We start from the raw sequence: 72,089 nt of genomic DNA on the forward strand, positions 1-72,089 counted from the left end.
ATAAATGAAACCCAAAATGAACAGAAATTACAATAAACTACCGATTCAAATTCAAAACGAGCATAAACTTACATGATTAGAGCTTAAAACCACTATGTTTTTCCAAGGGCAGAACACAATTTGCGCTTTACTTAAAGAAATACAAATGAATATGCATTGTCAGTTTAAAATATATATACTGATATTTATTAATCAAAATGTTAATATTATTTTATTTATTAAAGTTATTTAATTTATTGATACTTATTTGTGGTAGTTGTATGCTTGGTATGCTAGATTATTTGATTCTGTTTTTGTTCATTTTTGGTTTAATGGAGTTCTTTAATTTTTTTGAAAAACTTATTTTGTGGAAAGTTTTTTTTAATTAATATGTAAATATACCCACTTCCCCCAACAAAAAAAGCTTCAGTAGTCTCTAACTATTCCTGGGATTACCAAAGAAGCGAGAATTTTCACCTTCTCGTCATTGCTCCTTAAGCTGATTCCAATCCAAATTCTTTTTAAGAGGGTCGATGCTTAGAGCCCCACTACTTAATAAACTTCTTTTAGAATCTGTAATTATGTAAATGTTGCTCAACTTGGTAAATTTCTTTAGCTTTACATTCTTCTGAAAATAATATTGCAATTTTAACCCACTGCAAAATACATGTAAATAGTGGAGCAATTAAAAAAAGTAAATAACAAAAAAAGAACAACAAATCTAACAGCAAAATTAATCACTAATAAAAAATCAGATAAAGACTCCTGATGTGCCCCCCCCCCCCTGACTAAACTTTGCTAACACAATGTCAAGTGAGGTCAAAATTACTGGTGTACCATAACAACCCACAAAGTGCCTATTTTCCATAGCAAGTGGCAAATATATGAAACACTTACAGTATTTAAAATAACCTCCATAATATCCAAAGTAGATAAAACATACACAAGGGTTCTTTAGCAACTTTCTATTCAAATACATACCCTTGTTTTCCTCATTAGTCGAATGCATCTGAAGAGGGTCAGATGTGGGGGTAGGTAAGGCAGGAAAGAATTGAGGAGTGATCGTGGGCTTATCTTCATGTTCAGGTAATGTAGATGAGTCACACTTCACCAATGCTCCTTACTAATTGATTGTCAATGTCTAAAAGAAAGTGCAGACAATACTCTAAAATTTAAGTTAGCACTCATTTCAAGGATAAAAACTGCACTGTTTTCAGATCTTCACCATAGAATTGTTTAAAAATTGCTGAAAATTTTTCTCCAGCATACAAATAGCAGGCCAAACTGTAGAAAATCTCGATGTTTATTTATTTGATATAGAAACCCAGGTCACCTAGAACAGAAAGGTAAGAATATTACATCCTTCCTCCTTTCCAAACTAGCGAGCTGGTACAAAACATAATTAACAAATTCCACTATTAAATACTAAACATACTGCCATAATCCGTTACTATATTTCTTTATGTGGAGGCACTAGGCTCACTCCCCTTTTTTTTTTTTTTTTTTTTTTTTCTTTTTTTTTTCACTTCACTTTTGAAACAGGGGGGGTGGTGGTATTCCTTTAATTCACGGATTACCATTTCAAAGGTTAAGCCTCTGGACTGGATTCACAGCGTGACCAGTACGGGTTATGTAGGGGGTATCATGGACTTCTGTATGGGTCACGTGACTGGTGCTTGGTACAGGTATGGGCCTGTTAAATGTTGGGCTATGAACGCGAGTGAAGGGTTTCAGATGGTTTTCATCTGGTGTTCTAGGATGGGGGTAGGTATTGTTTCTGATAGACTCAGTGGTGTGGTTGGAGTATCTGTATGGGGAATCTCTTCAGTTGTGGTGGCGTCTGGTGACTGAGGTTGCTGACAGACTATCTTTATGTGGTGCCTGTTCCTTCTGTAGGTTGCTCTATCGTTTGTCTCAACTATGTAGGATCTGGGATTCACATCTGCTCTTTTGACAATGCCCGCCTGCCAGAGTTTGCCGTGGATTTGGGCCTGTACAGGTTGTCCAATTTGTAGGGGTTTCAGTTTCTTTGACTGTCGATCATAGTACTTGCTCTGGCATGACTGTTGCTTCATTCAATTCTGTTGAAATTGTTTGTGGTTAATGGTCTTTGGTGCAAGTACTTCTTTGGCGCATGGGACTATTGATCTGATATTTCTGCTCATTAGCAATTGTGACAAGGAGGCCAGACCATCAATTGGGGTGTTCCTGTACTCTAGCAACGCCAGCTCAAAACCATTTCCAGCAATATTGGTTTTACTCAGGATATCTTTGGCTGTGTCTGCGGACCTTTCTGTCAATCTGTTTGATTGAGGGAAATGTGGGGAGGATGTGGTGTTGGATATTTCCCAATCCGATATGAAGTTTTGGAAGACGGATGATGTAAATTGTGGGCCGTTGTCGGTAATGAGCATACGAATAATTCAATAACGAGTAATTTGATTTTTCTGTTACATATTTATTTGGTGAGAATTTGTACGGCTGCCAAATATATTTATTACGAAAATTTGACTGTAATAGTCGACCGTAATGAGGAAGTATTCTCCGTTTTTGTAAAAGAGGTCGCAAGCAATTTTTTCGCATGGTAAGTCAGGGATGTCATGTGGCCTCAAGGGCTCTTTCTGGTTGGAGTTCTGGAGTCTGGTGCATGCATAGCAGTGTTTGATGTATTCCTCAATATCTTTTGTCATCCTTGGCCAAAAAATGACTGAGCGAGCACGCTGTTTAGTTTTTTCGATACCCAGATGTGATAAGTGTAAGCAGTTGAGGATATCTTTGCGGGAGATTTTGGGTATGACCAGGCGATCTCCTTTTAGTATAATTTGGTCTATGACCGTTAGGTCATGCCGGACATTCCAGAATGGGGTGAGAATTGCTGGGAGGTTTCTTCTGGATGCTGGCCAACCACTTTTGATTGTCTTAGCCAGCTCAACTAATTGAGTGTCAGCTGTTGTCTCTTGTTTGAGCTTTTTAAGTCTGTCATTGCTGATTGGTTGGATTGACATAACAGAATGCACATATGATTCGATATCTTTTTGCATCTCTCCATCCTCTTCATGGAGATGCATGCGTGACAGGGCATCGGCAACTGGAATCTCTTTGCCTGGGCGGAATGTTATGGTGAAGTCGTATGGTTGGATTCTCAGTAACATCCGCTGGAGTCTCGGTGACGACTTTGATATTGGGCGATTCAGGATCACTTGGAGAGGCTTGTGATCCGATATGATTATGAACTTCTGGCCATAGAGGTATTGGTGGTAGTGCATGCAGCCAAAGAGAATAGCGTATAGTTCTTTTTCTATCTGCGAGTAGTTCTGTTTGGTGGTGTTCAAAGAGTGTGATGCAAAGGAGATTGACTTCCCATTTTGAATAAGGGTGGCTCCAAGGCCAAACTTCAAAGCGTCAACTTGTAGTTCGATGTTCCCTGCTTTTGGATCGAAAAATGTCAATGAGCTGCAAATAGATTCTTTGATGTTGTTCAATGCTATCTTGTGTTGTGGCTCCCACTTGAGCTGTCGCTGTTTTGCCAGGTTATCTAGGGGCTGATTTAGTGATGCTAGATTGGGAATGTACCTTGCTAGGTAGTTCATCATTCCCAGTATGGTCTGCAGTTCATCAGTGGTAGATGGGGGTCTTATTTCTTTCAGTGCACGGACCTTCCATGGATTTGGGTGGATATCACCTTTTGATATTATGTGTCGAAAGTATGGTATGCCGTTGCACCCGAGCACACATTTCCTAAGGTTGAATTTCACAGTCCTTTCGCGTGCTCTGATTAGTGCACTGCGGACATTTGCGTCGTGCTCCTCTGTGGTTTCCCCAGATATAATGATTTCATCGACTTTGACGGAAAAACCTTTAATGCCTTCAAATGCCTCTTCCATGCGGTGTTGAAATTCAGCCTGTGCTGAAATCAACACAAACGGCATGCGTTTGAACATGTATCGGTTGTATGGAGTGTTAAATGTTGTTAGATGAGATGATTCGTTGTCAAGGACGAGAGACCAATATCTATGACGGGCATCCAGCTTGGTGAAAAATTTAGCACTGGAGTGTTTTAGTATTGCTTCATCAAATGTGGGCATTGGGTGGTGGGGTCTTTTGATGGCCTTTTTCAGGTCCTGTGGGTCAATGCAGACCTAGAGGCTTTTGTCAGGTTTTTCAACCACAACTGCAGCATTTACCCAATCTGAGGGGGTAAGTAACCTTTTTGATGACCCCTAGTTCCTCCATTCTTTCTAGGTACTTAGTGAGCATTGTTTGGAGAGGTAGTGTAATGCGTCTGGCTGGTACAGCCTTAGGTTTAGTTCTTTCTTTGAGTGTTATGTGACGCTCACCTTCGAGCTGTCCTATACCTTGAAATACGTCTTTGAATTCCTCAATGACTGGGTTTGGTTTTGTCACAGTAAGTATCAGCTTAATTAATTTTAGTTTCTTGCTGGTTTCGAAGCCTAAGATTGGGACGGGAGCGTCTTTTACTATGAAGAAGGGCTGTGTCTCAGTGCATCCGTTGGTATATGCGCAGTTAAGGCTGCAAACGCCAAGCGTTGGGATCTTCTGTCCTCCGATATTAGTAAGAATTTATAGTGTCTTATTGACTTTGGGCCTTGGTTTAAGGGTATTAAAAAATGTTTCAGGTATGATGTTGGCCTGTGCACCCGTGTCAATTTTGAAAGTGATACTGATGTGTTCGTTGATTATGAGCTTCACATATGGTTGATCATCCCCTTTGTTCATGTTTATGGTGTCAATGACGAGCTCATCATTGCTGTCTGGTTGATGCTCGTTTGTTTGATGTCGTTGATTTATTACGTTCACCACCTTTTTGCTACTTTTGCAAACCTTTGCAAAATGGTTTGGTTTTTCACAGTTACTGCATATTTTTCCTTTAGCGGGGCATTTATGGGAAGGTGAATAATCCCCTCCACAGAAATAGCATTGTCTTACAGATGGGGCATGGTTTGATTTCTTTGCCCTCCTGAAAACATCCACTTCATGCTTTATGCATGTTTCTTGATAAGCTTGGCTGTCACAAATATCAGGCTGTGACATTGTCCTGAACTGCACCTGGGTTTCTATATGTGTTCGCACTATAGTAATTGCTTGTGACTGAATTAGATTGGAACCTGCTTGGAGGAGTTTCTCTCTGACTTTTGCTGAAGCGATGCCACATACAAGTTAGTCTCTTACCATTTCATCTCTCATAGCTGTTGTTGAATATGCGCATTCACGAGACAAAAGATTCAGATCAACTATGTATTGATCCATTGGTTCACCATCTCGTTGATCACATTTATGAAAGATATACCTTTGAAACACTGTATTGCACTGAGAGAGGAAATATTCACTGAACGTGTCCATGTACGATAGAATTTTGTCCTGTTCGTTAGCTATAATTGTAAAGGAACTAAAAATGTACCGCCCTTTATCTCTAAGCCAGATCAGCAGGATGGCGCATTGCACTTTTTCTGTCTTTCCGCTCAGGGGTCCTTGGAACATCAGCTTTGCATGCTTGTTAAATCTTGTCCACGCCTCTTTAAGGTTATCACTTGTCCAATCCATTGCAGGGTAGGGGACGTTGGTTTCCATGTTGTTTTTTTAGAGGATCTGACACCATGTAGAAAGTCTCGATGTTTATTTATTTGAAATAGAAACCCAGGTCACCTAGAACAGAAAGGTAAGAATATTACAAAACTATAAAGTCTTTAAAAAAACGAAAAGATTTAAAGAATCATTTTCTTTTTCCCTGAAAAGACTATGTCAATACAAAACGAACATAAATTAATTAAAAACACTTTTTCCACAAAATAAGTTTTTCAAAGAAAAGTAGCCTAAAGAACTCATTAAACCAAAAATGAGTAAAAATAAAATCAAATAATCTACCAAGCGTGAAACTACCAGAAATCAGCATCGATAAATAAATGAAACCCAAAACGAACAGAAATTACAATAAATAAGCGAGTCAAACTCAAAGCGAGCAGAAATTAACATGAGTAGGGCTCAAAACCCCTATGCTTTCCCAAGGCCAGAATATAATTTACACTTTACTGAACAAAATACAAATGAATGTGCATTGTCATTTTAATATACATACACTGATATTTAGTAATCAAAATGTAAATATTATTTGATTTATTTAAGTTATAAAAGTAAAAACATTTATATTTTTACTACATTATATTTTTTAAACATTAAGAACATTATAATTTCTGTTCGTTTTGGGTTTCATTTATTTATCGTTGCTGATTTGTGGTAGTTTCATGCTTGATAGATTATTTGATTTTATTTTTCATTTTTGGTTTAATGGAGTTCTGTACTTTTCTTTGAAAAACTTATTTTATGGAAAAAGTTTTTTTTCATTAATAGTCATAAAATGAGCAACTAGCATTCTTTTATTAATTCCTTCCTAACCTAAACAAGACATGTCAGCTTCCTTATTCATTATGAGCCCTACTCCCTACCTATGTACCTCATCCTTCCTGCTTGAGTAAATAATTCTGTATCACCTAATTTCAAGTTTCTTCCCCTTGATATGGGTTTCTCAAACTCCTAATAAGTCCAGTTTGAAGCATCTGAATTTTTCAGTTGGAATGTTCAATATAACAGTTGTTCTTTAACATTGTAACATTCCAAGTTGCAGTTTTCATATTCTATAAATCTTCAAAATTGTTATGGCCTCAGGAAAAGAAATGGTCCCAGAACCAGTGCAGAATGGTGACTACTGTATCTTCTTAAGTCTACACAAAGCACTTAAGACAGCTTAGAATTGGACAGCAAGAAGTCCCTTGAAATTCCTTTTGAATGGAGTTAATCCTGGACCCATCTTGGTCACAGCATGGTGTTCCACACTTTGCAATGCTCTCCTATCAACAAGTGTCAAAATCTCCCACAGACAATCTGAAGCCTATTACCTCTGACTCATATATTCATGCCTACAAACATTATGTCACTGTAGGGAGGTTACCCATTAAAGATAGCTTAGCTAAGAAGGTGTTTTTCACCCCCCCCCCCCCCCAAAAAAAACACCAAAACAATTGAAACCCAGAAGAATTATCCATTCATCAGAAACTAGTGCCAATGCTGTGTTTTTTCTAGACTATAATTTCCTTGAGGGGTGTTACACATCAAGGTCATTCTGCAGTGCTGTTAGCAGCCACAGTTTTGGTTAGGAGAAACTCATGAAAGGTCCACCTTGAGGCCCTGCAATCAGGATTTCCCTGTTGGGGATAGGGATGGAGAAAGGAACTTATGACAGAGTAGAGACTCCAAGCCATCTCTTAATGCTGGAACAGCTTTAATCTTTTATACCCAGCCTATCCTTGTCAGGGTATGAATCCGGGGGCCAACAAAATTCTTGAGGTGGTTCATTCTGTGGTGGATATAACCATGATTGGACAGAGTTTTGTAGGCTCCCCATTTATCACAGAAAAAGTGAAGCAATGCACCTTTAGGAAAGAAATAAATAAGTATTTTTGGTTGTTTTAAAGTAGTCACCAGAATTTTTAATAACTATTTTGTACTGGCTATTTTCTACTATAAGGAACAATGTGTCACCTTTAATGGCTCAAAATAGATTTGTGGTAGAGTCAATTAGAAGCCTATATTTAGCAAGAGCATAAAATGATACCTTGAATCTTGTGTTGACCTTCTACCTAGAAAAGCTACCATAATAAGTCTAAATTTACTATAGAAAAAGAATTTTTGCTCTAGTGAAAACTGTTAATGAGGTGTTGGATAGTTGTGCCATTTTGCCCATATTTTATTTGTTGCCAATGCACTCAAGGTTAGACCTATATTATATTTATTCATTCAAGGTTAAACTGGCTGTAAAATGAATATTTTTTTTAATCCATCTTTAGATTCCTGACCAAGTGTTGCCCTGCAACACCTTTGTTGGTAAAGCAAACAAAAGGTAGCTGCAACACATCACATTCCTTAGGTAATGTAAATCTAGTTATGTTTAAAAGGGTTCAGTAACATTTCTAGATGAGGAAAATTTTGTTATCATGGCAAGTATTGAGTAAAACCTAAATTTTGCCCTGCTATTGTTGTTTGAAACTCCTGTCTCTACTTCTTGTATTTTTAAGGCCTAGAAGATTTCATAGAAGACAGAAATTTGTATAGATTGCATTACTTTGGATGTGTCTTAGGGTTGCCGAAAATTTCTTTAATTTTGATCTGAGTCTCCTTTCTTTGATAGTAGGTATAGAAAACACAATTCCAATGATTTGAGTAGAATTTTAAGCCATTTTACCATTTTATTTCGAATTTAAGAGACATTCTTTAATTCTTCTAAACTTCTAAAATACAAATTTAGCCAAATTACAAGGCTCCAAAGTTCTAAGTTCACATTTCCAAAAGTTCCACTTTTATATTACAGAGATTTCCATATCAAAGGCCAGTGCCCTTTATAGGGGGAAGAGGTGGCTCTAGATGATTCAAATTTTTTCCAATGTGTTACTTAAGGCTCTGGAAACATTCACGGAAGCTACATTGACTTAGCTCATCTAATTTCTGTGATAGCAAAAAGTTTCTCAACTCCAATTTTACTAGTGAAGAAGAAACAACAACAACAAAATCAGTAAATTTAGGTAGATAACTTAGGGCATGAGTGGCACCAATAAATTTTATTAGAGGGAGAGGGTGGAACTAAAATACCACAAAGATTTTTATTTTTATCAAAAGTTAAATGGGAGGATGTTTCATTTTCCCATTTTTATACATTTTTAAAGGTCTGCTAACTGGCCCCCCCCCCACCCAGAGTGTCATTGTTTATTTATCTCCATGCTCTTAGCTGGTGCCCACAGGCGCTATATCAAGGCAGAGGGGGGAGGGGGAGGTTTATTTAGAAATAGCATTTAAAAGATAACGAAATGCTATATGTAATGTTTTGCTCTCAGGCTTCTGTGTTACAAGGAAAGTCTACCTTTATGTGTTTATTCAGGTGTATTTTTTAGCTTGAGAACAAATTAATCACATTGCTCAAAGCCCATCTCCCTCAACACTCAAGGCCAATCCTTATCCCAAAGTAAAGATCCAATTTGCTGATCTCCCTTACCTATATTCATCTATTGCCTAGAGGCTATTCACCTCGGGGGCCTGATGCAGTTATCAGTTATAATTTGCAGCCCTCACTTCAGGAGATGTGGGGGTGGGGGTCATGTCATACCTGGAGGCACATTTCTTGGACCTTTTGGACATGTTAAACAAAGTAGCTATATCAAAATTTGGATCAGATGGGTTTTGGGGTTGACAGGGTGGAACTCAGAAAGGCACAATATGGATGGGGGATGGTTGCCCTCCATTCGTTTTTGACCTAAAGAAAGCTCTAGAACTTTTACTTTCCAATGGACTGAGCCCCTCCTCCAAGTTTGTATATCAACCCCTTTCATTCAAACTGACCTGGAAAAATATAGTCAATAATTGAGGAATTGTTGCTGTTATCATAGCTGTTTATTTTCTAACCCCACCCGTCCTTAATGTTTTTGGGCACTCAGTAAGAAAATGAGTCAGTAAATTCGCCACGATTTTTCCGACTCCGCCAAAATTTTTTGTTTGGTTAAATAAAGACCATAAAAATACTGAAATGTCACCTACCGGAATTTTGAACTTGATTAGTAGACGCAGCAGTACCAACTCCTGCCGTAATTTTACAGATAAAAAAAAGAGCATGGTTAAATAAAGAGCATGAAAATAGTGACATGACATACACCAAATTTTAATCTCAGTCGGTAAATGCAGCAGTTTCACCAACTCGTGCAGTGGTTTTACACATCATATTCAAAATGGATATTATGCTAATTATTGATGAAAATCAGTCGGTAAAATGACGTGCTCCCAAGTTGATATTGAATAGTTTCAACCCATCTAGTCTATGGCCTTTCAATGGCTCGTTTGTTGCAGGGTTGTAAATTGTGATGATGTGGGCAAGTGTGAATTCAGGAGGATGCAGCATGTACAATCATTTCATTTTCAGCAGGATTGCTCCTACTACTACTACTACAAGCAACTGACCGCAGCTCCAAGCCGCCTGAGGCCAACACAGCTACGCACGCTCCTGTTCCATCTCAATCTATTCAAAGCTTCTCTCTTCATACCCTCCCAGGAAGTTCCCATTTCCCTTAAATCCCTCTTTACGACATTCTCCCACCCCAACCACAGACGACCCGCTTTCCGTTTAGTCCTATATGGCTGGTCGAACAGGACAATCTTTGGCAATATGTCATCTTTTATCCGCAGAATGTGACATAGTTGAGGCAAAAAATTTGTATTTTTATCTCTTAATTTTTTTTATATTTAAATATATTTAATATATTATTTAAGAATTTTTTATTTAAAAATAAAAAATAATTGAATTCGTCTTTTGTGCTGATGAATATAGTGATTGTACATACATTTGGTGTGAATGTACTGATCATGCACTATGAATGTACTGATTTAATTTTACAATGGACTAAACTGGTAAAAAACATCAAATTGCAGTTGTAGTTTTTTTTCTGGATGTCAGATAAGGCGTTCGCATTTGGTCCCACATCAAGTAGTTATGTTTTGTATATGATGTTTTTGACAGAAAATAAAACAGCTTTGTCCAAACATCAGCACTCTTGTAATTTATTTTTAGGCAAACAGACTCGAAGGTTTTTTCTCATCTGGTGTTGTTGCAACAGGAAAAAATATGGAGCTTGAAAGTCTAAAACAAGAAAACAACACTTTAAAATCCGAAGTTGAAAACTTGAAGATGGAATTGAAGAAAGGCAAGAAAGGTGAAAGTGTAAAGCAACTATCTAGTCCAGATTTATCTAAGCCTGTGACTTCTGCAGTAAGTGGGGTTGTCCAGAAGCAAACAAAGAAAGAAGAGGTACATGTCCCAAATGAAACTATGAGTAAGAAGAAAGAAGAAAAGGCTGCCAAAGTCAAGGCCAAACCTGAAGGTAAAACTTGAATCAAAAGACGATTCACTAACCCCACAAGAAAAGCTTTGAAACTGTAAAAACAGCTCTGTGTGTTTTAATTGCAATATATTTAGTGTGTATAGTGTGTATATAGTGTTTTTAAATATTAATGTTATTTGATTATTTAAGTGAGGCTTATTTATCGTTATGAATACAAAAATATAAAGGTTAATAAAGAGCAAAAAATAAAGAGCATGAAAATAGTGACATGACATACACCAAATTTTAATCTCAGTCGGTAAATGCAGCAGTTTCACCAACTCGTGCAGTGGTTTTACACATCATATTCAAAATGGATATTATGCTAATTGTTGATGAAAATCAGTCGGTAAAATGACGTGCTCCCAAGTTGATATTGAATAGTTTCAACCCATCTAGTCTATGGCCTTTCAATGGCTCGTTTGTTGCAGGGTTGTAAATTGTGATGATGTGGGCAAGTGTGAATTCAGGATGATGCAGCATGTACAATCATTTCATTTTCAGCAGGATTGCTCCTACTACTACTACTACAAACAACTCACTGCAGCACCATGCCGCCTGAGGCCAACACAGCTACGCACGCTCCTGTTCCATCTCAATCTATTCAAAGCTTCTCTCTTCATACCCTCCCAGGAAGTTCCCATTTCCCTTAAATCCCTCTTTACGACATTCTCCCACCCTAACCACAGACCACCCGCTTTCCGTTTTGTCCTATATGGCTGGTCGAGCAGGACAATCTTTGGCAATCTGTCATCTTTTATCCGCAGAATGTGACATAGTTGAGCCAAAAAATTCGTATTTTTTTCTCTTTATTTTTTTTATATTTAAATATATTTAATATATTATTTAAGAATTTTTTTATTTAAAAATAACAAATAATTGAATTCGTCTTTTGTGCTGATGAATATAGTGATTGTACATACATTTGGTGTGAATGTACTGATCATGCACTATGAATGTACTGATTTAATTTTACAATGAACTAAACTGGTAAAAAACTTCAAATTGCAGTTGTACCTGAAGGTAAAACTTGAATCAAAAGACGATTTGCTAACCCCACAAGAAAAACTTTGAAACTGTAAATACAGCTCTGTGTGTTTTAATTGTAATATATTTAGTGTGTATATAGTTTGTTTAAATATTAATGTTATTTAAGGGAAAAACTATCTGAAATTTTTTCAGAGTATTGTTACGTGCTTTAATATCCAAATCTTCCTGATTAGTCTGGACAATTTACTTCTTTTAAAGTTTTTTTTTTATTATTTAAGTGAGGCTTATTATTATTTATTATTTTTTTTTATTATTTAAGTGAGGCTTATTATTATTTATTATTTTTTTTTTATTATTTAAGTGAGGCTTAGGAGGTTTGACTCTAAAAACCTCCAAAAATGTGAAAAATAACGTTAGTCAGATAGGCATCAGGAAAACTAATTTTAATTTTTCCCATATAAAGCTGGGTTTTGCCTAATTTTTTCATCAAAAATAAAAATTTCTATCTACTAATATGCTCCTTTAAAACGATTTTTCGATATTTAAGCTTCTCTCTCTTTTAAAAATAAAAAAAACTTAAAGTTAAACTGAATACCAACCTTTACCCCTAATGTGCAAATATACAGTCAAAGTTAATATTTATCATGTGTTTTCCTCATTTTGATTTCATCAGTATTGATTCAATTTACGGGTAAACGGGTTGAAACAAGATTGAAGCCTGGCAAATGTTTAAAAAAGTATAATTTGGGCCATGTGCTTGCAGATTTGGGGTGGGGGTTGAAGTACTGCTGAAGCACCTTCGAAATGTATCATCTACAATTTCTCTGCATATTCTGAACTGGAATTGTTTTCTTAACAAGCTTCCTTATCAATAGCTCCAACTCTAGGCTTGTACTGAATTTAGTTATTTTAAATGTGAAAGTAAAGAGCAACATAATATTTGAGTGAGATTTTCTTACCTGGGCTATGATGTCATTTTCTCTTACATTTTCTGTCATATATACTTCGAATATTCAAATAAGATACCTTGTAACAGCATAGTGGATACAACCGCGTCTTGAAAGTTTTAGGATTGAGGTTTTATCCTGGCTGTTGCAAGGAAAGAACCTTGTATATTATTTGGTAAAAATAACTTTTTCTAGTCATTTTTGAAAATACTTTTAAAAGTAAAGTTTTTAGGACTTTTGTCAAATATTTCATTAATTAGAATTAAGGAATTAAAAAATGTTTTGTTTTAAGTATTCAGCTTTTTAGCACCCACGTGTTGGGAAATACTGTTAAACTTAAAATATACTAGCTAGATTTATTGGAAAAAATCAAAATTTATTAGAAAAAACTTCAATTTCTTTGCTTGCAGACACAAGGTAATAGGGAAGTGTCTTATTGTTTTCTAATTGTGTTTGTTCTCTTTCAGGTTACGTGTGCTGAAAACATAGGGGAACGCCAGGTTATGATTGGTTGTGCTAAAAAAGAAAAAGAAAATTTCTTTCCTTACAATACTGCTTGAGGGATTTTTTTGATAGTATGAATTTGATTTAATCCATTTAATTATAAATTCTTTGAAGCCTTAAAAGATGGTATGCAGTAACTTTAGTGGTTGTCTCATTAAAGAAAAAGAAGACCATTCCATTAATTACAACCACTTTTCCATCAGAAATAAAACAGCAGAAGTTATATAATACTTTTAAGAAGAACATTTACAATACAAAACTGAATTCACTTCCCTGAAAGTGTTTTCATTTTATTTTCATCAGTTGTCAAGTCTTTGAAAATAATGTCTGACAAAAATGACTTGAGACGATTACAAAATCTAATTCAACAATTTACAAAAGCCAATTTTTATTTTAAAAAGGACAGTATCATACTGATATTTCTACTGGCCAATTTATCAGTATTTTCAATTAACCTTTTCCCTCTCAAAATTATGCCTGCTTTGCTACGATATCTTTTGTTTATGGCTATGCTAAACACTAAAACGGGTTTTGACCCCCCCCCCCCACCCGTAATATTGGTCCGTCTCGTAAAAACATAACAAAAATGCAAATAAAAAATTTTGATGCGTTTTTTAAAGTTTTTTTTGTAAGTGTATTAATGTGTAAGTGTAAGCTTTTAAATTGTTCCTGCGTACTAGGTTGTCAATTGCGTATAGATAACCAATTCTAGATGGCAGGTGTGTTATTTGCCCTTTTTATCTGCTTCATTGTTTTATATGTAATCTTTTAAAACATTACCTCAAAACGTCGGATTTGACTCTATGAAATATCACTTGAAAATGTCAGGTTTGGCTGTTTAAAACATTACTCAATCTTGCATAAAAATGTAAACTATAATGTGCCTAAAAAATTAGGAAAATAATAAGTACTCCCATTCAAATCGTGGTAAAAAGAAAAAGTCTTAGTGTTCCTGCTCAGGAAATTTCCTGGTTGCGTTCATGGTGAATATCTTTGCCAAATAAAATGTAAAATAGCTTTCTAGAAGCATACTTTTCTGGATTTTCCCTAAACGATTCATTGATCTGCCTAAAATGTTGTCCAAAATAATCTTGCTTACTCTAGCGTCATCTATAATCGTTATGGTTCTTGGTTGAATAGGTCTGTAATTTACAAAATTTGCAGATATCATCGCTCTTACGCCTAAAGAGCCGGAAATAATTAGGCAAGGTTTTTACGGCACCGATTCGAAAAATCGGTGCCGAATTGCAAAGAAAACGGCAGCGATTTGAGTATGAAAATTTTTCTAGTTATCGGTGCCGACTTACAAAAAAGGCGCCAAATTTCGTCGTGATCATAAAAACAAGAAATTCTCAATCATTTTCTTCTTTTCAGCAGGAAATCAAAAGAACTAGAAAATAATAACAATAAATAAATATTTAATAATAAAAGAACTTCATAATTTAATATTGAAAGAATCTAGAATTTAGGAGGGCTTATAGAATATCAGGAGCTAACGTATTTTCACTTTTTTTGAGTTTTCATGCAGTTTACTTTTTGAGGATTATCCCCCTCCCCTTCCCCCGCCATAGAAAATAAAATACTGCATACTTTCCCAATTTTTTATCGCGTGGACTATAAACCTTTTTTTTTAAAGTACAGCCACAAGCAACTCCATCAAATAGAACATATTTCTGACTTCATTATTATTTATACAATTTTTGTACTATTTTCTGGTTATAATAATTGACCTTGCATTTACTTTCCCTCCTAAAAGATATGAAGAAGCATCCTTTAGTGTTGATAATGAAAAACTGGAGCTACTGATTTTTTTTTTATTCATTAATCCCTATGTAACCATGGACTCTTTCTCGGAATATAGTCCATAGGGTCTCAGAATTCATTTCAATGTAATGCATATATTCAATTGAAATTATCAATTATGTTAAAACATAGCTGATATAAGAGAATACACACAATACCCGGACTCTGAAAATGTTTTTATGAATCAGCTAGTGGTCCGTGAGCTTCCTGGTTAAGAATCGTTGACACATGAAATCGTTTAGAGTTTCACCGGTTTCAGCCATTTATTGGCACGAAAAGAATTTCATTTAGATGCCATAGTGCTTTATGCTAGAGGTCCAAGCAACTGCGAAGCAAGTCCTTTGGAAAATTCTGGTTATCTTTGTCCGATATTTAACAAGGTGGAAAGCTGTTCAATTAAATTTGTCATGGTCAAATGAAAAGATTAAGTTTTGTAGATGGTTTTAGGCATAACTTAAAATAAAAGTATTTGTGATAATGTTTAGTTTAGTTGAACTTTTTAGGATATGCTGAGGGAAAGAATCTAAGAAACTAAAGACAAAAAATTCTGAACTACTTCCGAGGAACTATTTTCCGAGGAAGACTCCTTAGGAAGATATCCCTCCACCATTATATACAGCCATGTCTAGCATCGTTTTAGTTACCTCTTGTTTTTTTTCTCTTCAGCTAGGGGCTCTATGAGACACCCGTCGATGCTAAAGCGTATAGAGGGAAGGAGGTAGTGTCTAGAAATTTTTTTATTTATGGACCCTTTGTGAGTAATGTGAAGGCCTGAAAAGTGTTTTTGAAGGCTAGCGTAAGAATAAACTATAAATAATCGAATACTTTGAATCTCAAAGAAGCTCTGTGTATGAGAAGTTTGAATTTGTTTATGTGTATGATTTTTCTTCGTTTTTTTACCTTTCTTGTGTTGGTTAAAGGGATTTTTTGTTAAAGAGTGTGTCCAATCAGTTTTGTAATATCTGTTTTTCTTTATTTCATTTTGTTCTGTACTCCACATTGTCGTTTTTGATTTTTGTGGGTAAAAAAAATAATAAACAAAATAAAAAAAAGCAAAATTATAGTAAACGAGCGAGTTTATTTACCATTAAAGTGAACCTATTGAGATTCTTTTGTGTGTTTAGCTAAGATATTTTGCTGTGGCATGAAATTTTAAAAAATAACAGCATTCACAGTTGTTTTTTAATTCCAAAATAAGATATATTTATTGCAAACAATACCTACATGGTCCTTGCACTAAAAAAAAGATAACAATAGAAAACATCATTTCAACTTAACGAAGTTTAAACCAATCCAGAATTAAAGTGTTAAAAAAATGTACATTAAAAATTTTCAGCGTAACTCACACTTAACCTGAGGAATCTCTCCGACTATGTAATACTATCAATTAACTAACTCCCAATCCAGCTTTCTAGCCGTCCTAGCCGAGTGGATTGATGCGCTGGATTTAGAATCCTTTCTCCGAGAGGACGAGGGTTCGAATCCTAGTATACCCAATTATATGGTTTGGGACGGGGATCAGTGGCGTGACTCTGTAAGCTCAGCCAGAGTCGACCCAGCTTTAAATGGGTAATTAGAGAAATCTGGGGAAGGTAAACAGGAAGGGTGTGCGAAAGCACAGGATGGTTGGCCCCAACCCCCCATTGCACTTCCTGGATAAAGGGCCTAGAAACCGAGATGAGCACAGCCGGTAGGGACAGTAAAGTCCAATGCCGTATTTTTTACCTTTACCTTTACCAATCCCGCTTTCGATCAAATCTCAGATACCCATATACCCTTTATCTCAAATGGTTCAAAACTCTCCTTTACTCATCAGATGAAGCACACTTTCACGCATTTATCTGCAATTTTGGCATGATTATGGGTTCTTTTTTAGCGTTAAGTAGTTCTTATTTTCTCAAGAGGTGAACAATAAATGCATACAATAGACCACCTTGAGTATTGATAATTGATGAAGAATGGATTTGTTATTATTTCATATTTTTATTTTGTATTTTTATATTTATTTTATTATTATTATTTTGTTTGATTTGGCGTAATTAATTTAATAGATCAGTATTTACATAGAATTTCACACGACCGCAAACCCTCATAGTTTTTTCTTCATTGCAAAAGTTTTGTTTATTTTGTTTATTATGTTTTATGTTTTGTTTATTATGTTTATTATTTTGTTTTATTTTGTTTATTTATGAAAGCTTTGTTTATTCTATTTAATTGTTTTTGGTTGCTAAAAAGTTGAAGTTGTTTTAACTGTATTAATAAAGAATTACCTTACTTTGAAATCACGCTTTTTGAAACTGAATTTAAAAACAACAGATTCCTTCTTTTGAACCCATATTTTTAGAGATTCAATTGCGTCCTTCTTTCATTGCCAGAGTATTTTAGTTTTTTTTTTTCTTGTTTTGATATCTGGCCTCATTTCGTTTGCATTAATAACTATAAATCTCACAAGAATTGTCTGATGTCGTCTATCCTTAAGGCTCTTTGAATTTTCTCTTATTTGTTTTCCAGCCAAAGGCGAGGAAGAGGCATCCGTTGATATTGGAAGATTAGATTTTCGTGTTGGAAAAATACTTGAAGCAAGGCGACATCCAGATGCGGACTCTTTGTATGTAGAGGATGTTGATCTTGGGGAAGGGAAAATTCGCACTGTTGTTTCGGGCCTTGTGAAGTTTGTACCATTGGAGGAAATGCAGGTTGGTTTTAATATGTAAAAACAAATACGTTATTTCCTTGATTTATTTTTTTTTGTGAAATGAAAATAGGTCTAAAAGTGGATGATGCCCTGGGTACCTCCGGTGGCACAGGGGAACTAAGGTCTAAAGTTTTGAGAAGAAATTCTGTTTAGTACTTGTCCTATAAGTACTGAGTTCACTTGATTTATAGAGCCTATAGTTATGGCCCCCAGAAATTGTTTATTTTTGAATTTTAGAATATTGAATCACAGTAAAACAGAGAGTTTAACTGCATGAATACTGTGACTAAAAAAATATCAGTTGTTTTTATTGGATCAGAATTTCAGGTAAAAGAACCAACCACATTTTGCATTAGTTTTATTGGTTCAAAATTTTACATAGCAACAGCGGTTACAAAGGTGGGAATATTTGGCTTCCCTTTTTGAAATACGCTTCAGGAGAGGATTTGATTGGCTTGACAAAACACATCACAAAAATAAATCAATGAATCTGAAACATGCTTTTCTAAACTGAAGTTTAGGATAGTAATTTTTTCTCTATTTAATTGTTATTCAATATGATTGTCATTAATTGTTAGTAATCCTGCTAAACTTCCGTAATCTTATGTATAACGATTGAAAATAAAATAATTCGAACATGGAACTATCGAACATCGAACTAAGACTAGTACTGGCTATCCACTGGCAACCATGCATTGAGTGAATAAAATGTTATTTTTATTGTTGATGCGCTTAGGAGAGACACCCAAGCGAATCGTTGGGGGGTGCGCGCGCCCCCTTGAGGTGGAACACTAACTCAAAATTCTAAGCATGAACATTCTAAACTCTAAATATAAAACATGAACATACAAACTATAAACATAAACTGGGACATATTATCTAAACATGTTCCATATTATGAATTTAAAGGGAGAAAATTAGGTTTTGTCTGGAAAGTTTTTTGGAAACTTCCTCTTTCTAAAGATTTAAATTTAAATTTCCATACTTAAAGAAAATTAGCGTATATGCTCAATAAAAATAAGCTTCATGCCAAAAAAGTGGACTAATATCCATTCAATAACAAAAGAACATCTTTGTCACAAAGCTGCTCGTCGTCATAAGCTCTGTTTAATTGTTTAATGAGTATGCAATCTTCTCCACTTTTCACGCAACGGCTCTGAAATTTCAAATACAACCTCTCAAATGCCAGAAATTTTAAATCTACAAGGTAAATAATATAATTTATTTCCTATAAATTTTCTAATTGTTATCCAACTGCTTAAATTATGTATTTCAACCCTAAATTGATTATAAATTGTTAATTATTTTAAAGAAAAGTTTATGCAAAAGTTGCTTATTTTTACATTACATTTATGTAAAATTTATACGGAGTATCATTTAAAGGTTTGAATCTGGGGATAAATCAGAAAAAAGAAAACCCAATCATGGCAACATATGTATTCAGAAATCAGGAGCATGGAGCAATGTAGGCACGGGGGAGCAGGTATTAGCTACTAGCTTGTTTGACCGCATATTCTTTGGTCGCGGTCTTTCAATATAATGCGTCTGCTAATGAGTTTAAATGTTAAATATCCTCCACTATACCATTGTTTAGTAGAGCGCTGTAGTATAGGCTAGAATTAGAAGGGAAGTACTATTTTTCAATTTAACTTCCACTACTATGCAAAATGTTTTCTTATTCAGTCCCCAGATAAAACAAATTTTAGGGCCCCTCGGGCAAATGTACTCCGCCTCCCCCTAAATTCTAAGATTTTTACTGTTTATCTTAAAGCTTTTTTTTATATATAATTTTAGTATTTTTTGGCTTTTTCAAATCTACCTCAATAGTTTTCCTTCTTATTGGGAAAAAATTTGGAGTGGAATGTGGAATATTAATCAAAGGATAGAGATAATAAGAAGGACATCCTTTCCTAAAATTAATTCATCCTTCCCAAGTATAGTCAGGGATAAGCAAGGTTAGTTTAAGGGGAATCATGAGGAGAGGGAAAGTAAAGTTTCCCTTGGATGATTTTGGTCAACTAAACGAGTCCGTGAAAATTATATTTAGCAGCTAAACTATGGTCTATATGTAAACTTGTATCAGATAGTCTGTATAATAAATATGTTTAAAAATACTTCCCCTCCTTCTAGCATTACTGTTTTCACATGTTTTTTTATAAAATACATACGCCCCTTCAAATATGGCTATTAGGCCATATTTGGCTATTATGGGGCTATTAGGGGGCTATTATGGCCCCCGAAATGAGTTTTCATAACTTTCTAGTCTTTTCACGGTTGAAACAATATTTTGACATGACTAGTTAGGTTGCGCCAATTGCTCCATCCGCCGGTTAACCCACTTACGATTCGACTGTGGTACCACCGGCCACAGAGCCCACTGTACTATATACAACCAAAATCACCATGCTAAGCGATCTCTATCCGTTATTTCTTTGCGGATAACAAAGACCTTATGCAATTTAGATTGGATTTTGAGCTGAATCGATTCTAGATGATATGAATTACTGATGTAATAATAAATTTATTAAAATATTATCATAAATTTATTTTAAGATAAATTTATAATAAGCCAAACAAGGCTATACCACACAGTATTCGATAATACACATCACTATATGATGACATAAATATTAATCATCTCTCCCCTCCCAACAAAACTACAACAACAAAATAAAGACTTCAATTACTATCATTTATTTACCAATAAATTTATTTATTTATTTAAATTTATTTAACAATAATTTATTTATTTATTTAAATTTATTTACCAATAATTTATTTACCAATAATTTATTTACCAATAATTTATTTACCAATAATTTATTTACCAATAATTTATTTACCAATAATTTATTTACCAATAATTTATTTACCAATAATTTATTTACCAATAATTTATTGTCCAATAATTTATTTACCAATAATTTATTTACCAATAATTTATTTACCAATAATTTATTTACCACTCCAATAACTTATTCATGAACCTGAATGAGCGTCCGAGTCTGGTCAAAGGTCAAGGCCAGTCCGGTCCAAATGATAAATTAGAGTTAGTGATAAATTCTATTTTGTAATAGTAACCTGCTTGTTTTGGGACCCATTGACAATTTATGTTTTCTAATTTGGAAACCCTTAAAATTTTATCTTTTGAACAAGTCGGGTAATCTGTAAAACAAGTAGAGTAATCTGTATCTGAGGGCAGTCTTTCTCTTTCAAAAGCCTTTCTTTATTTTCAGTTGTAGATCCCTTGTATACAACAGCAGATCCCTAAAATCTCGGCCGTTAAATTTACCGAATTTTAGAGGGGAAAACGGTTATAATTTAAAAATAACACTGGAGAACAGAAAAAAACTACAAACTTTAAATAATAAAAATCCAAATATTTCGACTCCACGTCCAGGTGCCTTTATCAACGGAAAAAAGAGTTCAATTAATTGAAACAGAACATATAAAGAAAAGGAAAAAAATAAAAAATAAAACTTACATCTTAATAATCTCCAAAATACTACAATCACTGTAAATATCCTCAATAAGCACAGAGAAATGACAAAAGATTGTCTCATTGTCGTACCTTGTATAATTTCAGTTTAGCAATGAAGTCTAGCAAAAATGAAATACTGCATTTATTTGAAAGAACTAACATAAACCCCAGGTAATCATCATAAATAAATTATAAGGTTAAGATCATTTGAACTTTATAGGCAATCTAAGGCTGTATATGGCAACAGGTCAGAGAAATTTATGTATTATATATTGAACAGATTTTTTATTTGCCATCATAGCTGCGGTCTACTGACTCTTTCTAGCGTTGATCTCATCTTGACGTTTGCTCTCAAGGTTGAGCAAAAGGTTTGGAGACTATTATGTAATACAGTACTGTTTGAAGTTTCGACCTGCCCCCTAATTAATTTATTGTAGTTGGATTTAATCTGTATTGTCCGTCATCTCTTTTAATACTAATACCCCATAGACATTTTTTTTTTTATTTCTATAATTTTTCGGAAACTTTGCAAAAGTCCAACAGACGAGTCTATTATTTTCATTTGATCAAACAATGTACTATATTTTGCGGAAGGTCAAATAAATGTTCTGATAAGGTTGATTCGTAAGTTTCTGGTTTTCTATTATATTTAAAAGAGCAATCAATGACATTTTTATGTTGTAATCAATTTTCTGAATTTTTCTGCATCTTTTCCACATAAAATTTACCACAAGAACAAGAAAGCTCCACTTTGTATATTTTCAGAATCTTATCTTTTCCATTATTAAGTAAAGAGCCTATAGTTAGTTGCGATTTAGAAGCTGTTTTATATTATCTTTTTTAGTTCTTTTCTTAATTTTCTTGACAAAATTGGAATGTACGGTAAGATTATTTAATTTTTTTTTTTACTCATCTTCTTCTATTTGACTACTCTAATCCTCTTCCTAATACCCCGATTTTATTACTTATGGTTTTTTTTCACTCTTTTATTTAAATTATAACCGCTTTTCTCTCTTAAATTCATTAAATGGAAAAGTAGTGTGGTCTAAAGTTATTTGCCGTCAAATTTAATTTAAAACAATTATAAAAACCTCTTTAACCTAGGCATAACTGGCAGAAGACTTCAACATCTCTGTCCTTCTTACTACCTGAATCCAAACCTGGGTATAAAATTCCAAAAAGTCCCCAAACTATCCCCGCTGAACATGAAAGATATTGCAAGAGTCTTGTTCTGAGTTTTGTTGAACTGTATAAAAGCCAGGAAAAAGAGTTATTAATTTTATTGTTATCTATTTATTTTTTTCTTTTTGACTTTTTTAAACAAGTTTTGACTCATCTTATTTATGTATTATATATATATATATATATATATATATATATATATATATATATATATATATATATATATATATATATATATATATATATATATATATATATATATATATATATTATATATATATATATATATATATATATATATATATATATATATATATATATATATATATTATTGCTATGTGTCACGTAAAATTCAAATTCGGCAGCTATGCTGTGAAAGAAACTTTTAAATTAAATTTTATTCTATTTTATTCCTTGATCTCTTGACCTTCCATTCTACTCTTAGTTTAAATATATAAATATTGCTGGTTGAATTCCTAATAGTAATTGAAAAATGCTTGATCACAGAACGACAAAACCCTCTTTGATTATGCACAAGTTCTATTTCCGAATATATTTCTAGTTTTTGTTTGTTTGAACTCAATGTATTTTGGTTTATTAAGAATGCAAAGGTTTAAAGTGTTTGATGACTTATTAAAATGGTTTAGATTTGATGGTCCTTACAGCTGTTTATCTAAGAAAAATTCATGAACTGAAAGTTTTTAATTGGTTTGAACTTCCCCTTCACTGCTTCTAATTTCCCTTTGGTAATTAATAAAGGGTATCAAAGTCTCATTTGAATGGCTTGGAAAATGTGAAATATTATTTAAAGTATGAATACTATGATGATTGAAGATGAACTAAAAAATATATAACTAAAAATTTAAAAAAAGCATTACCTGAATAAAAAAAAATCTAGTCTTAGCTGTTAACTAGAGAAAAAGAAATCAATTATTAAAATATTTAAAAAATACAAAACTTAAATAGAAAACAATTTGTAAGTTAATATTTAACTGATCACCTCACAATGAACTGTTACTTTCCTGAAAAACGGCCAGAGCATTAAGATTTTTATTATTATGATTTGTTTTTATAGGAGACACGTAGGGTCACCTTTCCGGAAGAGTTTAGAGGTATGGTAAGAAATAGCCACCGTATGAAGGGCTTCCTGTTGGGGGAGGACGCACTTTTCCACGGGAAAGGCAAAATTTGTTTCTTTTATTGGAAAGTTTTTGGTAGTATATGGTGACATGAAGTGTGTCCAGTTCGGCAGCTATTTAATAAAAAAAGTAGGTGACGTCTATAGTTAAAATTAGATGTATTTTGAATTTAAAATTTTTCATCACTGAGAGGAGAGGAGGTGGGTTCAAAAAAAAGCATTGGCGGGATAGTAGTTCTTCTAATCGTCTGAAATCCGTCATAGATGAAATCAGTGTTCCTAGCAGATTTTTTTTTAAACCAATTTCTGTACCATCATCAATGCATCCAGAGCTGGTTGACCGCCAAATTCATATGTATTTTTTTTTTAGAAAAAAGGCAGTAACGTTAGAATAAAACATGTAAAATATTTCAAAGAAAACTGCCAAAACCGAGTATATATTTTTTTTAGAATCGTTTAGCTGTATTTTTGTGCAATCTGAAGCCAGCGAAAATGAGAGGCATAATGTCGGAAGCTATGGTCATGTGTGCATCAACACCAGATAAGGTATTTACTTTTATTATGTACTTTAAGTAATTCACAGGAGAAAGTCTGTTGTAAATATAGGTAACACAGCGTTATGATCTCCTTTCTTTGAATAGTAAGGGAGTGGGGGATGATTTTTCCACCCTGAAAATGTCTGTACAAATAATCACAATACTAGAAAGTAGACATAAAAAATTTATTTGAAATAAAAACAATATAATTATGCTATTGCAACAAATATTCATAACTCACTATTAGTACAATATTTCATTTTACTATAAGAAATATATATATATATATATATATATATATATATATATATATATATATATATATATATATATATATATATATATATATATATATATATATATATATATATATATATATATATATATATATATATATATATATATATATATATATATATATATATATATGTGTGTGTGTGTGTGTGTGTGTGTGTAGAAAAACCACGTTTTTCGCGATTTTTCTTAACTTCTTGATTTATTCTTCTTTGATTTAATCTATATCTATGCGTTGCATCGGTATCCAAGAAGTTTACTACGCTAGAAATAATGCTGAGAAATTGTGTCAATACATGAGCATTAAAGAAAAAGTCGAGGGGGGGGGATTGATTACTATTAGTACAATATTTCATTTTACTATAAGAAATATATATATATATATATATATATATATATATATATATATATATATATATATATATATATATATATATATATATATATATATATATATATATATATATATATATATATATATATATATATATATATATATATATATATATATATATATATATATATATATATATATATATATATATATATATATATATATATATATATATATATATATATGTGTGTGTGTGTGTGTGTGTGTGTGTAGAAAAACCACGTTTTTCGCGATTTTTCTTAACTTCTTGATTTATTCTTCTTTGATTTAATCTATATCTATGCGTTACATCGGTATCCAAGAAGTTTACCACGCTACAAATAATGCTGAGAAATTGTGTCAATACATGAGCATTAAAGAAAAAGTCGAGGGGGGGGGGGGATTGAATTACGCTCTCGTTGAAAAAGTTACGTATCTTTATTAAAAATAATTTAGAAAAGAGATGTGTTCTGGAACCTAGCTATTTAATCTCCGAAAGAAAGAATGTAATTGGCGCTGGCAGCCTTGTAACAAAAGCTCTTAAGCAGCTACCGGAATGTTATTATTTCCACCTTTAGTCTCTTTTCCAGATGTGTATAACCACGGGGAATGTGCCTGACACTTTTATGAAAGTGATTGTAACATCCACCACAAAGAAAGGAAAAGAACCAACTGAATTTAAATTATTCAGGCCTGTTGTGTAAGAATACCTTACCTTTGTATTCTTAGTAAATTGTTTGAGTAAGTAATCTTCTCCGAGCTAGATACCGGACACCGGAAATAATAAGCTTGGATTACAGAAAAATCTTGGTTGCCCAGAAACTCTTTGTCTCCTAGGAAATTTTCTTGTGGAGTCAGCAAGAAACAAATCAGCTTTTTAATCTGCACCACGGATATGTCAAATATGTTCGATAGCTTTAACAGTATCAAAGTAACAAACACTCTCCTGCACAATTGCGCTACTGCAATTATAATGAAAACTCTGGAATTTTGTTATCGACGCTTACCAATGTACGCGATGGGGAAGTACTAATTCAAAAGATCGAAGTTAAAAGTAGTTTCAGGCAAGGTAGTAATCTCAGTCCTCCCATTATCAAGATCACATCTTACCATCTCTTCTTTTTCTTGGTAACGACTCGTCCTAGCAAACTTACTCTGACGATGTCCTTCTTCTTAGATCTGAAGAAGATTACAAGGTGACCGTAATCAAATTCAGAGTGATTTACAATGCAAGTAACAAATAATTTGCTGCTCGGTGGTGTAAGTGCAGTTGTAGTGAAAACTCTGGAATTTTGTCACCAACGCTTGACAGCAAACTAAATGCAGAACCGATCAAATTTAAAAGTAGTTGGAAGTAAGGCAATGATCTCTGCCGTCCTACTATCAAGATCACGTCTTGCTATTTCTTCTGTTTCACGGTACTGACTCCTACTCATGATATTCTCGCGATGTCCTTCGTCTGAGATTCGAAGCAGACTTACAAGGTAACTGTAATCAAATCCAGAATGATTCCCAATCTCTAGGATTTTCCAGTAATACCGACAAGTGCACGTTTGTGACATTTATTGCACCGCAGAGTGATACTGACACCCTTTCAAATCCGTTCCCTCTTGCACCTTCGCCGGTGTTGCAATGCCTGATCTAAAGTATCTGTATAATGACTGTGGAAATAATTGGTAAAATAAGGCAACCCATTGTTCGTTTTTTCAACAGCATATTGTGCCTAATGTGCTGACATCTCTGCTGAGTCTGATATTAAGACGTCAAGAAATATCGATAAGATCAGGAAGTGTTTTCAGATATGCAAAGGTTTATATATACTGTATTTTTTTTTTTTTTTTTTTTTTTACTTCTCCTGTATAGCCAACTCCCACGCTTTTGTGTTGTTTCAAATACAATTTAAATTGAAATAATAGATAAAAAAGTCGTTGACCCTTGAAAATCAAACTCTTTCGTTCTATTTCGTGATGTTTCTCCTCTCTCTTGGAAAGTTTGAAAAGAAAAATAGAGATTTCTTGTGATTCCTCAAGAAATCAGAAACCTAGATGATACTTTCTGGTAGTAATTCCTTTCTTCAAGCTTTATGATGACGGTAATAAATACAAGCAAATTTATGACGAGTTGCTTTTGTTGTATGAACTCGGGGGGGGGGAGTTGAGGAGCTACAGGCCTCCTTTTGGTTCGGCAATCGAATAGATAGAAAAATATTGCGATATTATGACTCAAATAACATGCAACTTATCTATTTTTCTATTTAAATTTGGCCTGGGGGGGGGGGGGGCTTGAAGATTTTTTGCTCGCTTCGTGCTTCAAATAATACAGGTTTAAAACGCTTGCGTGATTCTGCTTCAAATAATTGGAAAGGTAAAACATATACTTGAAGAATGTGCCATTAATTTCAAGACACTGAAGCGATTCGAAGGGGTATAGTCCCACTAAAATAATTTGATGTTTTGATGGTTCGATATTTTGCAAACTTTTGAGTTGGGCTATATGAGACTTCGAAGTCATAATTAAATTATAATTTTCTTGTTGCTCTTGATTAGGATTTGGCCTGAAATTTTGGAGAATATTTGATGCAACCTCTGCAAAAATATATAGTATTAAAACATGTGTCTACCGTATACTACTGCTACTTCTACTACTACTTCTGCTATTACTAACAATTCACTGATCCGACAATTCTCCTAAGGTCCACACAGCTGCACATGCTCCTCCTCCACCCTAATCTATTCAGAGGTTTACTCTTTGACCCCTCGCATGAAGTTTCAATTTACTTAAATCATTTCCATTAACCCCTTTCCAATCCATTGGACGACCTGCCTTTGTTTGGCCCCAGATGGATGACCAAAAATGATAGTCTTTATCAATATGTCTTACTTCTATCTTTTAGATAATTTCGGAGACCACACTGCCTTTCCATGACGATAAATAAAAGTTCAAATAGGGATAAAATCCTTTTAATAGACAGTGATGATAGAAATTCACAAAAATACCAGATATTTCGGTCACATATACAGTGACCGTCATCAGTAGTAAAACCGTCATCAGTTTTACTACTGATGACAGTCACTGTATATGTGACCGAAATATCTGGTATTTTTGTGAATTTCTATCATCACTGTCTATTAAAAGGATTTTATCCCTATTTGAACTTTTATTTAACTTCTATCTTTAAAACGTGTCCTTGCCATCTTAAGCTTTATCTCATTATATCCCTAAAAAGTGGGATCGAACCACATTTTTCGTACAACACACTGTTTGAGATATGGTCAGTCCATTGGCTAAAACAATCTGTAGGCAATTTCTCTGGAAATAGCCTATATCTCGCACCAAAAATCTTCTACGATAAAAACGGGGCCATCACCTCTCTAAACATCCTTATTGCAAACTTCGTTCAAATATATTCTTCCTCTTTACGCCCTCCCAGGAAGTTCCCATTTCCCTCAGTTGCGACATCCTCCCACACCAAGTGGAGACGACCTGCTTTTCGTTTAGCCCTAGACGGTTGGCCGAAAAGGACAATCTTCGGCAATCTGTCATCCTTCATCCGCAGAACGTACCCTAGTCATCTCAACCTTTCTCTCATTATTGCCCTAGAAAGCGGGATTGAACCAGTTTATCGCACAGCTTATTTTTTGACATGCGTCAGTCGAACGGGTAACCTAAGACTGCTGTTAGGGAATTACTCTGTAAAATATTTAATGCATCTTCCTCAGTCTCTCGAAGTGCCCACGTTTGATGACTTGCCACAAGTGCCACGTTTGCCATATATACCAAAAATTCCTCAGTCGCTCGAATGTTTGACCACTTGCAACAAGTCCTACGTTGGCCGTATTTGACCATTGTAATTATAGCAGGTTTCAATACTCTAATTGTGGTTCGCAGACTTATCTTCCTTTTTCCCGAATTCTTTTCAACTATGAAAGATTCCTTTGGCCGATGGGTATTCTACGTTTTAAATCTTCCCTGCATCCACCATCTTTGCTAATAATACTGCCCAGGTAAGAGAAGCTATCCACATTATCGATTTTCTCGCTACCTAAAATAGCCTCTTCACCTTCATTTATCCCAGTCCAAGCGACTTGGTCATCTCAACTTTAATTTCCAAACTTATTCTTGTACCATGAACTCTCAAAACCTCAAAAAATCTCTAACATTTTCATCTAGGGGACTGAAGTTATCTCTATAATGTAAGCTTAAAATGGTGTTACCGTCCCATTTGATTCCATGCTCCTGAATAGCCTATGCCATGTTCCTTAGGACGAAGTCCATCAAAGTAATCCATATAAACGAGGATAGAACACAACCTTGATCAACTCCAGATTCAACAACAAACCACTACTAGCCTCACTTCCTACCTCAGTCGCAGCAATATTGTTCTCGTACATAGCAATAATCACTTTAATGTACTTACCTGGTATACTCTGCAAGGGAAAATCCTTTACCTCAGACGCTTCTCCATTATTAATCTAAGAGTTAAAATTTGGTCGGCACGTCCTCTATCCTTCATAGAACCGAACTCGTTTTTTTTTAAGTTTGTGTACATCCTTATTTAGAATAATAAGTATCCTCATGGTAAGTAATTTCCATCCTATAGAAACTAAGACAATACGTATGTAATTATCACATTCAGTATTATCACAATTCTTATTTAGGCAATTAATCAAAGTTCTTCTAAAATCATTAAAAACTTCCCGTTTTTAAAAATTCATTTACCATATTATCAGCACCTGAGACTTTATTATTTTGTAATATTTTTAACCGCCATATGATGATCTTTTTCTTTTATTGTCAATTTCAACACTCCTGTTTACCCCAGCGTCTTGTTTCTGTCCTGCCAGTCTTCTGTTTACATTAAAATAATTAAAACGAATAAATTTGTGCTTACAAACTTTTTAGCAGTGTACTGCTGTTGTTATTTTCTTCTCCTATACCAAATTTATCTATGTTATTTGTAAAGACTTTTTCTTCTTTCCGACAAATTTAATTTGATAAAAAAATAAATAAAGCTTTATATAGCAAACATGTAAGCAGTATAGCAGGAATAACCACTATGAAATCACGACGGACCCTGAGGGACATCTCGTGGAACCCCGAGTTTTATACTTTAACACGAATTAATAAAAGTACCTGGGCTAAACAATGGAATATGGATTTATCAATGAAATTAATTGTTAAGATGCCTCTAACAATACTTTTATTAAGACTATTAAAGGGAAATGTATTAGTTCTGCCAAAAGAGCAACACAAGAACAAAACGCACTAACTGAAAAATAAAAAAAAGGCTTTGAGTTAGAAGGAAGACTTAAGGTTCTCAACCCTTCTGTATCAATTTTTAATGTTTTCAGGAAAGCTAAATATTTCCTTGTTATATTTAGCTGTAATACAAGACCAAAACGCACTAACTGTAAAATTAAGAAAAGGCTTTGAGTTAGAAGCAGGACTTAGGTTCTCAACCCTGCTATATAAATTTTTAATATCTTCAGAAAAGCTGAATATATTGTTGTTTGTTTACTCTTATCAGAGCGCTATTTTTCTCCCTGCAATTCAGCAATTTCAAAGCACAACTGTTCTAAATATATTTTTGCTGAGAATATATTTTGACATGGAACGGCTGAGAAGCCAATAAATTGTTTAATGATTCTGGCGAAATTGCTTTATTCGCTTTGTGTTTTCTAAAATCTGGATGGATATTTTCATTCTGAATTTAAGTATGTGAAGCTCGGTTTTGTTTATGATCTATAAATTCTAATTTCTTTGGGAAGTTGGCTGGCCAACCTATTATGTATGCACATAAACTACTTTTTAGGTAACTCTTAAATTCAAAATAACTCATAAATTCAAAATGTACTCATAAATTCAAAATAACTATTTTAGATTTGAATGCTTTTTTTATGAAAGGCGTATAAATTGTCTTTTGTTTATTTTTTTATATAGTAAGAATTAGCTATTGAAGAACTTCTTCAAACCATTTGGGTCTTGGGGGTTATTGCTTTTTAAAGCAGTACCTTGAAAAAATTCATGAACTAACAGTTTTAATTAGTTATTATAGTACTTCTTTTATCGTATTTAGCTTTCTTTTGTTTATTAATTAAGGCTGTCAAAGCTTCATTCAAATGGCTTGGATATTGTGAGGGAATGTTGAAAATATTATGAATAGTACAATTGTTGAGGATAAATAGGCAAATTAAAAAGTAAATTAGAATAATAAATAGGCAATAGAAGAAAATAATATGAAATAGACGGAATAATACTTTTTATACACATAATAATAAAATTTCAAATCTTTGACCATACTTAAAAAATCTAGAAGCAATCAAAGTCTAGTAACTGTTCTTAACGAACTTTATTATTGTTATTTGTATGAAACATTTCTTTGTTGTTTTTCATTTCTTTCAAATTTTATTGTATTTTTAAGTGAATTTAGAAAAACTTCTAAAGTTCCGCATAAGGAAAGTAAGCGTGAGCGTGGCAATTATAGAGGTATTTTGCTTGGTTTCTGTCCAAATATTCTAATTAAACCAACTATCAACAAAGCAATTTTTTCTCTTCTATTTACTTTAAATTCTTTATGCAAATTCTTTGTGCAAATGAGACAAATTGTTTGTTGCAATTGTTAATTATAAAAAAACATTTACCTTCGAATTTTTTTTTCCCATATTTGACATATGTGATGAAAATTTTTAGGGGAATAACTTTTGGACAATTCTAATTAAACCCATCTATAAGAAAGATAATAAGAGTGAGTGGTGAATAATTCCTGTCTTGGATAAGACTTGTGGATACTTTGACTTAAGGTGACCCATTAATCTATTTAACTTTGTTAAAATAGTGAATATTTAAATTTTTGGCAACTGATTAGTAAACACTAAACCAGATTACTGGTACTTTTCTCATTACTGTTGATTATTTTGAATTTATTGAGAAACAATTTCTAATTAGTGTTCGAATTTGTGAGTTTGAATAGCTCAAATGTTTGGAAAAAAGGAGCCTCCAAAACAACCTCCTCATAGGGATATGAGTAAGACACCATTTCAACCATCTTCAAAAGCCCTTGCTAGAAACCCCCCTACAGCTGCGAATGTACCAGCGACCTCTCTGAAGAGTATTCATACCCTAAACATGGATACCATCCAATGTCCATCCCCCTCAACAACTGATACTGAAAAAGATGAAGAAGGCTTTAAGATAGTAAACTCGGCTAAGCGTAGAAGACAGAGAACAAAAAGTCCACCAGATTCAGCAATAATACATCAAACTAATACCACGAACAACTCTTCAAGAAATCCAACCGATTCCCCGGTAATTATTCAACTAGCAATTATTCCCCAATCTGATAATTGCTTGTTTACCAACCGTGATCTACCAAAGTTGCGAGTTTTCCTCTTCACGACCATTCGTTGCAACTTTAATATGAATATAAACAGATCAGGATCCCTAGATATCTTTTTGAACGATCCCACATCAGTGAAAAGGTAATGGAGCTAAAAAGTGTTGAAAATGTTGTTGTCACAGCCCACCTGTGGTCCCCAAGCCCGATAAAAACAAAGATAGTGCTCTACAATATCCCTAAATCGTTTCTAAATTCGAACCTGATGGAAGCATTGATGAATGAAAAAGCGGAATGCATTCCGGTCTCTAGTGTTCATACCCTTGGTCGCGAAACCACTGAAACCTCAAACTTTAAAACTGTGTTGTTTGAGCTTCAAGGACAATTCAATATGGACAAAGTGTTCCTCATTGGCCAACAAAAATCTTTCAAGCCTTTCAAAGAAAAGCCATTACAATGTACTAAATGTCTAAAGCTTGGGCACTCAGATAAATACTGTAGAGAGGATTCCAACATTTGTAAGATTTGCCTTGGTAAGGACTAATGAGTCAAATTGTCAACTTGACCCAGTATGTTCTAATTGTAAGGGCAAACACAAGTCTCTAGATTAAGGAAACTGTTCCAAATATAAGCAAAGGGTAGAGATACTAAGAATAGCAAAAGAGCAACAACTTTCAATCCTTTTGTAGCAATGCAAGTCCCAAGGACACCAAGAGTCCCCCGTCCCCCAACAGGCCTCAGGCAACCAACAGACCCTGAACCACCAACAGGCCCCAGGCAACCAGCAGCCCCCAGGACACCAAGAGTTCCCAATGCTTCCCCTAGTGTTGAAAGTTTTCAGAATAATCTCATCCGAGACAAAACTAATCTATGGTTCCCCTTGATAGCAAGTGCCCCCCATAAAACCCTGAAGCCCTTTCGGAAAATCCTACGCAAGGAAAGACATCAAGACCGACAAAGCTACCTGGAATTACTCTCCACAGATTTCACAAAGTTTCTCCAAATGCTTTGGAAGATGAATCAAACGTGTACTTTAAATTAGCCAGCTTTACAGTTACCTCTATGCTTATCTCCCAATTAGAGTTACCCAATCAGTTGAAATGCATTATTCTGAAGAATTTGGCAAAAACCCACTTTGGCGAGACCATAGTTTCCGAATCAGAAATTCAAATTGAGAGTGTTTTAAGCCAACATAGGCTGATTGAGTCACAATCAGAACTCCTGACGACTATTTAATGTGTGACTTTTCGTTTTTAACTAATTTATCCCTTTCCAATAACATTGCTTTTTTAGGGGAATAACTTTTTTATTTTTAGGGTAATAACTTTTGGACAATTCTAATTAAACCCATCTATAAGAAAGGTGATAAGAGTGAGTGTTGTAATTTTAGAGCCATTACCTTGGTTTCTGCAGGCAGCGAATTATTTAGTATGACGATACTTTTTAGACTTAGAGATGCTGTAGATAAAGTTTTAAGAGAAGAACAGTGTGGCTTTAGGAAGGGGAGAGGATGCGTTGACCAAAATTTCACTCTTGGAATAATAATTGAAAAGTACCTGAATCATGAGATCCCTTTAGTCTTCGATTTATAGATTATGAGCAAGCGTTTGATTCAGCCCATCGAAGAGCTCCAGTGAAGGTTTTATCTTTGTATAGTATAGCAGATAAATCGACTAAAATGATTTGTGCTATATATGAGAATAATATTGTTGTGTTTAAGGTAGAAAATGAGATTAGTTGCTGGTTTAATGTTGAACCTGGAGTTAAGCAGGGTTGCGTTCTATCCCCTTTTATATGATTATTTTGATGGACTTCGCCTTTAGGAGTACAGCAAAACTTTTTCTAGACTTTTCCGTCAAACTTTCCGTCTTTACTTTCACTTTTTAAGCAGTATTCAGTCTAAAACTATATCCCTACTCTAGTCACTAGTTGTTCCCAAATTCTTGAACTTTCTTTAATGAAATTTGAATCTTAAATTTTGAATAAAATTCCAAATTCTTTAATAGCAATAAGATGTTCGAAAAATGTGGTTCGGCCCCATTAGGGCTCCATTGAAAGAGCCGTATTAAGGTGGTTAAAATGCCGTATTAAGGTCACGTTTCACGGTTGATTGGTTGCCAAAAATATGCTCATGGAAATCAATCTGTTTCCAAACAGAAAGTAGGACGTCCTCGAATGAAGCTAAAATAGGTTATTAGAATATTCTTAAAGAAATAAAATCTTCAAGGGAGGGAATAAAAAGAGAAGGTCTAAATAGATAGAGTCGAGAAGAAGAATAAGCAGTGCTGTTGGCATCTGCTGTGTGCGCATGGGGACATGTGCTCTGATGACTTATTAGACGTGATAGTTGTTGCTTAATATTGCTCACAAATGCAGTGCTTCCGCTATTCCCCAATTATTCAAGGTTTTCCCTAATTTCCCCAAAAGAAAATTTCGCTTTTGGAAATTACCCCGAGTATTCACGTTAGCGAAAATTAACGATTGTCTTTTATGTTAACGTTCGCTTATTCGCTGAAATTGATTTTTGGGAAGTCTGGAAAGTGAGGTTTAAATTTTTATGTGCGAAAGATAATTTAATTTATGAAATAATTTTTTTTTTTGGGGGGGGGGAGAAGATTCAGAAAAACTGAAAAATTTGGGGATAGTGGAAGCACTGCACATTATGACGTCGTATTTTCAAGATGATGTCATAAATATTGCGTTGTTTTTAACCGACTCTTCAACTCTTATGCTCCGTTCAAGGAGAATATTTTTGTGAAGTTTGTTTTTCCTTCCATGATTTATATGACCTCTTAGATATGACTGAAGAGGGAGACAGGGATTTCATTAGTTCATGCTGAGGGGAAGAAAGTGCTGAGATTTGATTTGCCGCATAGAACTTGCTATGGAAAATGGTTTTGTTGAATTCGTTTCTATGATGGTTAATCTTCATTTATGTGAATGAATATAAGCCGCTTTGGGTGAAATTAATCTGTTTGTTTTTCCGCGTCTAGGAATCAACGTTTGGCTTGAAAATTGCATCTCTGTCTAAATTATTCCCCCCCAAAAATAGATTATTAAATTGTTTTTTATAACAACTTCTTTAGTTCAATTTCGGTTGACTGTTTTGATTCCAAAATCAAAGAAGCCGAAGTAGAATCCACCTTTTTTTAAATGATGTAAGATGAGTTTTTGATGAATATTCATTGAATTTTCCAGCCATTCAGAAAATTCTATGACAAATTTGATTGATTACTTGCGAATGGGCTATTAGTCTTTTGTGTACTGGATTTATAGCCAAACAGCGCCCAAACGGATCAAGAGTTTCGTTTTTTCATCATATATAATCCACTTACCATCTTACAGCTAAAATTTATTTCTCATAATAAATTAAAATTAAATACATTATAATATATTTATTTATTAAAATACATACATAATATATTAAATACATAATATAATAATTAAAATACATAATAATAAAATACATAATAATTAAAATACATAATAATAATTAAATACATAATATATATATATATAAATACATAATTATATTAAATACATAATATGTTAAAATTAAAATATATTTTATAATTTTTTAAGGCTCTTCGATATCTTCAAAAATCACCCAATCTCGTCAATTACAAGCTTTTTCAGTTTGTGTGGTCAAACTATTCAGAGCTGATTGGGCGGTCTTGCCATAACTTGTATAGCTTTGATCAGAGCTATACATGTTTGACGACAAAACATAACGACAGAAAACTAAAAGAGGACCCCTACTTTCCCGGAAAACTTATAAAAACCATTTAACTTCTCCCGTTTTGTGCTAGAGATAGATATATTCAATTTAATGAAACTTACATCACTACTTTTTTTTTTTTTTTTTTTTTTTTTTTTTTAATTGAGCGGATCAGAATTTTCTTTAAAGTTCAGGAAAGGGCAGTCCCTAAAAATATTCTATTATACTTGCTTTGAAAAATATTTATTATACTATTTCTATTATCTATTTTTATCTATTATCTATAAACTATTTCTATTATACGTGCTAACTGCCTTAATGCACATTATTTTTGGTGAGGGAGAGCGGTGCCTTTGTATAAGATTAAATAATAATTGAAAAAAAAAACAGTTTAGAAAAACCGAAAGTAAGGAGCAGAGTTAAAAAATAAACTTAACATAAATGATGTTTTAAATGAAAAGTACTGCCACGTCTCTAAATCCCTAGCGCTTTACGCTAATATTTAACTTTGTGTTTTATTGAGGGTATCTATAGTAATTTCAAACTTTAGTTGAAAGAGCGGGGGGCCTAGGGAGTTGAAGCTCTCCTCATTTACAGGTTAATTTATTTTTGCTTTATGTTTTCATTTCGCTCTTTAGTTTCTTTTGAGAAAAAAATTCTATTTTTTTAACATCATTTTCTGTGTTATCCTAAACAGGAGATAACTGTTTTCATTGAATTTAACTTTAGCATTAAAAAACCTGGAAAATGAAAACTACACCTTCTGTTTTTCTTGATATTTTTCGGGGGGGGGGAGGGTGTGTCTTTAATGTAAAAATTATTTTTTATGTAACTATGCTAGTAAGATTATGATCTTTTATTTCTTACGAGAATATTTTGCAATATCAGGGGACCTAATTGCGCCTCAGTGTCAATATTATATATTTTTTCAGATATATTATTTTAGGCATAATAACATTTGGGGCGGGCAATAAAATCTCCCTCTATATGTCTGAAAGACTTCACAAAAAAATTGTGTGAATTGACGCCATTAATTTTTGGTTATTTGGAATGATTATAACAGCTCTGCCCCATTTAATAAATTTTGCAACGCTAAGTACCCCTCATTAAAGAATGAATGTATTTTAACAAGAATCAAATTATTTTATTTTATTATTATTTTTAATTATTGCTATTATTTATTAGTATATTTTATACTATTATATTATATTGTATGTTATTATTATATTATATATTATCATTATTATTATTATTTACTATTTATTATTATTTAATTATTATTTTAATAATTTAATTATTATTAATTATTATAGTTAATTATTTCGGGGGATGTGAATCCTGGATGTGACCCTGAATCTGAATATTTGTTTTCTTTGATAAAGGCTTCCGGGTGGGAAGCCAACACATTCGGAAGTTGATTATTTTTGATGGAAAACAAAATTGTTTTGTTTTTCACTGTTACTAGAAAAATATACCCTCTTTTCGATATTTTCATTTACTTTTAAATGTAAATATTAAGGCAGTGTGGTCTAAGAAATTATTCTTTGAAGATGCGATTTCCGGCTAAGATAAATGGAGTTTTATTGGAAACTAAATCAGACAGATTAATGCTTTTGGAGGTCTGTGAGGAATTAATAGAGGCTAGAAACTAAGCCCTTTTGTATCAGTAACTGAAATAAACGGAGAGAAATAACTAATGGTGAGAAATTAAAGGTTAATTCCGCCATTAATGGAAGCGGCTTAACGATCACGAGAAATAAACTTCCACCCGTATAAGAAAATTACTGAAAGGATAAATGAGCGATTTTGTTTCTAGTGAAATTAATTTTTAAGGGGTAATTTTATTATCAGCTAGGTTAGGTTGACAGTAGTGAGAACCAATAATTGTTTTCTCAAGGTAACTAAACCACTACCACCAATAATTAACTGCAGCACCAAGCCACCTAAGGCTGTAAATCTATCTATCATTTGAGTCACAGGTCTATTATTTACATTAACCACTCCGGTGGCATACATTGGGGAGGGGAAGGGGGACATGTGCCCCCGGGTTTTGCCTCCCCCAAGATTTTGAAAAATACCCTTTTCGAGGGTATTTTCAATGAAAAAGGTTTTTTGGTTATTGAAAAAAGAATAAAAAACAACAGGATTTTGAAAAATACGTGCCCTCTCTCCCACCTTCGGAATCTTTGTGAATCTTCACTATTCAACCACCCCATTTAGCTTCCCTGTCAATTTAATCATCCTATCAATAGTAATAGAATTGACCACTAGATAAACATAGCTCCCCCAATCAAGCTTAGTGTAGTGGAAAATTCCTTTCAGAAGCTGTTCTTTGAAGAAGGATGTACGCTCTCTAAACACTGGGCAATTTGATAAGGTTTTCGTTTTATTAAAACTTCTTTTGAAGAATATATTATGCAGGGTATAGTTTTGAAATTTCAGGCTTGCAAATTTTCCCTGCGTTTAATAAACTTATTTCAAAAAACCTTTCCACAAATTCTCGAATGTCTTTGAAATCTATGCTAATCTTTAAGAAGATTCGTAGTTAGTTTTGCTCTTGCATTTGAAAGTAATAAAAGGCTACCTGTCATTCAATAATGTGACTACTCTTCTTCAAAAACTTACTAATCTCTTTCAGTAATAGTAATTTTTATCAATTAATTAATTTAGTTAAAATCTAAAAATAGGTGAAACTTTCAAAGTATTCCCTAGCTTTTTTTTTGTTACGATTTATGTTTTTTCTTGAGAACGAGAATTTAGGGAAAGGCCTTGAAATAAGAGTAATTATTGTACTCTATTTAACTGTTTTTTGTCTATATCCATTTCAATACCAGTCTGCTTAATTGGTTTAAATATTCAAAACATCCGATAGGGAATATTTTCAATATATATGTATATTTATATATATATATGAATATATATATACATATATGAATATATATATGAATATATATATATATATATATACATATATACATATGTATATATATTCTGTTTTTTCGCATAGAATCTAAACATGTAATATTTATGGTTATTACTACTACTACTACAATTAACAACACGAAATCACTGCAGCACGAAGCCGCCTGAGGTCAACACAGCTACGCATGCTCCTCCTCCAACCCAATCTATTTGAAGCCTCCCTCTTTACACCCTCCTAAGAAGTTCCCATTTATTTGAAATTCCATTTTCTCTTTCCCTTAAGACATTCTCCAAGTTCCCATTTCCCTTAAGACATCCTCCCACTTCATTTGGGGATCACCTGTTTTTCATTTGGCCCTAGATTTTAAGATAATTGCCATTTAAAACTTTGAAGCTCACTTCTAGTGTTCATTGAAAATGGATAATCCCCTCGTAAACGTATTGCATTGTCTTTTAAACTACGACAGATGGACATTGAAAATTCAAATATTTTTATCAATGCTTGTTTTCTAATATCGACTTCTAAGTCTTTATAGTGGATCCCCCTTAGGTACCTTGTATAAGAACTAAACGAAACAATAGGGAAATCCTAAAAATCGTAAGGCATCTGAAGGCGAAGAGTGGGGTCTGCATATACCACTTGTGACCATGACCACTTTTTATACATGCTTTACTTTAGTGAATTATGAACCCTGCCTTTTCATAGTTGAAAGTGATAGGAGATATAGAGGAGTAATAGTTGAAAGTGATAGGAGAGGGACTACCGCCCCTCTCACGCCCACCATTTCCCCAAACACATCCAATCAAAATTTTGAGATAGCCATGTTCTTTAACGTAGTAGAAAGTTCTGGAAATTCGGTCTTAGAGGATGACAACCACCCTAACAGACCGTAGGGTAAGAATTGTAATTTATACCCCGGGGGCATATAAGGTGTTTATAGAAAGCGTTGTCGTTTGCAAAAGGGCTTATTCGATTGGAAATCGAAAGGCCTAGTGCCTTTTTTAATAGTCGAAAGTGATTGGAAGGCTTGACTTTTTTATAGTAAAGATCGAGGTGGGTATAATGTATTATTATTTGTTGTTGTTCTTGTTTAGACCAGGGCACTTCGTATCGAAGGAGTTGTCGTGGGAACTTCGAAAAGGGCTAATTCGATTGAAAATAGAAAGGGCTGATGCCCTTCTTAATAGTCGTAAGTGATTTGAGGGCAACTAATCCCCCTTCCACTCCCTAATTGTCGATAAAGATTAGGACTAATCCTGAATAAAAATGGCATACACATTTGTCTTTGAATTTTGCTAGATAACCGTTTTTGAATTTAATTTGACTTTGCCAAACGTACCTAAGCATGTTTTTATAGTTGAATCAAAGAAAAAAGAGAAATTACTGCCCTATATTCCCGTATTAAAAAGTATACTTTAATTCCATTTACGTATTCTTTTGAAATCCCGCTTTCTAGGGCTAGGTGGAGATGGCTAAGGAACGTTCTGCGGATGAAGGATGACAGATTGCCGAAGATTGTCCTTTTCGGCCAATCCTCTAGGTCCAGACGAAAAATAGGCCGCCTCCGGTTGGGGTGGGAGGATGTCGTAAGGAAAGATTTAAGGGAAGTTCGAACTTCCTAAGAGGGTGTAAAGCAGTGCTTTCATTTCTACTATATTTTAGAGTAGACTGCTTTATTTTGAATGTTTATCCTCTAATATTTCTATACCTACTGTAGCACTTTATTTCTACTTTAAGTTTGGATCTTCCACTTTTTTCCTTGCTGAGCCTATGAATTTTTGTTACGGAAATAGGAATTTTCGACACAACGGCTGGATTTCGGCAAAAGCGATTGACAAACGTTCTTGTTTTGTCAGAATTGGATAGACCCGCGAAATTTGAAACAAAATAACCAACGTAGAAGGACCGACGTGTTAGACAAATACACATAGAAGCACCTATGCACATTACCGATGTTACTTGCTTGAAAAAGAAGTACTAGAAGTTGTGACGAGCCTTACTGACAATTTCATGGTAAAAGACTATGTGAAGCAAATTAAATCTGTTAAGTCTGTGAACCTTAAAAGAGAAGAGTTCTTCTTACCCGCCTCTAAGGTTTACCTGAGACCAGAAGCGATCGCCCGTCTGTTTTCCTTACAAGGAAAAGATACAAACTTCACGAAGAAATGCGAGAGCATCAGGGGGATTGCCCAGAAATTATATATTGAAGCTGTGTCCCAGCTAATTGACCAATTTGCATTTAATCACGACATTTACAACTTTCTAGAGATTGTAGACCCAAAAGTCGCATCGGATGGTGATATTCTAATCGTTGCGGCCTTTTCTGCCAAAAGTTCGGGAACCCCTCGTGGGATTTTTGACTGGTTGAAAAAGAGTGACGGGCATTGATGCTGCTTAGTCCAGACGACAGTTCGATCAGGGGTGGAACCCCGATTGATTTTTGGAACTGGGTGGCGTCCATCAAGACGCAAAGTAGAGTGATAAAATTCACTAGCGTTTTTCATGTCATTCGGTTTATTTTTGAACTTCCCTGCTCAATTGTCGTTGTGGAAAGACTTTTCAGCGTTTTCAGCGTTCAGGGGTATTAATCTTAGTATTTGGTGTTTTCTCTTAAACCTTATTATTTGGTAATTCTCATTAAATTTTTCTAAATACAGTTTAAAGTGCGTCTACATTCGGCATTTTCTTGAAAACTGGGAGGCAAGTAGCAGTTTACACTATTTAAAATCGAATAATATAAAAGATCAAAACGCAGGCGCTGTACTTAAATCAAGCTTTAAGTGATTCATTTTTGCTATTACACTCTGATACAAATTAACAACTCAATATAAAAAAAATAAAAAAAAAAAAATAATGCGTGAAAAAGCGACCGATTGGATATCATTCATGCCAATCCTTCGTACCAATTCAAATAAAAACGAGGGTGTTGCAAAAGTAGTAATAGAGAAGGAAAAAATAATGGCAAAGACAAACATAAATAAAATATATTCATGTGGTACAGGATTTGAGATCTGGACCCGGAATCTATAAATCTAAACCGAACTTGTCGATAAATACAAAGCATTGTTTTAAACGTAAAAAGAAGGTGTTCTGGTAAACATAAAAGGTCTTAAATTATAAAATAAGTTGTTTTGAACAAATTCTATTAAAAGTTAGCCTAATGAGTTTGACATAGTGGCATGAATAATAGCCTAAAAATAGGAACAATCGTAGATATATCGCTATTGAGAATAGGGGTTTCTACGGATTATCCACCATTCTCTTAGAGATTGAAAAAATTCGAAGTGGAAACACTGGTAATATATCGGAAGAATCAATTTTGTTAACATTCCTGTTCAAATAGAAAGCACGAAAACATAGTTACTTCCGGATTGTGTCCTACTATAATTCTACTCTTTTTTTCGCACTTAAATATTTATTCCCACATTAGTGGAATTGAAGCACTATTGTAAAGAGGGAGGCTTTGAATAGATTGGGATGGAGGAGAAGCGTGCGTAGCTTTGTTGGCCTCAGGTGGCTTGGTGGAACAGTGATTTGTTAGTAGTAGTAGTTGTATTCTTTTGACGTATTTTCGATGGCCAATCATTCCTTATTCCTTATTTCTGTAGACAAAAATGAACGTGCTTTTTTACAACTGAGTTAACTAATGTTGAGGGATCAATCGTGACAAATAATGGAAAAATAGCTCGGCCTATTTAAACCTGATTGGTTCTTTAGTGAACAGTATTAAGCCAGTAAAAAGAGCATATAGATCAGTAGTCGCAACGTTTTCTACAATTAAACTCTCTGTTTTTGTGTAAATAAACAAACACTTAAAAAGAAAAAATTTGGAAACGTTTACAATTGTGTGTTAAGTTCATAAAAATTAAAACAGAGATGTCTTCTTTTTTAACTTTCTCCTTCATTTATTTTTATCGACTTGATTGATTTGGCCTCTGAACGGATTCATTCCCTTAGAAATTGGTATTTTAATACCTATGATATACCTATTTAATACAATAAATTTATATTTTGAAACCTAGGAGGGGATTTGTTTTTAAAATCTAACTTTTTTTTCATTGAAAATACCTAAAAGGCATTTTTCAATATAAAAGTAGAAAAAGAGGTTTCAAATCTAGGGGCTTTGCAAATGGCCACCCTCCCTTCCCTAGCCATATCTGGAAGTTGTATTTGTGGACTATTTAAATTTTAATTTAGTAAAATTTATATGTGAAATTAGCATAATTAGTACAATTTACTTAATAAAATTACTTTAAAAAAACCTAATTAATCTTTTATTTTTGAATTGAAGTGCGTGACATTTTGCTAAATTAGTCAATTAAAAGTCAATTATTTAATCCATAAAAAGAAACAAAAGAATTCGTGACTACTTCTTTGTTGCGTGTAGCAGTTAAATTTATTTTATTCAGAGAGGTAGTTTTTTTATATAAGAAACGAGCCAAGAATTTCCTTAAATGGGCTAGCACGGAAGAAAATCCATTGTTTAGGAAAGAGTTTACTCTTCTGGGCAAATACTTTAAAAAATTTATGAGTCCTAGGGGGGGGGGGGCTTGACCTGCCTGTTCCTCCTCTCTGCATTGACCCCACTTGTTGCAATATCTTTACATATCGACGAGCACACTTTACATCCTACGAGCAAGCGGGTGGATTTCTTCTTGTAAAAATTGCGAAATGGTAGAACTTCTGTTTGGCCCCCTCCCTTTTCAAAGAATCCAACCTGTGTTTGTGTAGAAATAAAATTTCTGCTCAAATAAATATTTATTCGTTTTAACTCGCAAATAGGCACTACTTTCTGGACGCACTAAAACATGAGCAGGTCTACTAATAAATTATATGTAATTTTTGTATTTGTAAAGGATTTTTAATTACTTTGCAAGTTTTAAATTTAAAGTCAAATTCATAAATTGTACTTCAAATTTTAAATTTAATAAGAAAAGTGAATTTCGTAAAGTATTTGTAAGTCAACCCAATAAGTTTAAAGCCAAGAGGCTTGTCATGAAAAAAGACTGTTGTTTTTTTTACTAAGGATAAAACTTGGTTTCTTTTAGAAAATAAATGTTTACTCTTTTTAACTATTAAGTATTTTAGATATTTAATTATTATAGATATTGGGTATGAATATTTACGGTACTCTGCTAAAATCCAGGACACACGAAAGAAAGGCCGCATCGAAATCTCAAAGCCGCTATTGATAAACAGGTTTCCGCTGCATAGTGAGATATTGCTCACTCCGTGAGAAAGATTTAAACTTTAGTTTTTTGAGGTTTAGGGGGACTAAAAGGTAGATAGGTTAGGTTAGCTAAGCTAGATTAGTCTATGCATTTAATATATGCTCTGCTTTATCCCCCCTCCCCCTAATGCGCAAATATATAGCCCAAATTTGTTCATAAACTATTATATTTTCATCCTATTTTGTTTTATTTCATTATTATTAACCAAAATTCACTTCTCGCATGAGTACTGGATTTTAGAACAGTGCCATATTTACTTTAGATATAGATATTTACATGTAGAAATCCTTTCACCTCCTGCCGGCAGTCAAATTGGTGATTTGGTGGAAGTAGAAGGATACAAGCGGCAGCCTGATGCTGTTTTGAACCCCAAAAAGAAGATCTGGGAAACAGTTGCTCCAGACCTGAAGACGAATGAACAAGGTGCTGCCACGTATAAAGGGGTCCCGTTATTTATCCCAGGGAAAGGGACTGTCATGTCCCAGACTTTAAAGGGGGTGCAAGTTAAATAATTTTGTCATGAGAAATTCTTGAAATAAATCGAGGCATGCTTTCAAAGATATATTTTAAACGTTTTGGAGGGTACTGAGAAAATGTTGGCTCTTCAGAGGTGGCACGTACGTAGGTTGACTGCCTTCAGGGTTGTGCCCCTAGGGGTAATGGTTTTTTCGTTTTTCTCCGTAATGTTTTATAATTTATCCATTTTATTGTTTCTTCATATTTAATCCTCCCCCCCCCCCCCGAAATGAATTCAGGCATGTGTCATTAAATCTTTAGCCAAACATATGAAATTTACAAAATAATAAAGGGAGAAGATTAAATAAGAAGATAGGTTTTGCTTTGACTGTAATGCCCAATAATGTAGTGACCAAATTTCCCCAAATTGTTCGTGTTTGTTGATACTTTTGGGCATGGAGAATACGGTCATTTACACTGTAGTAGGGATTAGGTCAAGTTAGGTTTTAAAAGACTATATAGTATTGAATAGCTGAAACTGTCTTATGAGAAAATATTTTCGTTTAATACTGATCCAAGAATAACAACTATTATTTTGGTTCGTCTTGAGTTTATTGTAAAATCAAATCCGGGATTATTTCGAAAAAGTGCTTGAAACACCTCGAAAATGGTTCCGTGTTTTATTATCTATGTTATATAATTAGTACTGTCGGAAACTGCCAGCCAGCTAACAGATAATCTGAAAAATATGACATGATGTTGTAGAAGGGGTATTAGTTTTCCAGGAGAGCGGAGACCTTTACGAGCAGATCAGTCAGTTGGTTCTTGGTTGCTTACTAGAGAGCATGCATTTTTTCGATTTTTGCTTATAGGCAATATATTTTATAATTATTATAGATATTGGATGCACTCAGGAGTCATCATTAAAAGTTGACAAGTTCTACATGGGGTTTTGTAAATGTAAACTGTTTCGTCTCGCTGGAACTCTAGGGAAAAGTTTTTTTTTTTTGGGGGGGGGGTAAGGGGACTCGGAATTTCGGGGGAGGTAGGCAAACTTTTTTTTGGGTGCAAGTATGCGCTGCGGCATTTTTCCTTTTTTATGCTTGCCTTCCGACAAGCTCTTTGGCTTGTATGCAATAAATTTCAAAATTTATTATACCAGTAAAAAATTCCAATATTTGGAAGTTTTTGACGCATTTAATTCCTAATTGTATTTTTAAGAAGTTGGTTTTGAAATTCTAAGTGCAAATTTCAAAATTTATTATACCAGTAAAAAATTGCAATATTTGAAAGTTTTAGCATTTGATATATCAAATCCATAATTTTGTTTTTAAGAAATAGATTTTCAATTCCAAGTACAAAAATTGAACCCCAGCCACTTTGGTGCCACCAATTTTATTGCGTTCCGTGGACAATTTTTGGGTGCAGAACTCAGATGGCCAGTAAAACTCGTCCATCAGATATAGTTTTTCAATAAGTTATATTTATCATTTTATTTTTTAACTGAAATAGTTATCACTGTAGTGCTATTTCTGTAGCTTTCGACTGAAAGTTAAAAATAAAAATTAGAGTTATATATTTATTTCAGAAAGTAGTTATATACGCGTTCAACAGTTATCATCTAAGAACAACTTTCTAGTACAGAGTTTACATGGAAAGTCTTGCTGAAGACTCTAGCAAATCGACCAACGTGTGGCTATTCCATCGTCCTTGATATTCATCTTCCATAATTTAGTTTCGCTTTTGAATTTTTGTCCCTTTACGGTCAAATACGTTTTCTAGAAAGCAATCTAAGTCGTTGTTAGGGTGATAAAATTGTATGTTCATGGTGCGACCGAGAACACTAAGGTTTGAAAGCAAAGTTTCTACCGATTTCGTGTATTGCTTTGTCTTATTGTTTCTAAGATAATTCTGCACTATTTAAACAAATAAACACAAATTAACAGGCATTATTAAATTCAATTTCCTTTATTAATGTTGTAGATCGGGGACCTTTGATAAGCTGCAGCAAATTTGAGGACTAATAAATAGGTTAGTTTTAATTTTTCCGTAGAAATCCAATGCGTGTTAAGTAACCAAGGTAAAGTCTACCTCGATTTGAAGCTTTGCAAATTGTTTGGGAGAGGGAGAGAATAACACCTTTTTATAAGTCTTTGCCCAAAATAACAACTTTTATTAGAAAAACTATTTCCTTGTTCATTGTACCAGCTAAGGAATTATACAAATTGACAAAGATTGTCCTTTTCGGCCAACCGTCTAGGGCTAAACGGAAAGCAGGTTGTCCGTGGTTGGGGTTGGAGAATGTCATAAAGAAAGATTTAAGGGAACTGGGACCGTCCTGGGAGGGTGTAAAGAGGGAGGCTTTGAATAGGTTGGGATGGAAGACGAGCTACGTAGCTATGTTTGCCTCAGGAGGCTTGGTGCTGTGGTGAATTGTTAGTAGTAGTAGTAGGTAGACCTGTTACAGCTTGTTGAAATCAAGGATTCGTCAATCTGTATGATTGGGGGCCTAAATATAGGTCTTGGCTCCAAACTCACCCTGACTCCTCCGCCCCCAAATTTTATATACACACTGGGAAGATGACAAAAAGGAAAATAAGGATGATCCATCTCCTTTGATTCATGAGCATTCGGGATTATTTTGAGAATACTTAGAGAATAGACAATGAATTCCAATCATTAAAAATCATTAATTCGGAAGTATGACTGTCCAAAATCAAATATATTATGTATATATTTCAAAAACGGTGTCTATTATCCACCTGCGTATGTATTCAAGGGTTTCCTAGGTTGCTGATTGCAAATCCGAGGGTAATATAAATATACAGAAGTCCAAAACCAAAGTATATTAATGTCATATTACCAGAACGGTGTTGGCTGAGTTGGTGTTTAAGCATCTTTCAGTTCAGTTCAGTTTATTTTATTTAACATTAAAAATATATTTAACTAATATTCCAATACCCGCCCCAAGAAAGATACAAAAAAGCACTTCCGACTGGGCGGGTACATAAAACTCATCTACTAACTAATAAATAACTATAAACAAATGAACAACAAATAATAATAAAAAAAATAAAAAAAAACACTTGCGACTGAGCGGGTAGATACAACTCATCTACTAACTAATAATCAACTATAAAAAACAAAATAAAAAACTATGAACCTTGACTTAACAAATATTTTTTCAATTTATTTTTAAATAAACCCAGGTGTTCAGCCACCCGAATGCTCTCAGGAACAGAGTTCCACACATTAGTCCGGAAAATCTAGTATGGAAACCGGCCCTGGTGCCCCTTCTATTCGGAACAATGAAGTCACTAGCATGACGAGTTTCATAATGATGCAAAGACCTATTGGCACTAAAATAATCCCAAAAAAGCCTCTGGACTAACATTATTCCAGCATTGATAGGCGAAAATGCCTATTTGGTAGTCCCGTAGCTGTCCTACATTCAACACTTGCAACTTATTGAAGCAAGGTGAAGTGCTATGTGCGCCTTAAACATAGCCACTAATAAGACGCACCGCTTTATTTTGAAGAGTGTGAACACGTTTAAAATGCACATAAAAATTTCTTGCCATTAAGTACAGCCATACGAAGTATATGGATTAATCAAAGCATGTTATAAAAGCAATAAAACTCTTTGGGGTAAAAAAAATTATAGAACGAGGAATCACTCCAAGGCCACGTGCAACCTTTGTTGTGACATCACTCTGGCGTTTCCGAAAAATTATAATCAATATGAAAACCTAAGTACCGGACTTCCTGAACTTGAACTACAGGCTTATTATTAAACAGAATTCTACCATAAATATCCCTGGGCTTGCCTACTCTAGAATATACAACAAAATTAGTCTTAGTAACAATTACTGATAACAAACTCAAACTAGTAAAAACATGGAAATTTCTCAAAACACAATTCACTTTCGACACAAGACTATCCAAACAAAGACTAGAAAATGTAACAGCAGTGTCATCAGCCAATGACGTTAAGCAACAATCTGGAAGATAAATACCTCATACTATCCAGATAAACCATACGTGTCGTGTTGCACACCCTACGACACTTGATAAGGGGAAGAAAAAACATCATCAATCATCACTTTAATAGACCTCCCGCACAAATAACTTTCAAACCACTTCAAATTCACTCCTTTAATACTTAAGCATTCCAATTTTTGGAATAAAATTTTAAAGTCTACCGTGTCAAATGCTTTCCTAAAATCAAAAAATACTGTTAGGGGGATTTTAACCATTTTCGAAACAATTGTTTACAAAATCAGCAAGATGAATGGCAGCATGACTAGTGGAATGACCTTTTCGAAGCCCGAGGTGGGTGTCACTGAGTAGGCTATGTTTCATGAGATGGTCATATAGACGGCGATGAATCACTTTTTCCAAAATTTTTGACAATAAAGGCAGTATCGATATTGGTCTCCACTTTCCAGCATCTGACCTGGTACCCGCTTTGTAAAGCGGGATAACTTTAGCTTGCTTCAACGCTTCTGGAAAGGTCCCCGTTTCTATAGATAAGTTGATGACATGGATAATGCATGGTAGTGTATACATTAACACAGCTTTAAAAGTTCTCAGATTCACGCCATCTATCCCAGCAGAATTCGATTTTATATTTTTCACTATTTTAACCAGTTCATCACTTGTGCACTTTTCAAACTGGAACTCAACAGTATCTCGACGATAGTCCACGAATTCTTCGCTAAGAAAATATTCCCTGTCACACCTTACATTCTCTTAAACAGACGAGCCAACCTGAGAATTAAACTGGCCAAAATAATTCGCCACTACATTTTTATCACTTACATAACTTTCATTTATATCAATGGAAGGCGATTGACTACTTTGCCGATTTCTCATAAACTCATTAATAACCTGCCATGTGGCTTTGGTATCTCCCTTGCTATCAGAAAACGTTTCTTCAAAATACTTTTTCTTTGCTTGCCTTCTCATGCTGTTCACCTTATTTCTCACTAGCTTGAATTCTGCAAACCCAGCGTCATCCTGACTATTAAGAGATTGCTCATATAAAGAGTTCCTTTTTTTTTATCTTGTCTATTATTGTCTCCGTAATCCACGGCTTGCGGGGATCATCCCTCTTTTTTTTAGTCAAACGCAAGGGGCATGTTTTCTCATAAACCGGTTGGAAAATATACATGAACTGATTATACGCAAGAGGAGAATCACCAGAATTTTCAAAGACCGAGTTCCACTTGATACAGCTCAACTCATCAGCAAGACTACTCAAATTTTGCTTTTTCAGCTCACGTGTCAGTATTTTCTTAGCCGGGATACGTCGTTTTCTAAGACACGTTATACGAGCATACCGGGAGATGATCCGAGCCTGGATATATATATCACATCTGAGCTAGGTCCCACGAAAACGTTATCAATTAAGGTCGCAGAATGACCTCTGAGGTTGCTGATATTTCCATCAGAGTTGGTGTTTAAGCATCTTTGAGGTTGCTGATTATAAATCTACGGCTGGGTCTGGAATTATAATTTTAGCCCAACCATTGTCTGTGACATCCTTAGCAAGGGACCCAAATTGTGCAAGGGGACCAAGTTAAAGCAAAGGCTTCCTTCGAAATAAACCTATCAAACAGTTCGTGGTAACGAACTGTAAGTAAGGAGCGACCCGGCTCAATGGTAACCGAAACTCTAGAAAACGGGTTTTTGATACCAATAGATACATCAAAAGAATCAGATTTCAATGCTGATTTCAAATATATAACTTTCATCAAGTTTAGTGTGGAATTTTGCATTTTTTGCCAGAGGAAAGATCACGGATGCGTGATTATTTGTTTTTTTTCCCCGGGATGATCGTATCGATCCAGTGGTCCTAGAATATCGTGAGAGGGCTCATTCGGCCGGAAATTAGAATTTCTAGTCTTCTTTTTAAGTAACCAAAAAAATGGAGGGCAACTAGGCCCCCTCCCACACTTATTGTTTTCCCAAAGTCACCCGATCAAAATTTTGAGATAGCCATTTTGTTCAGCATGGTCGAAAATCATATGTCTTTTAGGATGACTTAATCCCCCGAATTCCCCAGAGGGAGGGCTAAAAGTTATGAACTTTACCCAATGTTAACATATAGTATTGGTTATTGGGAAGTATACAGAAGTTTTCAGGAGGGTTTTTTTTCTGGTAGTGGGGGGGGGGGGGGGTCGGGGGTTATGTTGCAGGATCTGTTCATGAAGGACGTTTTCATGGGGGAAGGGAAATTGCCATGAAGGGGGCGCCGAACTTGCCAGCATTATTTATTGGTTATTGAGAAGTATACAGACATTTTCAGGAAGGATTTTTTTCTGGAGGGGGGGGGCTAGAGGAGGGGGTTACTCTGGAGAATCTTTCCGTGGAGGATGTTTCTTTGGGGTAAGGGACATTTCTTTGAAGGGGGCGCCGGATTTCCAAGTATTATTTAAGAAACGATCAGAAATTAAATAAAAAAACAAGTTTTTTCAACTGAAAGTAAGAAGGAACATTATAACTTAAAACGAACAGAAATTATAACGTATGTGAAAGGGTTCTCCCCCAAGTCAATACCTCGCTCTTTACGCTACAGTTTTTTTAGTGCTTTCAAAAGAGCTATCTATTCTAATTAAACGGCCTTTGTGATTCAGGGGTTTGTGGATCAAAATTTTTTTTAAATTTTAACGTAAAGAGCGTGGTATTGAATAAGGGTATAACCCCCTCATATACGTAATAACATATACGTAATAAAAAAACAATAAAAAAAACAAGCGATACGGCTCAATAGTTATCGAAACTTTTAAAAACGGAATTTTCATGTCAATTAATGTATCAAAAGAATGTGTTTATAATGCTGATTCTAAATATATAAATTTTATTAAGTTTATTATTACTCATCAAAGGCTACGAGCCTGAGAAAATTTACCCGGTTTTTTAAAGAGGGGGGAAACATACCCTACAAGTGAAAGAATTTTAATGAAAATCACACCGTCAGATTTAGCGTATCAGAAAACCCTATTACATAGGTTTCAAGCTCATATCTGCAAAAATCTGCAACTTTGTATTTTTTGCCAGAAGAACAATATACGAATATAGAAGTTAGTTACGTAAGTTAATTTGTAAATTACGTCATAACCAAATTTAGAGACATCCATTTAGTAAAAGAAAAGTAAAATTTTTATGCAAATTTTGTTTACTTATTCAATGACGGTGAGCCAAAATAAAAGCTGCATTAACTAAAAAACGATCAGAAATTAAATAAAAAACAGGTTTTTTAAACTGAAAGTAAGGAGCGACATTAAAACTTAAAACGAACAGAAATTATTCCGTAAATGAAAGGGGCGGTCCCCACCGCAACGCCTCGCGCTTTACGCTAAAGTTTTACTCTGTGTCACAACTTTATTTTTTAAAACAATAAAAACTTTAGCGTAAAGAGTGAAGCGTTGAGGAGGGGACAGCCCCTTTCATATACGGAATAATTTCTGTTCGATTTAAGTTTTAATGTCGCTCCTTACTTTCAGTTTAAAAAACTTGTTTTTTTATTTAATTGGTAAAGAACATGCACCACCAAAATAAATCTATATGCTCCTTCTGATATATGTGATGCAATATCTGAACACAATTTACAGGGTTACCTTTACTTCAAGGTCAGAGGAAGATTAAATTTGGTGCGCGCTCCTTACCTTCTCCATCTTATAACACTAAACAAACCCCAACTATGATTCTGTATGCCTCCGGTTCTGGTATCTTTGGGCCTACGACCTTCTTTTAACGTACTTCCTTGCCTCACATCTCCTGGTGTAAACAATGGCCCCTCTGAGTACTGTAGCCAGTGGTGGCAACTGGGGAGGGAGCGGTTAGTTAGTTACCACACTAGATGTTAAAAATCCTTTTTTTATTCTCATTGAAAAAAATAAGAATAAATGAAATTGCACCCCCCCCCCCCCGCAGATATCGAAAAATGCCTGTTTTTGTATCTTCATCAAGAAAAACGAAAAAATATTTCCCCCTCCTTTAATTTTTGTAAATAATTGCCCCTAACCTTAGCCCCAATAGAATATGGATACCTTCAATTGAGAACCAGTGTTAGACCTGCACGTAGGTGGAGATACGCCTTCGAGCCCTTGTCACTCCCAAAATCTTAAAGCTGTTACGATTTTCCACATAATTTCCCATACTTTTTCCATAATATTCATTTGTTTTTTTTTTGTAAGCACCTTGTTTTATATATGATATAATATCTGAACAAAATCTACTGTGTTATCTATTTTCAAAGGGAAATTATCGTTTCTTGCGTAAGAACAAATTCAGAAAGCGGAAAGAAAGCAAAAGAAGGAAATTCACTTGATAAGGAAACAGGAAACCGTTGAAAGGCTGTTACAAAAGTAAACTGACTTGTAGGGAAATTGAAGTAGGCTCGAAAGTACAAAGATTGACAGAGGCTTGAACTTATCTGAACTTCAACATAGTTTTCTTGAGTGGGGAGCGAAACAAAACATGCCAAAGGTATTCCTGGTAAGTATCATCTACAGAGGAGGCTTTTCTATTAAGAGTTGACTGTTATTCCAAAATCTTAGAAAAAAAAGAATAGTGGTGTCATGTTGGTTACATGACATTAATTTAAAATGGAATACAGACACCAAGCGTCTTAGTGAGCTCCTGGTGCTTTTTGAAGCAGGCGAAAATAGTTATTTTGGTCTGTTTTCTCAACTCGGTGGTCTATTGCCACCGTTGATTGCCACTATTCCTGTTACAAATGTGGAAGCTGTTTACTTGCTCCTGCATTTCACCGCTTCTTTTGCATTATCTTGTGTCTATAAAAGTGATTAATTTATGGTTGAAAACCAGTTTTTTATATATCCGATCCAAAAATCAGACATCTGATGAATCTCTGCCAGTGGCTTCAAGGGTGGTTGGGCAGTGGTCGTGTTCACCCCTAGATTTTGAAAAAACCTTTTTCGGCACTTTCATTTAAAAACACATTTTTGGTAATTTCGTTCAAAGAATTGAAAAAACCACTGATCGCCTCCCCCCAGATCTTAAAAAGTTCATTATGCCTCCCCCCCAAATTTAGCGAATTGAAGCCGCTTACCTCTGCTGTGATTTGGCATTTTCACACCAGTAGGAAAAAAATAAGTCGTTTCCAACGTGGCTACCCACTGTCTAAGCCATTGAGATTCCTAATTGATTAGCTTCACTTCTTAACGACAATTGTAGATACGTATTATGATGTCCACGCACTTTGAATTTTTATTTCTAAAAGTCCCTTAAATTTGTTTTCAAAATACAATTTCACTATTAAGACTAATTTCGATAATATTTACCATATCTGAGTGAGCTAGAAATGACAATTCATTCTCACTTGTCAGTTGTTTTTAAAACGCTTATTTTAATTTGTGGTTACTATTGGTCGTTGGTCGCGTATTTTTAATTTTGGTTAAAATGGGTTGCAGCCGGTAAAAACGCGGCAAACCTGATATGGGAAATTTTTGGTATATTTATAACAAAAATGGCAAAATATATTGCTCAGTGGACAAAAAATAATTTTTTGGAAGCTAATTTAGTTAACTTTTTACTGCAATTTACGTAAGATAATACCGACAAAAACTTAAATATCTTGATTGGGGCTTTTTCCCCCACTAAATTTGATATATTTTTATAAATTTTGTTCAATGTCTGAGTTACGTCAAATCGCTTTTACCTAGTCAAAATTTTGCATGTTAAATGCCACTCTTCTAACTTTCTTTAATACACAATTTTGTGTATTAATACTGGCTCAATGATGTTGCGCTTACCGGTTTTTGAATTTTGAAGCAAAAAAAGTCTTTGAGACGAGTGGAAATAGCTTGATTTCTCTTGCTCTGAGAGCTGGTTTTAGATTTCGAAGATTCTGATAACTGAATGTCGTGTAAAGACAAGAATTTGGATATGATTTTGCTCAAGTTTTCCCATTCATTATCGTTTCTTAGCTTTCAGAATGTCTCGTGTATCCCAGATATCAGTACAAGTGCCTTATAAATTAGCAAACTTTCTGTTTGAAGTTGCTCTGACAAACAATTTACAATGGCTAATACTTTTTTCACTATATGCAAAGTTGAGACAAAAGAGGCCGAGTTGATTTGTTCCAGTAGTCCTTTTGCTTCACTCGCTGTCTCTCGAGCAGAACTATCAGAGACAGTGGTTAGCACAACTACAATAGAATCAAATTTGACCTTAACCATGGAAATAGAGCGGAAATATAGGACAGGACCATACTTTCATTTTTATGTCCTTAGTACTTGAAGAGGAAGCCTATCTTATTGTTCATGACGCATTGCAAGAGTGACAAGGAGCTAAGTGGCTCTTTGCAGCAGTACTGTAAAATTACCACCATCACCCTCCCCCTCCTGCGATCTTAGATAAAATCTTGAAATATGCTTGTTGGATTCAAAGATAGGAAATAGCTTTATTCAATACCCTGTATTTATTCGATAATATGAGGGAAAAAAGTTATGAGAAAAAGGCGAAAAAATGCAAGGAAAAAGAAAATGGGAAAGTTCTTTAATACATTTATTCATTAAAACATTGCTTGTAACCTACACAACTTCTGGCTGCTAAATCTGATTGTAGATTTATAGTTGACATCCTATGCCAGATTTGTAGTCTCTGTTTTATAAGCGTTTTTAAACAATGCTTAAAACAACACATCATTTATTCCAATTCACATTAACAAGTGATGACTTACAACATTATTTACAGTAACAAAAAATGTTAATGGAATTGAATATTGAAATATATTTGTGAGTCACAAATCAAAATACTTTAGCATTTGGCATGTTGCTGGGCAGAATGTACCAATCTTATAGCTCCTTCGTTCCTGTTGCCCCCCTTCTTAACAAGACATTTATCAGTTCGTTAATACCAACTCAAGCTTATTATGCTGAAAGATATATATGTATATATATATATATATATATATATATATATATATATATATATATATATATATATATATATATATATATATATATATATATATATATATATATATATATATATATATATATATATATTCACTTTGATGCAATTATTATCACTTTGATGGATATTGATATTTCTCTGAGGGGAAAGTATAATAATAGCATCCAAAGAAGATATTTGTTTACACCGTAAATTAAAAAAAAAATGAATAAGTAAATAAAGTAGGAAAATCTCGACATCAATGGAGACAAAAGACGCCAGAGTTCTCCGTATCTCGTTTTAAATCTTCAGTTGACGGCATTGGTGGCAGATTAAGCAATTATCCTAACTTATGCTACTAAAATTCTTATTTGGCGGCTGCGTTATTGAAAAATCGACTACGCCAAAATGTTATCTATGTCTTTTTACTTTTGTCATGTGGATTAATTTTTATGCGTGTACAGAAAACTTTCACTTCTCACTTCTTAGAAGAATATGGCAAGGGTAATATTTTCATGTCTAAAAGTATTCTTTGTAGTGCCAAAACATTTCAAATTTGTTTTAAAAAGAGAGGGATGGATTAATAGTTTTCACCAGTTTTTTTCCACAATACAATCAACAAAATGATAAATTTGATGACACGTAAGAAAAAAACAACAGGCAAATGATCTGAAAAATATAGAAACGTGTGGAGACTATTGTAACTCTGGACACCAAATCAGAACTTGAAAGTAGTAAAATTTTGATAAGTTGCTCTGTGATCAAGGGTGTATCCAGGATTTTTGTTGGGGGGGGGGGGGGCTTTATAGAAAAAAAACGCAGGTCCGTCGGAAAAAGCTTTGACATTAATATCCACACTCATCAAATTAATTTGGTAAAACTATTTGGAAACGATGTCAGGAAAAGATTATTTTCAACAGTGGAAGAATACACAGTAGTGAAGTTTTTCTTAAGGCAGTAGCGTGGAGGGAGAGGGGTAAATTTTTCATTTTTCCAATGAAAATACCCAAAATAGCATGTTTCAATGAAAATCCCACCCCCCAATGTGTTTTTCAAAATATAGGAAGGGAAAAAAGAAACAGGGGGACACACCTCTTACCCTCTCCTAAATTGACGACCCTGTTTTAAGGGTATTTTGAAGTTGATCTGATCGTCTGGCTCTAAAATATTCTTCTAACGCTCTTTCGGTAATCGGTGCCATTGAAATGCATGAAAGGGTATTTGACTAGACATTATTCAAGTGCCAATAGTATGATACATTAATTTTTTGTCCATTCTCCAAAATCGAGAAAACTAAAACGAGTTTATATTACATTACCTTCTCGTATGAAAATTAGCAATTCTTACTTGGCATGAATAAATCCCTATGTGAGGGAAGGAAGAGTATTAATGGCACTAAATAAAAAGTCCCTCCTCAAGAATCACTTCGTGACTCAGTAGTATTTTATAACCTATAACCACCGCTCTAGGTGTTGTTTCAGCATCATAGAGTGCTGTTTTGCCCATCATCAAACAGTTCGTGGTAACGAACTGTAAGTAAGGAGCGACCTGGCTCAATAGTAACCGAAACTCTAAAAAACGCTATTTTGATACCAATGGATACATCAAAAGAATCAGATTTTTATGCTGATTTCAAATATGTACGTTTTTAAGTTTAGTCCTACCCATCAAAAGTTACGTGCTGAGTAAATTTGCTAGATTTTCGAAAAGAAGGGGAAATACCCCCGAATCTTAATTAAAATTACACCATCAGATTCAGCGTATCAGATAACCCTACTGTAGAGTCTTCAAGATCCTATCTGCAAAAATGTGGAATTTTGTATTTTTTGCAAGAAGAAACATCACTGATGCATGTTTATGTGTTTTTGTTTTTTTTACAGGGGTAATCATATTGACCCAGTGGTCCTAGGATATCGCGGGAGGGCTCATTCGAACGGAAATTAAAAGTTCTAGTGCCCTTTTTAAGTGACCCCAAAAAATGGAGGGCAACTAGGCCCCCTCCCATGCTCATTTTTTCCCAAAGTCACCCGATCAAAATTTTGAGATAGCCATTTTATTCAGCATGGTTGAGAAATATAAAAACTGAGGATGACTGAATCCCCCACAGACCCCGGTCGAAGGGTTATAAGTTATGAGCTTTGCCCACTGTTGAAATATAGTAGTGGTCAGTGGGGAGTATACAGCCGATTTCAGGGGGGATTTTTTCTGGGAGGGGGGGGTCGGGGGATAAGTAGGAGGGTCTTTTCTGAGGGTTAGTGACATTGCTATGTAGGCGGCGCCAGTTTTCCCAGCATTATTTAAAAAACCAATCAGAAATTAAATAAAAAAACAAGTTTTTCAACTGAAAGTAAGGAGCAACATCAAAAATTCAAACGAACAAAAATTATTACGTGTATGATTGGGTTCTCCCCCTAGTCAATACCTCGCTCTTTAACCTGAAGTTTTTAATACTTTAATAATAGCTATTTATTCTATTTTTAATGGCCTTTGTGATTATGGTGTAATTTTTAAAGAATTTGAACAAAATTCGAAATTTAGCGAAAAGAGCGAGGTATTGACTAGGGGGCGAACCCCCTAATATACATATTAAAAATATATGAATATAGAAGATCGTTACGTAAGTTAAATCGTAAGTTACATATATTTATTACTAATAAAACGTTCGTAAATAAAATTAAAGAACTTTCGAGAAAGCCATTTAACCAAAAATAAGTAAAATTAATATGCAAATTCCGTTTTAATTATTCATGTACGCTTAACCAGAATCAAAACCAGCATTAATTCAAAAACTTTCAGAAATTGAATAAAAAAACAAGTTTTTTTTTTAACTGAAAGTAAGGAGCGACGTTAAAACTGAAAACGAACAGAAATTATTCTGTATATGAAAGGGGCTGTCCCCTCCTCAATGCCTCGCTCTTTACGCTAGAATTTGACTCTTTCTCCCAAATCTGTTTTTTAAACAATCAAAAACTTTAGCGTAAAGAGCGAGGCGTTGAGGAGGGGACAGCCCCGTTAATATACAGAATAATTTCTGTTCGTTTTCAGTTTTAACGTCGTTCCTTACTTTCAGTTAAAAAAAACTTGTTATTTTTATTTAATAGCCTATAACAACCACTGTAGGTGTTGTTTCAGCATCATAGAGTGCTGTTTTGCCCATCATCAAACAGTTCGTGGTAACGAACTGTAAGTAAGGAGCGACCTGGCTCAATAGTACCCGAAACTCTATTTAACGGAATTTTGATACCAATGGATACATCAAAAGAATCAGATTTTTACGCTGATTTAAAATAGATTCGTTTGATCAAGTTTAGTCCTCCCCATCAAAAGTTACGCGCCTGGCAAAATTTGCCTGATTTTCTTAAAAAAAGGGGGAAATACCCCCGAATCTCAATTAAAACCACACCATCAGATTCAGCGTATCAGAGAACCCTGCTGTAGAGTCTTCAAGCTCATATCTGCAAAAATGTGGAATTTTGTATGTTTTGCAAGAAGAAACATCACGGATGCGTGTTTATTTGTTTTGTTTTTTCCCAGGGGTGATCGTATCGACTCTGTGGTCCTAGGATATCGCGGGAAGGCTCATTCGAACGGAAATTATAAGATCTAGTGCCCTTTTTAAGTGACCCAAAAAATGGAGGGCAACTAGGCCCCCTGCCACGCTCATTTTTCCCTAAAGTCACCCGATCAAAATTTTGAGATAGCCATTTTGTTCAGCTCGGTCGAAAATATGATAACTTTGTTTTTTAGGATGACTTAATCCCCCACAGTCCCGGGGGAAGGGCTGTAAGTTCTGAACTTTGCCCAGTGTTTACATACAGTATTGGTTATTGGGGAGTATACAGACGTTTTCAGGGGTGATTTTTTCTGGTAGTTGGGGGTCGGGGGTTACGTAGGAGGGTCTTTTCATGGGGGAAGGGACATTGCTATGAAAGGGATGCCGGATTTCCCAGCATTATTTAAAAAAACGATCAGAAATTAAATAAAAAGCAAGTTTTTCAACTGAAAGTAAGGAGCAACATCAAAAATTAAAACGAACAGAAATTATTATGTATATGATTGGGTTCTCTCCCCAGTCATACCTCGCTCTTTAGGCCAAAGTTTTTTAATACTTTCATAAGAGCTATTTATTCTATTTAACGGCCTTTGTGATTAAGGGGTAATTTTTAAAGAATTGGAACAAAATTCGGACTTTAGCGTAAAGAGCGAGGTATTGACTAGGGGGTGAACCCCCTTATATACGTATTAAAAATATATGAATATAGAAGTCTATTACGGAAGTTAATTCGTAAGTTATGCATATTTATTACTAATAAAAACGTTCCTAAATAAAATTAAAGAACTTTCTAGAAAGCCATTTAACCAAAAAAAGTAAAATTAATATGCAAATTTCGTTTTAATCATTCATGTACGGTGAGTCAAAATAAAAAACTGCATTAATTCAAATACGTTCAGAAACTAAATAAAAAAAAACAAGTTTTTTTAACTGAAAATAAGGAGCGACATTAAAACTTAAAACGAACAGAAATTATTCTGTATATGAAAGAGGCTGTCCCCTCCTCAATGCCTCGCTCTTTACGCTAAAATTTGACTCTTTTTCCAAGCTCTATTTTTAGAAAAAAAAATAAAAAATTTTAGTGTAAAGAGCGAGGTGTTGAGGAGGGGACAGCCCCTTTCATATACAGAATAATTTCTGTTCATTTTCAGTTTTAATGTCGCTCCTTACTTTCAGTTAAAAAAAAACTTTTTTTTTTCATTTATCCGTTGAAGGACCTCTCCACCCTGAAAATTTTGGGAAAGGACCGGTGTGCTTATAAGAAAAATGACATCTTATATATTTAATGAGATCTTAGTATAATTTTCTTATAAAATAGATTATGCTTATTATGATATGCGTCTATTTTTATGGATTTCGGAAGATATTTTCTGGATAAATAATATGTTGGCAAGATATTTTACAAATTATGCATTTGAAAAATCTAACGTTTGCTTAAAAAAAAAAATCATTAGAACATATGTCCGGAATACTAAAAGAAAAAAATAAAAATGTTAATTGCTTGATCTTTAATTAAAATAGTCATATAAAATTAAATTTTTTTTACCATAGATTGAAACAATAAAGAAATAAAACCTAAAATAAAAAAATAAAAACAGTTTCTTTTAGTCATTTATAAATTTTCATTGAAAAAAAAAATTATTAATATAGCAAACCGGGATAAAATATTAATATTTAAAAGTTATCAAAAAAGTTAGGACTTTTTTTCAATAAATTTGCCTTAATTAAATTTAAAATATTGGATTTTTGATTAAATAGTAATTGTGGTAACATTTAAGAAATTATTATATTCCTTAATAAAATATATCCGTTTAAAAACATTCACTTTTGTAAAAATTGTATGAAAAAAACAAGTTTTATCAATTTAAATTAAGGAGCAACATTAAAACATAAAACGGACAGAAATCGGTGCTCATATGAGAGGGATCGCACCATCGTCAATGCCTCTCTCTTTGCGCTAAAGTTTGAATTTTGTCCCAATTCTTTGAGAATGCTTCCTGATTCACAAAGGCCTTTTAATTAGAATAAAAAGCTCTTTTAAAAGTACTAACAAAAACTTTAGCGTAAAGAGTGAGGTATTGATGAGCGGGTGACCCCCTTCATATAAGTAACAATTTGTGTTCGTTTTAAGCTTTAATGTTGCTCCTTACTTTCAGTTGAAAAAACATGTTTTTTTTAAAATTTCTGATAATTTTTTAAATAATGCTTGAAAACCCGGCTCCCCTCCATGGAAAATTCCTTTTCCCCATGAAAAGAACCTCCCACGTAAGCCCCCCCCTACCTCCCGCCACCAGAAAAACTTTCCCAGGAAACATATGTATACGTCCCAAAACTCAGTAGTATATGCACACACTGGGCAAAGTTCATAACTTGCAGCCCTTTGCCAGGGACTTTAGAGGGATAAGTCATCCTCGAAGACCTAGTTATTGAACTTTTCGACTATGATGAACAAAATGGCTATCTCAATATTTTGATCGGGTGACTTTGGGGGGAAATTAGCGGGGGAGGGGGACTAGTTGCCCTCCAGTATTTTAGGTCGCTTACAACGGGCCATAAAAATTTTAATTTCAGATGAAATGAGTCCTCTCCCAATCTTCTACGATCACTGTATCGATATGATCACCCCTGGGGGAAAAAACAACAACACAGTCCCCATTTTTTGTACATAGGAGCTTGAAACCTGTACATTATGGTTCTCTGGTATAAACCTCTTTTTAGTTCTTTATTTGTATGCCCTTTTATATTGGCAGATGTGATGGTTTACGTAAATTCCAAAGATAGACGATAAACGTTGGTACATGGTCTTTATTAAATAACGTGAGAATACACATAGAGAAATTAAGGTAGCACAAGAACAACTAACTACGACGAAGGCGAGAGATGGACTCCTTTAGAAATGAGCGGAGAATGTAACTTTCCTGGAACGGAAGTTCCAGGCCTGGGAACGACCACTTTCCCACGACTAGCTTTAGTCCCAAGAGCTCCCCCTGGACCGCTATCGTTGACACATAAATCCCCAACTAACTACGAAATGAGATACCCGGAAAAGCTTCTCGAATTGATGTTAAATACTTTACAGATTCTCCCCCTGTTTTAAGTTAAATTTCTCAAATTTGGCTTATCCCCTTCTCATTAAACCCCCAAACTTTAATTGAATTCAAAACATTCCCTTCCCAAATTATTCACTTCTCGCCTACTAACATTCTACAGCATAAACTAGTAAACAATTACATAATACAAACACTACACAATACTTGCATAAGTAAAAACTTACATAGTATAAACGAACCACACTAACAACAGTAGTCGGAAACTGGATATTTTAACACTTCACTTTTCTCTCTATACTTTAAAATAAACTTGTTCCCCATACCCCTGAATTTGATGAGGACAAGGAAAGTTGGGATTATCTATAAACTTTGAATTAGGGCAAAAGGAATGACCGGGAAAGGCTAATTAATCCTGAAAATACCAGCGACAAATAAATGAAATTGCAGAAACTCCAAAAATCATACCATGCAGCAATGACGTTAAGATATTATTCCCAATAAAATCCTCGGGGTTTTATTGCTGCGGAACGCCTCGATTTAGACCTATTTGGTTTTTCTCTCCGTGAGGCATCAACCTCATCTCGCGAGATATTACAACCAGCTCCCTCTCCCTGGGTAGCCAAACCGCCCTGCGAGGCATCAGTACCATCTCGCAGTGCAACAAAAAAAACATCCCGAGAGGCAGCAGTACCATCCCACGGGACTTCAAAACCAGCTCCCTCTTCCTGGGTAGCCAAACCGCTCTGCGAGGAATCAGTACCATCTCGCAGTGCCTTCTCATTATCATTGAGTCCAAATTTCACCCTCGTCAGCGCAGAAAGAAATTCATCTGAAAAAGAAGACGTGTCTCCTTTCCCCACTATCTGTTCTATCTGTTCATATTGTATTGCAATCTTATACGCATCACCTAAACAAAAAAAAATTCTACACTATTCTCTAACAAATACCGTTTGTAGGACGGTCTGATCCACTTCTTGAATAAATTTAGAGCAAATCTTCCAAGAACTACACCATCATCCCTGGCTTCTAAGGATACCCTAAATGACCTTCCTAATTTTTGCATCCTTCTATAGAATAGATATACCCTTTTCCTTAAATTGAGCCACGCCTACAAACTCTGCAACCATTTTGCCTACTATTTTGCCTGGGGTATATACTACAAGTAATCCACCTTTTAAACTTGACAAATTTATAATCTTGGGATCCAGATTCCCAAAAAAGGAGCGAAACAAACCATGGGCCAAAAATGGCGCAAAGCTTTTGAATCAGACCAATTTAACAACAACTGAATTTTTTTTTTTTTTTTTTTTTTTTTTTTAATTTGCAACAAACACAATTTTTTTAAATTTGTAACAAATTTTGTAACAAACTTAATTATTTTTCCACTTTCTGACTTTGTGAGTGGCTTTATTACTAAAAAAAAGGGTCAATTAGCGATCCTATTACTTGGGACTGTTGAGGCTGTTCTATTGGAGGATTAATTGGGGTGGTGCTCAGGGGAGTTGGAGGGTTTGTTGGGACCCATGTCTTGATCTTTTGAAGGTAATCATAAAGTTCATCTTGATCGAAATCAGGATCATTTGAGTCAAATAAAAGAGGTGGAACTATGCCATTTATCCTTCACTGTCTTACAAAATCAAAAGCAACCTTTTTGTTATATCCAGTTTCCGCCGGATCGAGAATAGGAATAAAAACTGACATATTGAGATTAAAATTTGAAAAGCAGTTATTCTAAAAATTTAAATATTTGTTTTAAACACAGCTCCTTAATTACGGACGCCAGATTTTGGGCAATAAACTTCACCTTTAAGAACAAGGGTCTAATAAAATTTACTGGGTTGTTTAGTCGTGCTAAATCACTTACGAAAGGTCGTCTGTCTTACATCTAATTGCAGTTGGTCTCAATTAAATCACTAGCGTCAAATGGAGTCACAATTGAGAATTAATTTTCGATTATCGAATTCACAATTTTAAATTTTGTTTGGAAACTGTCAAATGTAGATCACACGTCGACTGTATAAAATCAGGTAAAAAAAAACACCAATTGTAAAATGGCTAAGTGAAGGTAGAAATCAACCGGAGACTTTCAGTTGTAGAAATTTGAATTAGTATGTAGAAGCTATCGCGAGGAAATCCATATTAGGCATTGTGTAACAGCCTATTTCAAAATGTTCATTTAAAAGAAAGTGTTTCTCAAGAAGGCGCTTTGAATAGACAAAGGTTCAATACCTCGTAACATTTCGATGTCTTTTTATCAGTCTTTTATAGTATTTGCGGCTCAATATCACAAGCAATTTTGGTAGCGGGCGAAATAGCTCTTCAATATGTTGCCAGTATTTAGCGTAAGATGTCCTAAATACTTATAACGGTCACTCAAATGTCACTTGGAGGTTTTCCCCTAGTGATATATGCTCCACTAGTCTTAACCGCTTGCCACCACTCTGTAAACCTCTATTTAGGTCCTTTATTTGTGCCCTTTTATATTGGCAGATGTGATGGTTTACGTAAATTCCAAAGATAGACGATAAACGTTGGTACATGGTCTTTATTAAATAACGTGAGAATACACATAGAGAAATTAAGGTAGCACAAGAACAACTAGCTACGACGAAGGCGAGAGATGGACTCCCTTTAGAAATGAGCGGAGAATGTAACTTTCCTGGAACGGAAGTTCCAGGCCTGGGAACGACCACTTTCCCACGACTAGCTTTAGTCCCAAGAGCTCCCCCCCTGGACCGCTATCATTGACACATAAATCCCCAACTAACTACGAAATGAGATACCCGGAAAAGCTTCTCGAATTTATGTTAAATACTTTACACTGGTATGCTGATTCTGATGAATGGATTTTCATTCAGATCACTTGATGTTTTGAGGGTGTTTCCCGTTGTTTTTGAAAAATGGGCAATTTTTCTCAGGCTCGTAAATTCTGATAGGTACTATTAAATTTGAAAAATTTTACATATTTTGCATAAGCATCAACATTTGATTCTTTTGACGTCGCTATTGTTATGAAGACTCTGTTTTTTAGAATTTCAGTTACTATTGAGCCACATCTCTCCTTGCTTACAGTTTGTTACCGCGAACTGTTTGATTACATTCTAAACTAACAATAAATAAAAAAGAAAAGAGCCTTATAAAAAAAAACATTACGTCAAAATAACTTTTCCCTGGAGAAAAATTACAATGACATGATATCTAAACAGGCTTCTTTTTTTGGCTCTAACGCAAAATAAAAACGCACAGAAAACAATTTTCTTTAAACATAATATTCAGACAAAAAAAAAATCAAAAAATAAAAGTGTATGCATATGCTCGTTAATAGCATTATAGAGTTTGGACCGAATGTGGACGTCCCCGTGTTGGTATTGTTACTGCTATAATACTGGAAAATCATCTAAAATTTTCAAAGTGCTTATCAAAACATCGAAATGATCTTTTAGATAAGCATTCTGAATCACTTAAAGACAACCCACAGAGGTTGTTGAAGTTTATAAAAAAAGAAAAAAAAGTGAGAAGTGCAACCACGAAAAAACTCCAACCCTCGGACATGAGTGGAAATCGTACTTTAGTTCTGAATTTTCTCGCCCGACCCTGATCTGGACATTAAATTTGAACAAGAACTAGATTCCCATTTACGGTGCACTTTGAATAATATTGTGTTTGTTTTGTCGGTGTCACAGATTCGGTATTTGGTGAGAAAGCTAAAAAATAAGTACTCAATAGGTGCTGATCATATTTTCCGCATGAATCTGGTTTTAGGTAGTGAGTTTTCACCATCTAGCTGTTTTATACCAGATAATATTTAACTCTGGTTTAGTGGTCCGATATCTTCTGCGTTGGCCTAATAACGCCCGTGATTAAAAAGGAAAAATATCCAAGAAGTTGCTCGTCATATCGGCCAATACTCGTCATTCTTTGTAAATTACTTGAGCTCCTCTTCATTGACCCGATTAATCAATTATGTAGGTCCCCAGATTTTCAGTTCGGATTTTAAAAGGGTTAGTCTGAACATTTACATTGTCTAATTGCAAACCTTCTGCTTGATTCCCATGAGTCAGATGAAACACTACAATTTGCGGGACATGATGTCCGACGAGCTTTCGACTCGGGTATTCACGCACAAATTTTGCTTTCTGCTTCTAAGTTTTGTGTTAATCACTCTATTATTGTTGTTTTTTGGAAATTGTATAGTAATCTGAAAGTGAAAACTAAGGTGCCACAGGGTCATCATTGTCCGAAAGTCTCCAATAAAGTGATTCCTATATGGAAAGGTATTCGGCAGGGAGCAATCACATCGCCCCCACTGTATAATAACAGCATTATTGAACCTCAGCAGTCATCTTTGATATGTTGCATTTATGATGGTATTGAAATTTCACTTGTCAACTATGCTGATGACATTTTTAATATTAGCAGGTCCGTGTCGTAGATTGAAGATAACTATCGTATTCTGAGCGTGCAATATGAGAAGATAGGCTTAGCCTTCAACCCATCAAAAAGCGATATTATAGTATTTAGCCGTAAAGCTATAGGGCCTGGTTCAGTTACCGCTCGTTTTGGTGATACAGAGGTGGCTTCTGCCGAACAGCTAACATAGCTTGGCCTACCGAGTGCATCAGGTATTGAGTCTCTGCGCAAACTACTTATCTCGAGGTTCTCTGAGAAAGTTCGTAAGGAGTCTGATATGCTGGTATTGTGTAAACGTATGCACAATCGCCTTGTCCTAGCAAGGCTCTATTGCGATTTTGTAGCCACATGTTCTTGCGGTTTCCCTTTCTGGAGAATTATGTCTGATAAGGATAAACGCACGATCCGTTCAACGTTTTTCAAATATGGAAAATATCTACTGAATCTGCCCTTGTGGATGAAAAACTCGCGAGTTTCAGAAAAGTATAAAATAGCAGACGTGCTTTGAAGTTGTTAAAGACCAAATGAGCCGGTTCAAGCGCACATTAGATCCATACCACACTATGTATCGCACCATAGTACCTGACTCGTGGAGCTCTAAGTTTATTGTACACAGTTAGACGTATGTCATTTATTATGTTTATGTGTGTGTGTGAGTTTGTTTTTATATTTTTTCCTTATTATGATTGAAAAATAAATATATTTAATAAATAAAAATATTTAAATAAATAAATAAAAACTTTTCTGAAAAAAAACAACAACAACAAAAAATTCTGAAAAAAAAAAAAAATTAATAAAAAAATTAAATAATATATTCAATTATTTTAATTTTTAATTTTAAAAATATTATTTATATAAATTAAAATGTTTAATATAAATAAATATTAATAATATTAAACATTTTTTTTAATTATAAATAAAATTAACTTTTTTTTGTGATTATGCTATAAAAAACTAAAAATATATAATTAAAAATTTTATTTATTAAATTACGAATTTTAAAATTTTTAAATGAATTAAATCAAAATAAAACCTTAAAAAAAGAAAATAAAAATTTATTAGGGCTGAAATCCTCTGGGAGGAAGACTCAAATAAAAAGACACAATAATTCAACTTTTCATTTCTTTTTTAGCCTAGTTTTGTTCTTGAAAATAAAAACGTACAAATTCGTCGTGATGTTAGCGGCACGTGTGCACGTACAAATATAGGTAAAAAAGGAACGATCTAGTAAATTTTACACATATACCATCTTTATTCGAAGGATGAGGCATAAGTTTATTGCTTGTGTTGGATCGTTTGTAAAAAAAAAAAAATGTCTTAAATATCATAATTGTAAAAGTTCGTTATAAAAAGTAATTTTTAATTTCATTTAAAGCAAAGTTGTGCCTTTTCCCTTTATATTTCTCTCTGAGGCTTAGGCTCGTTCTTCAAAATGGGAACACGTGCTAATCTTTTTTTAGGGGTGCTGTGTCACTGAATGTAATTTGATTTTCTTGGACATGCTATAACAACAATCTACGAGACTCCTCTGCTAACTCAGCTCCATAATTCTTTCTTATTTTGTGACACCAACTAACTTTGTAAATTCGTCTGAGGATTCTTTGGTTCTAGAACTGGTTCTAGGTCAGACTATAAACTTTTTTGCTCGTTAGGAAGCTGCAGTGATATTAAAAGGACTGTGTTCGGACACAATCTCTTTCTTGTTATTGTTCTCATATCAAAAGCAATCTATTGGATTTACTAACAGATTCTGAAAAGAAAGCTTGGCGGCGTGTTTTTTTTTTATGTATATAGGTATATAGTGACATTTTCAGTTTTGGAAAACTATACTTACTAGTCAATACTAGTATTGATTGTTTGAAATTGATTATACGGAAATTGATTGTTGAACATGGTTTTTGTTTTAACTTTTAATTTTTAATTTTAGCTTTTTAACTTTTAATTAAACTTTCAATTTTAACCTTATTTTTTTTAATTTATTAATTCACCAATTAACTATATTTAACTTTAATATTTTTTTTATTTAACTTTATTTAACTTTAATTTAACTATTATTTATTTGTAATTTTCAAGTTTATTAAACTTTTAATTACAAACTTTTAATTTTCATTAATTTTAAAATGTAACTTTTAATTTTAATTTAAAATATTTAATTATTATATTTTCAAGGCCTCAGGGTTCTTTTGCAACAATAAATAATATTTTAATCACTCACAGAGGGGTAGAGTGTACGCGTGAAAAATGATACTTGTTCAAAAAATCATCACTATCACCACCACCCCCCTTCCCCCAATGAACAGTAAAGGAAATTATACGGAAATCGGAAGCATTTTGACCATTCGGGAGAGGGGGAGACGGGGATTCGCATCCCACACTTTGTGCTGGCCTGTGCTGGCCACACTTTGGCTTTGTCCAGAGACATCGCATTGTCTGTCAGAAATTCTTTACTAAGACTGTATTTAGTTTTTCTCTCACTTTCCATAAATACCAATGTACAATCAATTGCTTAAGAAAACAGGGAAAAGCAAAGAGTATGAGATGAATAGTAGGCTAGCCGCATTCAGAAGGAGGGCTACCGAGTTTGGCCCTCTACCCCCGAAAATTTTGTCTGACTCGTAAAAACGTGACAAAATGCTTATAAACAAATCTTTTATGGGATTTTTTAGTTTTTTTTTTGTAAACTCCTCTCCCCGAATAAAATGTTCCCCACGAACAAAAAGCCTGGATACACCCTTGATAGTAGGGACGTTTTTTTTTTTATTCAAACAAAGCTTCTTTATTTAACAAGCCCTTTTTCTTATGTGCAAATGGAATTTTACTGTTTATTAGATACCATGAGAACAGCCGAATATATGTCCGTTCTGAACTAAACACTAATAACAAACTCACTTCAGAAAAGTTCTATTTATTATGTTTTCAGAGTCACATCCAGTTTAATAGCACGATCTCTCCCACCCCACCCCCTCTGATGCCTGGATATTGTCCTAGACTACATCTAAGTACTCGAATCACATTGCCTTGCAATACTTTTGCTCTCGTTTCCCATATACTGTCGGCTCATAATGCCGAATAGTGCCAATTTGAAAGAAAATCCCTAACAAGTTCAGCAAACTTTTTTTTGGTATAGCCTAGGGCAACAGCCCACCATTAGAGGGTGGGGTATTCGATAGAGTAAACCCGAAAGCGACTCTGAAAAATTCGATTAATCGAAATGTTTTCAGTGAAATGGCCCAAGAATTGTGTTGTTATTGTGTTTAGTTCACAACGGGTCAAAACATATAACAATAACGATACTTTGTCCAGTAAACAGCATCTACCAGTATTAAAATGACACAGTTGACCCACAATTAACCGTCCACATCTCGCAAAACCCCCTTTCGCTTTGCAAACAACGAATAGTCTTCCAATATGATAAAGTTCATTACTGGTTCATTAGTTATTTTAAAGTTCATTGCCAAATTTTCCCTAGTCATATTCCTTGTCCCCCTTTTTGTTAAGTAATTAATAATTTGGAAGATTAGTTGACACTTTCCCTATCGAAAAAATCGAATCAGGCTTTTCAGAAACCAATAAAATTCTTGATAAGAGGCTTCTTACTTTCTTGGAACGCGGTTGAGTTAGGAGAATGACACTATCAGGAATAAATTCAGAGCCTGAATCATGCAGCAGGTATGTGTTTTCAAGCTCCAGTCTCTACTGCTTCTTTATTTCCAGTTCTTAGGAAACTGCATAAAAGACAGGCTATACCTGTTTTAACCTTGGGGGGGGGGGATGATATATTTTTCTATAATTTTAGTTTTAGTCTACGTTTATTTGACTCTTGGTTTTGGAGACAGAGCCATACTTAAGGTCATTAAAGATTGGTGCATTTTGGAGGAGGAAGGGGTAGAGTTAGATTCTTCTGAAGCTCCTTCCAGAGCATATTTTAGACTCTGAAAACATTCCCGAAAGTTCAATTCACCTAACTCATTTATTTTGTTAGATAGCGCAAAGCCCCCTCATATAGAATTTTACCAAAAAAATTTCGGAATTCTCTTACATGCTGTTTGTTTGGATTTTTTTTTCTTAATAGCAATCTCTTTGACATCTTTCTCATTTTTTTCATAGACACCAATAATCAATCATCAAAGATAAAATTAAACATCAGATGAATAGTATTTAGTTGAGCCATATTTAAATCTTTCATATCTCGCAAAGCCCTTTTCCTCTCTGCGAATGACGGATCTTTTTCCGATATTCCAGACCTTTAGTCTAGGAGAGGTAGAATAATTTATGGCTCATCAACAATAAATTGGGCAATCAAATCCTTGAGCCCTAGAAAAGCGAAGGAGAAAAGAGAGATTGCTCTTAGAAATCGACCATGAAGGATGGCTTCACGAGGAAATTCAAAAGGAATGTATAACAGCAGAGGATTCTTGATCCCGCAAGGGATTTTTGGTGGGACGTTGATAGCATAACTGACTTGCACTTGAAAAAGGATCTCCAAGAAACGACTTGCTAAACGTGGAGGAATCTGTCGTTCGTGAACTACTGAAACAAAGGAAGGAAAAGGTATTCATACCTACTATATTTCGCCGTTTAAACATAAAATGAGGTGATAGAACTATAAAATTAAAAATACAGAGAAAAAAACACACACTTTTAAAGGCATTGATAAGTCTAAGAGTGGGTTCGAGTGATGACTGTACTTTTAAAATTGTCTGCTTTGTTTGTTTTATGTTAATTTTGCTTAAGTTAAGTTAGGTCAATCTGACTCTTCAAATTTTCGTTCACCTGGCGTAACTTCTTTAAGAAGATTCGATACTTTAAAAATCTTTTTTCAGCTTCAAAGTCGGCTGACTGTCTCAAAGGTAATGGGTCTATTAGCAAATTCTTCCAGGTACTACATATCATTGAAACCTATTGGGAATTTGTGATTTGATAATGAAATTTAATTGAAAAGACAATGGAATTGTGTCAGCAAAGTTTTCAATCAAAGCGGGTTGCACCACAGAAAATTCGAAGACCTGTCAAATTGATAAAATAACATTTCTTTTGTGGTGATTTTGGGAAGTTTCTTAGCATGTATACTAAAACGTCTTTAGGGACAACCTTTTCCTGAATTTTTAAAAGAAAATTATGTTGCGTTTTGTAAAAAAATTACATTTTTTAATGATATAAGTTTCTCTAAAACCAAAAATGTATATTTCCAGCACAAAACAAGATAAATTACAAGGTGTTTCTGAGATATCAGGGAAAGTAGATGTCGGCTTTTAGTTTTTTTCCGTTTATTCGGATCGCTTAGAGTTAAGGCAAGACCGCCCAATCAAATCTAAATAGTTTGGCCACATAAACTAAAAAAGTTTATAATGGACGAGATATGCTGATTCTTTATGGTATGGAATCCCCTTAATGAATTTAATCCAGTCTCTACAAGTTATGGCAAGACCGCCCAATCAATTTTAAATAATTTGGCCACACAAACTAAAAAAGTTCATAATGGACGAGATAGGCTGATTCTTTATGGTATTAAATCCCCGTAAAATACAAAAGAACTTTTTTTCAGAAAATCTCTTTGGTTTTGAGGCACCAACAATAGCTGTTGCTAAAAATTTATTAGCAGCAGATGGGAGGGTAAAAACGCACCTTTTTAAGAC

The 72,089-nt window shown here is 34.3% G+C and overlaps 1 protein-coding gene across 2 annotated transcripts; it reads left to right on the plus strand.

Annotated features, from left to right (window-relative positions):
- Nucleotides 1-10,643: 10,643 nt before the first annotated feature.
- Nucleotides 10,644-44,612, plus strand: AIMP1 (aaRS-interacting multifunctional protein 1). 2 transcript variants are annotated; one of them, XM_089107809.1, is made up of 5 exons: nucleotides 10,644-10,910; nucleotides 17,666-17,850; nucleotides 24,101-24,196; nucleotides 39,881-39,884; nucleotides 44,341-44,612. In XM_089107809.1, the coding sequence occupies exons 1-5, from the start codon at nucleotides 10,655-10,657 to the stop codon at nucleotides 44,568-44,570; spliced, it is 771 nt and encodes a 256-aa protein (XP_088963935.1). In that variant the 5' UTR covers nucleotides 10,644-10,654; the 3' UTR covers nucleotides 44,571-44,612. The 2 variants fall into 2 exon arrangements, with proteins under 2 accessions (XP_088963935.1, XP_088963934.1); XM_089107808.1 differs by lacking the exon at nucleotides 39,881-39,884 and having other exon boundaries at nucleotides 44,327-44,515.
- The last annotated feature ends 27,477 nt before the right edge of the window (nucleotides 44,613-72,089 follow it).

The sequence above is a fragment of the Artemia sp. Qi Xiang Cuo genome, unplaced genomic scaffold (assembly GCF_049724085.1).
Source record: "Artemia sp. Qi Xiang Cuo unplaced genomic scaffold, ASM4972408v1 HiC_scaffold_3320, whole genome shotgun sequence".
NCBI lineage: Eukaryota > Metazoa > Arthropoda > Branchiopoda > Anostraca > Artemiidae > Artemia > Artemia sp. Qi Xiang Cuo.

What these genes read in the sequence shown, in the direction of transcription:
- AIMP1 (XM_089107809.1), top strand. Translation starts at nt 10,655, where the DNA reads ATGGAGCTTGAAAGTCTAAAACAAGAAAACAACACTTTAAAATCCGAA. An exon ending in AGTCAAGGCCAAACCTGAAG is followed by an intron (nt 10,911 to 17,665) that starts GTAAAACTTGAA and finishes TTTGTTTTCCAG; the next exon opens with CCAAAGGCGAGGAAGAGGCA. An exon ending in TACCATTGGAGGAAATGCAG is followed by an intron (nt 17,851 to 24,100) that starts GTTGGTTTTAAT and finishes TATTTTTTTTAG; the next exon opens with AATCGTTTAGCTGTATTTTT.